The 57680-nt window shown below is 42.3% G+C and overlaps 2 protein-coding genes and 1 long non-coding RNA gene across 7 annotated transcripts; 2 read left to right on the top strand and 1 right to left on the bottom strand.

The window, feature by feature from the left end:
* The first annotated feature begins 22058 nt into the window (after window positions 1-22058).
* LOC146202843 (uncharacterized) lies at window positions 22059-46668 on the top strand. Of its 2 annotated transcripts, XR_014703780.1 has the most exons (7): window positions 22061-22209; window positions 22792-22852; window positions 22949-23020; window positions 27172-27308; window positions 27401-27506; window positions 31752-31967; window positions 36437-46668. XR_014703780.1 is itself a non-coding variant. In XM_084588378.1 (6 exons), the coding sequence occupies exons 1-6, from the start codon at window positions 22122-22124 to the stop codon at window positions 31840-31842; spliced, it is 555 nt and encodes a 184-aa protein (XP_084444504.1). In that variant the 5' UTR covers window positions 22059-22121; the 3' UTR covers window positions 31843-46668. The 2 variants fall into 2 exon arrangements, 1 of the variants encoding a protein (XP_084444504.1); XM_084588378.1 differs by having other exon boundaries at window positions 22059-22209; window positions 31752-46668.
* A 2243-nt stretch (window positions 46669-48911) lies between these two features.
* Window positions 48912-53794, bottom strand: LOC146202842 (uncharacterized). 4 transcript variants are annotated; one of them, XM_084588374.1, is made up of 3 exons: window positions 53626-53794; window positions 52183-52844; window positions 48912-51111 (listed from the first exon to the last, which is right to left on the bottom strand). In XM_084588374.1, the coding sequence occupies exons 2-3, from the start codon at window positions 52832-52834 to the stop codon at window positions 50480-50482; spliced, it is 1284 nt and encodes a 427-aa protein (XP_084444500.1). In that variant the 5' UTR covers window positions 52835-52844; window positions 53626-53794; the 3' UTR covers window positions 48912-50479. The 4 variants fall into 4 exon arrangements, with proteins under 4 accessions (XP_084444500.1, XP_084444499.1, XP_084444503.1 ...); XM_084588373.1 differs by lacking the exon at window positions 53626-53794 and adding an exon at window positions 53458-53553; XM_084588377.1 differs by lacking the exon at window positions 53626-53794 and adding an exon at window positions 53462-53553.
* A 174-nt stretch (window positions 53795-53968) lies between these two features.
* Window positions 53969-56625, top strand: LOC146202841 (uncharacterized). The gene is made up of 2 exons (XR_014703779.1): window positions 53969-54187; window positions 55928-56625. It is a non-coding gene; the product is annotated as an uncharacterized LOC146202841 (long non-coding RNA).
* The last annotated feature ends 1055 nt before the right edge of the window (window positions 56626-57680 follow it).

Genomic DNA, 57680 nt, shown 5'->3' with positions numbered 1-57680 from the left:
TAAGCAGATATCAAGCTAAAATGAGCATTCCTGGTTACCAGTGGATACTGAATAGCGCAGTGTAATATAATCATCATTATTGGCTAAAGGAAAAGTTACTGCGGCGTGGTTGGAGAGATGCGAGAACCCGTGCCTGCGCACGATACCCGGCCGCTCTGCTAACAGTCTGCTGCTGACAATTTAGTTGGCTCTGTAGTAAAGCGGGCTCTGCAGGGCTCAGAAAAATACCCGTCCCGTACAAATGAGTGTGCCGTAACGATTTACAGTGCGCGATAACTCGTCCCGCGTGAACTGTGGCAGACGCCAGCGAAATAAGAGCGCTCACCCTAGTGCTACGGCGAATACCCGAATAATGTCGAATGAAACGCCTTCTATCATGGGTGGAGGTCCACATACGTCGGCATAGGGAAAAAAGCACAACTTTTACTGAATAGGCGCACAAAAGCATCGGTACTATGTCGCACTATTGCAAGAAAGCATTGAAAAGTCGACTAGTAGATGTTACAGTGGCGCCGTCTGGCGGCGTCAATGAAAATTGGCGTGCCCGAGCGTAAAACCCCTTGATACTTTGAAAGTTACGCCAACGATTGAACTTTGCCGCCGCCGCGCTACCTCCTCGCCTCCTCCTCGCCCCTTGCGCGCCCCTTCGCTGAAGGCCGGCTCTCCGCCCGATTTCCTGAGCGACGATTGGTCTCCCTGCCGTTGCCATTGGAAACCGACGCGCATCCGGCGTTTTCCTTGTGTTTTCTTTTTCCTTCGCGCCATTTTTCTCCTAGTCTCGGCGAGCGAATATTGCGCGCTGTGCTTTTATTGCAGCGTGCAAGCTCTATGCCATGCTGTTGCGCGTACAACTTCAGCAAGCGGCCTGAAGATGGTTATGCGGTATTCATGATATCTCAAGGCAAGCGTGACGGCTTGCGCACGAGTCAATGGATTCACAAGATTAGTCGAAAGACGTTTATTCCTAGAAGCAACAGAGTTGTTTGCGACGTCGGGTGCCTTTCTTACTCCCCGTAATAACGCGTCACCTGACGCTGAGTTTTTTATTCCTGCTTGCTCCTCAATACTTTTGCGGCGGCAGCATGTTCATTGTATAAAAATAAGGTTGTCCTCTGCAGCATGCTGAATATTCTGCGAGGCTCCAAGGCTCCATCATTTAACACGCTTCGACTTCTGTACAGTCAGAAGCAGGGCGCTATAATCTGCTTTTTGCTGTCAGAGATAACTGGAAAATTAGTCTCTCTATTGCATTTGTCGCAATTATGCTAGGATCACTGGCCTCCTTCACTAAAAATCAATATTCTGACTTGTAGAGGAGCTAGCCTTTCCAGCTTGTAGTGTGCGTCAGTTACTGGGGAGCAATGAATGCTGGCCCTGAAAAACTCTTTGGCAAGTAAACCCGAGGTATTGCGGGTAATCTTCACTAGTTAGGTCGTACGGCATGTTTTTTCTTTTCAATTCTTGAATGTGTCTTGCCATGCTTCGACGCACGCGTGGGTTAAAAAGTATGCGTTCGTTTTATCAGGGAAACGGCCAATGTACAGGAGGTGTTCACATGATCACACACGCTTCACTTTGACCATGACTACTAGGCATTGGCAGGTTACCTTCGCTTTGAAAGCTGGAGCTCTAAAACCGCGATTCCGCGTATTCTTTTACTGCGAGAAAAGTTTTCCCATCGATGTCAAATCAGCCGGAATCATTGCATCAATTTTCTGTATTTACGAAACTTAAACAATCAATAATGATTATAGTTATTATGTAAAAATAGGGGAACATTTTGCGAGCAACAATTCTTAACACTGTAACATATTACTCATTTCAATTGTATGCAAGAAGATTTTTTTTTCACCTAGCCTGAGTAATTATCTCATCGCTCAATGTTCTAGCTACATTTCACTGAAGACCAGTTTGAGCCGCCAATATTACACGAACTCGAAAAAAAAACAGGCCAAACGCAGTTCCATCAATTTTCTCTCACCGACCTGTCCTGAAGTAAAGGAAGCCTCCTCGACAGAGACATGAACCTCGCGCTGATAGTAGTCAGTTATTTCTGTGGCTTGCTCTTTTCCCACCTCCATTTATGAGAAAACAAGAAAGTATAAGAATTAAAAGTCAATGTATAGTTGTCTCGTCAGATATTATGAGATAATAGAGATATGACTGACAACGTAAGTCAATGGAAATTGAAGTATATCAATGGGTCATGTGACGGCATCAGATTAAATAGTGATGGTTATGAATAGTGATAGATAATGATGGTGACTGTTACGGATAATAATAGTAAATTATAGTAATAGGCCCGGATAGTGAGGTGATAGTGTTCGTTGCGGATAGTGACAGTTACGATAGGTCTCTGGCATTAGTAGATATAGTGATAGATAGGATAGCGATAGTTAATGAATTGGCAGTTATATGCTTTCTCATTTCCGCACGTTGAAGACCTATGTGCACCTTGTAATTTTTTTATTTGATTGTTGCGTTCAATGAAATCAAGCTCTTTTACACAGCGCATGAGACCACAGCATGCTTGACCCAGAACTTCAGTGTATCGGCAATAGGGCCCACCACTTCTCCCAGTGTACCCTGCTGTCTTTTAACCACACGCGAAGTCAGTGAGAGGCCGCGTACTCATAAAATTATTTAATTCCTCCATCAGCATCATATCAAGACTGCCGTGGCAAACCTGTTCCTTGCCTCGAAGCAGCAAGGAACAGCTCAAAATTTGGTTTTATACAAAATTAACTAATGAACGCAGATTATCGCGGATCGCTAACTAGCACAGTGCCATTACACTTGGCCTAAGCTTTCCAACGGTATACGGTTCGATGTTGCAGCTAAAATTTAGATTTTGAATGCAATTTACTAAATATCAAATAATTTGGCCCAGTAATTGATCGAAATACATGTACAATTAACCAATAATTCAATCTCATGGTTGATCACGTGACATATACTATGCTTAGAGAGATAGCTTGACAGTAGCGAAATAGACTAAGTTCTGCTTTAACCTTCTCTAATCTTGAAGTTCAAAGCACCAGCCTGGATCGTTTTCTGAAGTTTTACCGCGGTGACAGATTTCACGCTCTAAAAAAACAAACACAAAGTCAGAGGCAGTACTAGATTAAGTGCACAGCGTAAAACCTTATCATGAGACTTAAAAAGTGTCTGTAGCACAGAACTCGCCTGAAAGCTTTGTTTATCAGTATTCCCCATTCAAACAGTTCTAAGAAGAAACCAATCAATTCATGAACTTTACTTTCGGCATTCTCAATGCTTTTCTCGCAATTTTTCAAAAATTTTGTGCACTCCTGGAGGGCAGACCTGGCCCAAAAGCTCGCGCTTCACTCACTGCTGCGGCCGGCCGGCGGGCGACAAGGGGAAAAAGCGTGTCGTGTGCAGCGCTCGCCGCCGCCGCGCGAGGAGAATCGAGGAGGAAAGCGCGGCGCGGAGGAGAGTGTCGCTACTTTTAAATTATCAAGGGACTTTACCCGAGCGTCGTCGTTCGCGCCACTAGAAAGTATTACTTGTTGCGGGACAGTCGGTTTTTCTCGAGTACGTGGAGTGGCGTTACTGCAATGTTTTTTTTTTCGTTATCATCATCATCTGAAGGTGCCATAGTAGCGCATAGTAGCGAAGGCGCAAAAGCAGACGTCGCCAATAAATGGTTTCTGTTTCTCGAAATGCCACTAAAAACTTCCTTAAGTGATGGCACAACGATAAATATTTTCATAACATTTTTTTTATTTCAAAGTTTGGCTAATAAGTACGAAATATTGGTATTTGTGCTGCTCAAAACTAAGCCAATAGGAGAAAGGGCCATCGCTTATATTGGATAAATCTCACACTGGCAGTCTGTTTCTCTCTCTTTTTGCAATTTATAGTCACAATATTCAATCTTAGGACATTATTTACGGTAGAACAAAGTTTATCTTTGCATTAGTTTTCGCCAAAAGTTGTAGTTCTGCACTCGGTAGCTCACCGGCCCATGATGCTTTGAGCGCCCATGGTGGCTGAACTGGCCGTCTGGAAACTCCATGTAAACTCCCATAGACGGCAGCACAGCTTTCCCTCTAGGTAAGAGTAAGAAACTCTATGTTCCATAGGACTTGCCAGACTTCCGTTACAAATATTCTAGAGCACTGTACTTCCGTCCGTCTCCGCGCTCCTCCCTATGGAACCAGACATTCTTTATTGCAATGCTCCGTCGATTCTGCGCATGCGCCAGCTGAAAGGAGCGAGGAGGAATAACTTGCCGAACGTGACGTAAAACTTGTTTTATATTTTGTTTGTAAAACGTCTGCCGCTTCTCGTCGCCGTTTCTAGCGATAGCGATAGTAAAGTGAGCTAGAATGGGGTAGTGGGCTCACGGGGGCTCCTTCCCACGGCCGGTCTCGAGGGAGAGAGCGCTTCTCTTCTCTTACGGCCTCTCCAATGGGGTCTGTTTCAACCGCCCGCCGCGCCTCGGTGGGGTCGCCACCGCCCCACTGCTGCTTCTCCGCTACAGCCGTTCACGCGCAAGGGAAACGCGCGCTCGCTTTTAGCTTCGCCCGCGTCAGTTGCAACTGGCAGGTCCTGACATTTCGCCCCTTATGGCTTATACAAAGTCCGTCATCAGCATCGAACATGTATCGTGTACGAGGAATAAAATGCAGTCAACAATCCGCTCACGCGCGCGCTCCTTCGTCAGTGCGGCCGTGCACGGTCGAATGAAACTTCGGGTACACTTCAACATTTTTTACCTCTAAGTTCTGTACAAAATTAAATTTACCAGGCTATGCAATCTAGCTTTGAATGTTTTAAGCAGGTGTAGCGCAACCTGACGTGAGTGCATGGTGAATTGTTGGGTGGAGATTCTGTCAACCGCTACCGTTTTCGTTTAGATCAGAAGAGGCACCGGCAAAAATTTATGGCGCGTCTCAGATTCAGAGTAAAGAACAAAAATTTACTCATATAGTAAAAATTTCACTTGTCTAGTGAAGTGGGCTGTTCTAGCTTCGTTCAAAACATATCAATCGGTTGAAAGACCGAAGATGTATATGCATAGTCTCGTGACTACTTTTAATCAAGGAAATGCATGGGCATAAACAGTTAAGCAGAATCAAAAAGAGCGGCAAACAATAAAAAAAAATGTCCTTCAAAGTTGCACATTGCACTATATGTTCATCAATTCATCAAAAAATGCAACCTGCGTCTAGAAAATTCAGTCTCAAAATCTTCCTGCACGGCTTGTGCACATAAGGAGTTGGCCTCTCGGTCTTCTCTGTAACTTTCCTGGTATAATTAATTGAGAAGAAGAATTCTGGGAAATTTTTCAAATATCAAAGAAACGGACCTAATAACATAGCTGTTGTCAATTCCTTTCTGGCAACTCAGTGTTGAGTTCTGAAATGCGGACTGAATCAGGATCTTAAGTACTTCGAGAACATTTGTGTGTAGTAGGTGCACGGCAGCGTTTTTGAAAAAAGAAAAGGTTTGTCCAATAGGGCAACAAGCTCTGGTTTCGGATAATACAGTCCACTAGAACATTGTCCTCGTAGAAGAGCGTACTACATGGGGCTGCTTCTTTCGCTAGTTTCAAGAAGAATAGCGCAAGCGTCAGACCCGAAGTTGATTAACTAAACGATATATCCAGCGACGTAAGGTGAACCGGAATAGGTGACAGTGGAAAATGGGATGGTAGGAGATGCCATCACTTCCATCCGTGCCTTGATTTTGCTCTCAGATGAAACGTCCGTCTTGACAATGTAGTCATGTGCCGCTAGCTGTTACGGCCCTCGCATCTGGCATATGTCATTCCCTTCCGCACATTAACCTTACTTTCCCGAAGAGAGCCTCAATGGGTCGCTATATAAGGCTTGAAATGAGTCTTCAGTGAGAGTGTCCTTCTTTAACGCTTTAGAAGTTTCTTGCATACTTTCGATATAGCAGGTGAACTCATTTGTAAGTCACTGCATCGAGTATCACTTGATCATTTATTGGCCTTATTTTACCACTTCGAGCACAAGTGGTGTCATGAATATCAACCATTTTTTGTTTTCATATTAAGCATAATATCATGTAAAAAGTTCATTAAAACAATGTTTACTTGCAAAATTAAAATAATGTTTATAATACCACACATTGCCAAGTATATGATTTGTAATAACACTTGAAACTCAACCCTACAACGTCTACTTTGGCTGTTATACTAATACTTTATATCATGCAAGCACTTTGCAATTTACATTACATTTTTATGAAATTATTTTCTTCTTCGGTGCTACATGAATGGTTTCGCATCTAGCGCTGAAAGACGGTTTTGCTGTTGCAGACGAGTTGCTGTCATGTTAGCCTTGAAGAAGCTTCGATGTGATCACTGCTTATTCAGTTTTCTTTTTGTTCCTATTCTTGTACAGGCTTGGGGAAAATTCGGATTAAAATGGACAAAAGTAGCTACCGTGATGTATGCCATGCTTGTCGAACGTTTGCTGAACGACAGTGTTTTTTATATCCGTTCACGTGTGGTACGTTGACGACATGCCGCTGCAGCATCTACCTTCTGTGCTCTTTAATTTCGGGGCTGCACTCACCACGAAACTCGCGAGCGACAGCGCGAAACCAGGCAAAAGCCACCCGCCGCCGCTGAAGCGGACGCGGAGCGAACAGTGAGCAGGTCGCGCCCCTTGCGGTGGCGGAGAGTGTGACTCAAGGAGAAAAGTTCCCATTGTTCCCGCAGCGATTGAGAAGGCCGTAAGAAAGAGCGCGCGCCCTCTCCCTCGAGACCGGCCGTGGGAAGGACACGGCCGGTCTCGAGGGAGAGGGCGCGCGCTCTTTCTTACGGCCTTCTCAATCGCTGCGGGAACAATGGGAACTTTTCTCCTTGAGTCACACTCTCCGCCGCCGCAAGGGGCGCGACCTGCTCACTGTTCGCTCCGCATATGCTTCAGGGGCGGCGGGTGGCTTTTGCCTGGTTTCGCGCTGTCGCCCGCGGGTTTCGTGGTGAGTGCAGCCCCTAAATGAAAGATTACAGAAGGTAGATGCTGCAGCGGCATCCTGTCAACGTGCTACACACGTGAATGGAGTCTTTATATTAAAAAAACACTGTCGCTCAGCAAACGTTCGACAAGCATATGACATGTATTGCGGCATGGTATCTACTTTTGTTCATTTTAATCTGAATTTTTTCCCAAGCCTGTACAAGAAGATGGATAAAAAAAATGAATGAGCATGATCACATCAAAGCTTCTTCAAGGCAAACATAACAGCAACAATGGCAAAACCATCTTTCAGCGCTAGATGAGAAACCATCGAGGTAACACTGAAGATGAAAATAATTTTATAAAAATGTAATGTAAGTTGCACAATGCTTACATGACAAAGTATTAGTATAACGTCAGAGTAAACGCTTTTAAGTTTTGTTATCAATTTTGCTATAAATTATAGACCAGCAAAGTTTTATGTTTTATTATAAACATTATTTTAATTTTGCAAATAAACGTTGGTTTAATGAAATGTTTACATGATATCATGATTATTTCATGAAAAAACAGGAAATCTGTTTCAAGCACTAATTTCTAGCAATATTTTCTTTCTTTTTCTAGTATGTTTTTTAACTAATAGTTCCAAATATCTGTGCAGTATTGCCTGCCTTAGAGAGCAATCGCTGCCCCATTATTTAGGTAAAATGCTTTGCTTATTACACATTCGCCACTGTTACTCAAGGGACACTCCTCAATAATGGATATAAAAGCTTTTCTCTGTGCTATTTATTCAGAGGTGACTATAGGCGCCTAGGCACCTAGTGTCGACACCGACGAAATCATTCCAGCTCTGCTGCAATCAGTAACCGAGGAACTGAAAGAAGTGATGGTATCTCCTGTCATCCCATTACCCCTGTCACGTATTCTGGTTTAGCTTACGTCGCTGGATAGATTGTGAAGCTAATCAGTGACTTCGGGTGTGACGCTTGTGCTATCCTTCTTGAAACCAGCGAAAGAAGCAGCCCCATGTACACTATTCTGCGAGGACAAGATTCTAGCGGACTGCATTATCCAAAACCAGAGTTTGTAGCCCTCTTGGACAAGGTTGTGTCTTTTTTTTTTTTTTTGAAAAAGCTGTCGTGCACCTACCGCACACAAATGTCCTTGAAGTCCTTCAAATCTTAATCCAGCCAGCACTTGAGAACTCACCTTTGCTGAGTTGCCCGGAAGGCATTGACAATAGCCATGCTATAAGGTCCGCTTCTTTAATATGTGAGAAATTTCTCCGAATCCTTCTTGTCAATTATGCTAAGAAAGTGACAGACAGGAACGAAAGGCCAGCTCCTTATGTGCACAAACCGTCCAGAAAGATTTTGAGATATTAATTTTCTAGCCGCATGTACCGTTTTGATGAATGAGTGCAATGTGTAAACTTTGGAGGACATTTTTTTTTTATTGCTTGTTGCTCTTTTCAATTATGCATATCTGTTTATGCCCATTTCCTTGATTAAATGTTTTTTTATCACTGTATTAAACTGACTACGACTGTCTACGTGTGCGTCAGTCGCGACTACGTATACATCTGCTGTCTTTCAACCTACTGATTTGTTTTAAACGAAGCTAGAACAGCCCACTTCACTAGACAACTGAAATTTTAACTGTATGCGTAAATTTTTGTTCCTTACTCTGAATCTGAGACGTGCTATGAATTTTCGTCAGTGCCTCTTTTGCTCTAAACGAAAACGACAGCGGTTGACGGAATATCCACCGAACAGTTTGTCATGCACTAGCGTCAGGTCGCGCTGTACCTGCTTACAGCTTTCAAAGGCACACTGCATAAAATAGTTCATATAGTTTTGTGAAAAATTTAGGGGCAAAAAGTGTTGATGCAAGTGCACCCGAAACTTCATTCGACCGTGCGCGACAGCACTGACGAAGGCGCGCGCTCTCTCGCGCACATTATTGACTATTTTATTGCTCATACACGATAATCAGACGCTGATTACGGCTACTTCCTATAAGCCATAAGGGGCGAAATGCCAGGACTTGCCAGTTGCAACCTATGCGGGCGGAGCGATGAGCGAGCGCGCGTTTCCCTTGTGCGTGAACGGCTGTAGCGGAGGAGCAGCAGTGGGGCGGTGGCGACCCCACCGAGGCGCGGCGGGCGGTGGAAACAGACCCATTGGAGAGGCCGTAAGAGAAGAGAGAAACGCGCTCTCCCTCGAGACCGGCCGTGGTCTTTCCTGACGCAGTGTATGTTACATGCACTAGGTGGCGCCACCAGAGGCTTCAATGTAGCGCTCTGCTGGTTGAGGGGTTGCGTTCGTACGACCGTGGCCTTCTCGCTTTAGAAAAATGCACCGTTTTCATCCACACTTTTTAGATTTGGATGTGGCAGCTATGCAGAGGTTGGATATATTAGCAAGTTGTGCTACTACTGGTGCTATACGATGAACTAAGAGGTTTCTAACTGTAAATGCGTGTCCGATTTCTCTCCGGCGCGTCCTTGGCGAAAAGTGAATTAAGGCGCTTAATTGTATGAAAATGACTGCGGCGTTCGATAGCCCCATTTTCTGAGGTTTGTGATTCACGGCCGCGATGATAAAGAGTGCAGAGACACATAGGTTTGCGCGGGTAACGTGTGAAGCTGTATTCTTATTCCTAATAGGCCGCAGCTGTCAGCATCTTTTTGTCGCCCCTGCCTTCTGGATCGTGAATACTGTCGACGCTGTTTAAGGAAGAAAGGTGCATAAAGATTGCCACAAGTCATTATTGAGTTAAAAGCTTGCAGTTGCGCATCCTCCGTCCATTATTAGCAGTTTAATCTGAAATTTTTCAGATAACTGCACAATTGCGAATTAGCTGTATTTGTGTATACGGTGTTCTGATCGATAGGGAAGGACCTGATAGGAGCTCTAGGAGTGTGAAAACAAGCATTTAGTAGGCATCTCGGCTTAATGAACGGCGGCTCCACTGCTTCCTTGACAAAAAGTACGCACCCGTGTTAATCTTAACTGAGAGAGGCGAGGCGTATATGTTGCAAGCATCCGATTTCTCGCTGGAGCGTGTCTTTTACTACTCCGAGTGCATCAATTAATTTGCTGCCCGAATGCAGTTCATGGCACGACTTCCTTTATAAACTTCCGACCTGATCACTGGCGCTAGCTCTACGGAGGCGCGCGGGCCTAAAAATTGTCGTGTAGAGACCGAAGGTGCCGCCAGGTGTCGCCTGAACTAACCCCCACTTAAAACCCCTTGATACTTTGAAAGTTGCGCCAATGATTGAACTTTGCCGCCGCCGCGCTACCTCCTCGCCCCTTCGCTGAAGGCCGGCTCTCCACCCGATTTCCTGAGCGACGATTGGTCTCCCTGCCGTTGCCCTTGGAAACCGACGCGCGTCCGGCGTTTTCCTTGTGTTTTCTTTTTACTTCGCGCCATTTTTCCCTTAGTCTCGGCGAGCGAATATTGCGCGCTGTGCATTTATTGCAGCGTGCAAGCTCTATGCCGTGCTGTTGCGCGTACAACTGCAGCAAGCGGCCTGAAGATGGTTATGCGGTAATCATGATATCTCAAGACAAGCGTGACGGCTTGCGCACGAGTCAATTGATTCACAAGATTAGTCGAAAGACGTTTATTCCTAGAAAGAACAGAGTTGTTTGCGACGAAATGTGCCTTTCTCACTCCCCGTAATACCTGACGCTGCGTTTTGTATTCCTGCTTGCTCCTCAATATTTTTGCGCCGGCAACATGTTCATTGTATAAAAATAAGATTGTCCTCTGCAGCATGCTGAATATTCTGCGAGGCTCCAAGGCTCCATCATTTACCACGCTTCGACTTCTGTACAGTAAGAAATAGGGCGCTATAATCTGCTTTTTGCTGTCAGAGATAACTGGAAAATTAGTCTCTCTATTGCATTTGTCGCAATTATGCTAGGATCACTGGCCTCCTTCACTAAAAATCAATATTCTGACTTGTAGAGGAGCTAGCCTTTCCAGCTTGTAGTGTGCGTCAGTTACTGGGGAGCAATGAATGCTGGCCCTGAAAAACTCTTTGGCAAGTAAACCCGAGGTATTGCGGGTAATCTTCACTAGTTAGGTCGTACGGCATGTTTTTTCTTTTCAATTCTTGAATGTGTCTTGCCATGCTTCGACGCACGCGTGGGTTAAAAAGTATGCGTTCGTTTTATCAGGGAAACGGCCAATGTACAGGAGGTGTTCACATGATCACACACGCTTCACTTTGACCATGACTACTAGGCATTGGCAGGTTACCTTCGCTTTGAAAGCTGGAGCTCTAAAACCGCGATTCCGCGTATTCTTTTACTGCGAGAAAAGTTTTCCCATCGATTTCAAATCAGCCGGAATCATTGCACCAATTTTCTGTATTTACGAAACTTAAACAATCAATAATGATTATAGTTATGATGTAAAAATAGGGGAACATTTTGCGAGCAACAATTCTTAGCACTGTAACATATTACTCATTTCAATTGTACGCAAGAAGATTTTTTTTTTCACCTAGCCTGAGTGATTAACTTATCGCTCTATGTGCTAGCTAAATTTCACTGAAGACCAGTTTGAGCCGCCAATATTACACGAACTCGAAAAAAAAACAGGCCCAACGCAGTTCCATCAATTTTCTCTCACCGACCTGTCCTGAAGTAAAGGAAGCCTCCTCGACAGAGACATGAACCTCGCGCTGATAGTAGTCAATTATTTCTATGGCTTGCTCTTTTCCCACCTCCATTTATGAGAAAACAAGAAAGTATAAGAATTAAAATTCAATGTATAGATGTCTCGTCAGATATTATAATAGAGATATGACAGACAACGTAAGTCAATGAAAATAAAAGTATATCAATGGGTCATGGGACGGCATCAGATTAAATAGTGATGGTTATGAATAGTAATAACTAATGATGGTGACTGTTACGGATAATAATAGTAAATGATAGTAATAGGCCCGGATAGTGAGGTGATAGTGTTCGTTGCGGATAGTGACAGTTTCGATAGGTCTCTGGCATTAGTAGATGTAGTGATAGATAGGATAGTGATAGTTAATGAATTGGCAGTTATATGCTTTCTCATTTCCGCACGTTGAAGACCTATGTGCACCCTGTAATTTTTTTATTCGATTGTTGCGTTCAATGAAATCCAGCTCTTTTACATAGCGCATGAAGCCACAGCATGCTTGCCCCAGAACTTCAGTGTGTCGGCAATGGGTCCACCACTTCTCCCAGTGTACCCTACTGTCTTTTAACCACACGTGAAGTCAGTGAGTGGCCGCGTACTCACTGCCGTGGCAAACCTGTTCCTTGCCTCGAAGCGGCAAGGAACAGCTCAAAATTTGGTTTTATACAAAATTAACTAATTAACGCAGATTATCGCGGATCGCTAACTAGCACAGTGCCATTACACTTGGCCTAAGCTTTCCAACGGTATATGGTTCGATGTTGCTGCTAAAATTTAGATTTTAATTGAAATTTACTAAATCTCAACTAATTTGGCCCAGTAATTGATCAAAATACATGTACAATTAACCAATAATTCAATCTCATGGTTGATCACGTGACATATACTATGCTTAGAGAGATAGCTTGACAGTAGCGAAATAGACTAGGTCCTGCTTTGGCCTTCTCTGATCTTGAAGTTCAAAGCACCAGCCTGGATCGTTTTCCAAAGTTTTACCGCGGTGACAGATTTCACACTCTAAAAAAACAAACACAAAGTCAGAGGCAGTACTAGATTAGGTGCACAAAGTAAAAGCTTAATATGTGACTTAAAAAGTGTCTGTAGCACAGAACTCGCCTGAAAGCTTTGTTTATCATTATTCCCCATTCAAACAGTTCTAAGAAGAAACCAATCAATTCATGAACTTTACTTTCGGCATTCTCAATGCTTTTCTCGCAATTTTTCAAAAATGCTGTGCACTCCTGGAGCGCAGACCTGGCCCAAAAGCTCGCGCTTCACTCACTGCTGCGGCCTGCCGGCGGGCGTCAAGGAGAAAAAGCGTGTCGTTCGCAGCGCTCGCCGCCGCCGCGCGAGGAAAATCGAGGAGGAAAGCGCGGCGCGGAGGAGAGTGTCGCTCCACTAGGGTGCCTCGATACCAGCGCCGCCGTACAGGGTAGTGACACCCTTTGGCATGCCCCGCGATGGATGGATGGATGGATGGATGGATGGATGGATGGATGGATGGATGGATGGATGGATGGATGGATGGATGGATGGATGGATGGATGGATGGATGGATGGATGGATGGATGGATGGATGGATGGATGGATGGATGGAATATAGGAGCGTCCCCTTTGAAACGGGGTGGTAGCAATAGCTATCATGCTCATTCACGGCCGGTCTCGAGGGAGAGCGCGTTTCTCTCTTCTCTTACGGCCTCTCCAATGGGGTCTGTTTCCACCGCCCGCCGCGCCTCGGTGGGGTCGCCACCGCCCCACTGCTGCTAAAGCCCCTCAATAAACTTTAACTGCTTTAACTGCAGCTCCTCCGCTACAGCCGTTCACGCGCAAGGGAAACGCGCTCTCGCTCTTCGCTCCGCCCGCATCGGTTGCAACCGGCAGGTCCTGATATTTCACCCCTTATGGCTTATAGGAAGAAGCCGTAATCAGCTTCTGATTTATCGTGTATGAGCAATAAAATAGTCAATAATGCGCATGCGCGCGAGAGCGCACGCGCCTTCGTCAGTGTTGTCGCGCACGGTCGAATGAAGTTTCGGGTGCACTTACATCAACACTTTTTGCCCCACATTTTTCACAAAACTATATGTACCATTTTATGCAGTGTGTCTTTGAAAGCTGTAAGCAGATATAGCGCGACCTGACGCTAGTGCATGGCAAACTGTTCAGTGGATATTCTGTCAACCGCTGCCGTTTTCGTTTAGAGCAAAAGAGGCACTGACGAAAATTCATAGCACGTCTCAGATTCAGAGTAAGGAACAAAAATTTACGCATACAGTTAAAATTTCAGTTGTGTAGTGAAGTGGGCTGTTCTAGCTTCGTTTAAAACAAATCAGTAGGTTGAAAGTCAGCAGATGTATACGTAATCTCGCGACTGACGCACACGTAGACAGTCGTTGTCAGTTGAATACCAGTGATAAAAAAAACATTAAATCAAGGAAATGGGCATAAACAGATATGCATAATTGAAAAGAGCAGCAAGCAATAAAAAAAATGTCCTTCAAAGTTAACACATTGCACTCATTCATCAAAACGGTACATGTGGCTAGAAAATTAAGTCTCAAAATCTTTCTGGGCGGTTTGTGCACATAAGGAGCTGGCCTTTCGTTCCTGCCTGTCACCTTCTTAGCATAATTGACAAGAAGGATTCTGAGAAATTTCTCACATATTAAAAAAGCGGAACTTATAGCATGGCTATTGTCAATGCCTTCCAGGCAACTCAGCAAAGGTGAGTGCTCAAGTGCTGGCTGGATTAAGATTTGAAGGACTTCAAGGACATTTGTGTGTGGTAGGTGCACGACAGCTTTTTCAAAAAAAGACACAACCTTGTCCAAGAGGGCTACAATCTCTGGTTTTGGATAATGCAGTCCGCTAGAATCTTGTCCTCGCAGAATAGTGTACATGGGGCTGCTTCTTTCGCTGGTTTCAAGAAGGATAGCACAAGCTTCTCACCCGAAGTCACTGATTAACTTCACAATTAATGTATCCAGCGACGTAAGCTAAACTAGAATACTTGACAGTGGGTAATGGGATGACAGGAGATACCATCACAATACTTTCAGTTCCTCGGTCACTGATTGCGGCAGAGCGGAAATGATTTCGTCGATGTCGACACTAGGTTCCTAGGCGCGCAATACAGCGCGACATACAACTCCTATAGTCACCTCTGAATAAATAGCACATACAAAGCTCTTATATTCATTATTGAGGAGTGTCCCTTGAGTAACAGTGGCGAATGTGTAATAAGCTAAGCATTTTACCAAAATAATGGGGCAGCGATTGCTCTCTAAGTTAGGCATTACTGCACAGATAGTTACAAGGACAAGATAGTTACAAAGTTCAAAAACATACTAGAAAAAGAAAGAAAATATCGCTAGGAATTAGGGCTTGAAATAGATTTCCTATTTTTTCATGAAATAATCATAATATCATGTAAACATTTCATTAAACCAACGTTTATTTGCAAAATAAAATAATGTTTATAATAAAACATAAAACATTTGCTGGTCTATAAATTATAGCAAAAATGAAAACAAAACTTAAAAGCGCTTACTCTGACGTTATACTAATACTTTATGTCATGTAAGCATTGTGCAACTTACATTACATTTTTATAAAATTATTTTCATCTTCGGTGTTACCTCGATGGTTTCTCATCTAGCGCTGAAAGACGGTTTTGCCATTGTTGCTGTTATGTTTGCCTTGAATTAGGAAGTTTCTATGTGTTCACTGCTCATTAACTTTTTTTATTCATCTTCTTGTACAGGCTTGGGAAAAAATTCAGATTAAAATGAACAAAAGTAGATACCATGCCGCAATACATGTCATATGCTTGTCGAGCGTTTGCTGAGCGACAGTGTTTTTTAATATAAAGACTCCATTCACGTGTGTAGCACGCTGACAGGATGCCGCTGCAGCATCTACCTTCTGTAATCGTTCGTTTAGGGGCTGCACTCACCACGAAACCCGCGGGCGACAGCGCGAAACCAGGCAAATGCCACCCGCCGCCACTGAAGCAGATGCGGAGCGAACAGTGAGCAGGTCGCGCCCCTTGCGGCGGCGGAGAGCGTGACTCAAGGAGAAAAGTTCCCATTGTTCACGCGGCGATTGAGAAGGCCGTAAGAGCGCGCGCTCTCTCCCTCGAGACCGGCCGTGGCTCATTTTTCTCCCTATATCTTAATTATTGATATAGAGTGGTTAACTAAATCATCATTCTATTTAATTAATTTTTGTTCCTACAATACTAACATTATGTCACTTCTCTGCTTTTAAGCCACCAATCTTCCAGTCGTTTTTTGCTAGTTTCCACCGTCGGTTTATTCACCCGGCCACTGTTATCTCTAAACCACAGAACTTCAGGAACAGTGATTTCGCCTTCATGTGCAATCACTGAGTTGCTATATACTGCTGTCACCTGGTGACGGTCTGTAAACCAGGATCCTTTTAGTACACATTGTTGGTAGGGAGTATAGTGAACTAGAATACTTCTAGTGGCGCGAACGACGACGCTCGGGCACTCCGATTTTCATTGGCGCCGCCAGACGGCGCCACTGCAACATCTACTAGTCCACTTTTCAATGTTTTTTTGCAATAGTGCGACATAGTACCGATGCTTTTGTGCGCCTATTCAGTAAAAGTGGGGATATTTTCCCTATGCCGACGTATGTGTACCTCCACCCATGATAGAAGGCGTTTCATTCGACATTATTCGGGTTTTCGCCGTTGCACTAGGGTGAAAGCGCTCTTATTTCGCTGGCGTCTGCTACAGCTCATGCGGGACGAGTTATCGCGCACTGTAAATCGTTACGGCACATTCATTTGTACGGGACGGGTATTTTTCTGAGCCCTGGAGAGCCCGCTTTATTACAGAGCCAACTCAACTGTCAGCAGCAGACTGTTAGCAGAGCGGCCAGGCATCGTGCGCGGGCACGGGTTCTCGCATTTCTCCAACCACGCCGCAGTAACTTTCCTTTAGCCAATAATGATGATTATATTACACTGCGCTATTCAGTATCCACTGGTAACCAGGAATGCTCATTTTAGTTTGATATCTGCTTAGCGTTAGGAAATTTGCCAACTGGTAAAGTGAGGAGCAGCTTCAGGCCGTTATATATTTTATTTTTTTGACAAAGTGGTCATGAAAAAAAAACAAATCCTACGCTTTGAAACGAATCATCCAGCGATATTCTGTGGCGTCACCATTATTCTCCGTTCACAGAAACAATATCTGTTATAAATCATCGCTGTAAGCCAGGTGCTAAAATCTTTTCATCATCTCATATGCATAACATGTATGCCAAAATTACATACATGAGGAGGACAGAGCAGTTTTGTTTAGGTACTTCACAAGGCTTCTCCACTGCTATTTTATTTTATTTGAGTGCATGGGACAAAAGCCATCAACAATGAGTTGTTTTGTGAAATTATTGACTGCACAAACAGTCCTAAGAGCATCCATCTGCTCATCTTCAGGTGCTTCGAATCTTGACATTGCGCTGGTTAGTGCATGCGGGTAGTTAAGCAGTGATTTCAGCTGCACCAATTTGACAGGGGTCAGAGCACCCAAGTTAGCAGGTTTGCTTGGCCAGTAGCATAGTCAGTACAAGCTGTCTGCTTGAATTTAGGCTGAAGCAGGTTGTAAACACATTCTCAAGGTCAGCCACAAACTGGTATCACTTGAAGGGTACAAAAGGCCTCTGTTGTCCTTAAAATTAGTAAAATTAGCCAAGTTTAATACATGTGACTTATCTTTTTTCTTAAAAAAAAAAAAGATTAAAGCCTTCATCACAGTTAGTTTCAGGTAGGATTTGAGGTAGAATAGAGAGACCACAATTTTATACAGCTGCCAGCCAACTGACTCACTCCAGGCAATTTTTAATTTTGAAGTTAAGTAATTAGTAATTATTTTTTCTAATTGACTAACTATTGCCTTTAGACAATAACTGGGTTTGCTGAATTTGAGAGCGCCTTCTAAAACCTCCATTCCATTTATTTCCGATAAAGAAAGCCTCATCGTTTTTCCAAGCTCTAAAGAAAGACCGCGAAATACAAAAATTATCAGCCTGTATAGCGCTGAGACTGGGCTGTTGAGTCACGGCCGCAGCTAATTCTGTCACTCAAACCATGCACGGTTGGGAGCACCACAATATAGTAGCGCATGAATGCGTCAGTCACGTGATTTTTTTTTATTTCGCGGGCTTTCTATAGAGGTGGGAAAAACTATGCACGTGAGGTTTTCTTTATCGGGAATAAATGAAATGGGAGTTTCAGAAGGTCCTCAACTTTGCAAATCACATTTATTTGAAAGCAATACTGAGTAAATTAGAATTGCAAGATGAAAAATTGCCTGCACCGTTTTTTTTTATCGATATTTATTGTCTTGGGACATCTGTAGGGTATGATATGAAGAATGAATAAATGATTAAATAAATGTGGCAGCTAGAGATCCAAGGACATACCATGACTACGCGGAATTGAATTTAATTTAATCTCAGCTGTCTGCTTTATTGAGCCAGTGATAGTATTCGAGATCACGCAAACAGTCGAAGCTTTCTTCCCCGAAGTCTTCCTTTTGTTCAGACCTGGTGCGCCAGGTGGCTGCAAGCAAGTGGTTTCTCTGGCCTATCTCAAATGGTTTATTTTTAACACTTGGTTGAAGTTAGCTTGGACACGCGGTATAAAATATGTCGGCTATCGTTTGGTGCCACAGGTTTAATAGCAAGAATCTGCACTAAGCACAACTCTCTGCAACATCAATATTGCCCACATCCAGCCTTGGCTTCACGGGTTTGACGGTAATATATGCCGGATAACCCGGCAAGAGTGTATAGGCACCGCATCAGGTGCCAGTGATGGATTTCACGCGGTATATCCTCACTTCTGCCATTGATCATATATGTGCGTAGTCACGCAGCAGGATGAGATGCGGCTCGAAATGATGCTCACACACTGCCAATGTTTCTGTGAGAGGCTTTTCCTGCCTTCACAAGCTTCGCTTCCACTTTGTGCGATGTTTGTTGTCCCTCGGAGCAGCAAACAAAGGGGACTGGAGCACCCGGATAGCTGCGCTTCGGCATCTCTGAACAAAACAGTGCGAGTTGGTCTTTTTCCTGGCCATTTCGAACTGCGCATGGTGCTTTTGAAGAGCTGAGATGTCTTAGTGGCTGTGATGGAGGGCAGAACTGAAACTTCGAGGGAAAAATCGCAAGAATGTGCAGACTGCACGGCGCGCCAAGCCTTGACTTTCCTTTGCGGAGGGGCACGCGGTCCTAGTAAGCGTAACTGCAGCGCCACCAGCGGCGGTCAGTGGCGTCCGGCGTGCAAGAGGCGCCCATTTTCGTTCCGTTCGCGCCACTAGAAAGTATTCTAGTTCACTATTAGTAGGGAGTTTTACAACTAATATTGTATATTGTCCAGGCGTCCAGGTACCATAGCTATAGTGAACTAGAATACTTTCTAGTGGCGCGAACGGAAGGAAAATGGGCGCCTCTTGCACGCCGTACGCCACTGACCGCCGCTGGTGGCGCTGCAGTTACGTTTACTAGGACTGCGTGCGCGTCCGTAAAGGGAAGTCAAGGCTTGGCGCGCCGTGCAGTCTGCATGCATTCTTGCGATTTTGCCTTCGAACTTTCAGTTCTGCCTTCCATCAGAGCAACTAAGACATCTCAGCTATTCAAAAGCACCATGCGATGTTCGAAATGGCCAGGAAAAAGACCAACTCGCACTGTTTTGCTCCGAGATGCCGAAGCGCGGCTATCCGGATGCTCCAGTCACCTTTGTTTGCTGCTCTGAGGGACAACAAACATCGCACAAAGTGGAAACGAAGCTTGTGAAGGCAGGAAAAGCCTCTCACAGAAACATTGGCAGTATGTGAGCATCCTTTCAAGCCGCATCTCATCCTGCTGCGTGACTACGCATATATATGATCAACGGCAGAAGTGAGGATATACCGCATGAAAAGCCATTACTGGTACCTGATGCGGTGCCTATACACTCTTGCCGGGTTGTCCGGCATATATTACCATCAAACCCGTGAAGCCAAGGCTGGACGTGGGCAATATTGATGTTGCAGAGAGTTGTGCTCAGTGCAGATCCTTACTATTAAGCCTGTGGCACCAAACGATAGCCGACATATTTTATACCGCGTGTCCAAGCTAACTTCAGCCAAGGGTTAAAAATAAACCATTTAAGATAGGCCAGAGAAACCACTTGCTGACAGCCACCTGGCGCACCAGGTCTGAACAAAAGGAAGACTTCGGGGGAAGAAAGCTTCGACTGTTTGCGTGATCTCGAATACTACCACTGGCTCAATAAAGCAGACAGCTCAGATTAAATTAAATTGAATTCCGCGTAGTCATGGTATAGATCTCTAGCTCGCACATTTATTTAATCATTTATTCATCCTTCATATCATACACTACTGAGGCCCTAAGACAATAAATATCGATAAAAAAACGGTGCAATTTTTCATTTTGCGATTCTAATTTACTCAGTATTGCGTTCAAATAAATGTGATTTGCAAAATTGGGCAGGACTTTCTGAAACCCCCATTTCATTTATTCCCGATAAAGAAAACCTCACGTGCATAGTTTTTCCCACCTCTATAGAAAGCCCGTGAAATAAAAAAAATCACGTGACTGACGCATTCATGCGCCACGATATTGTTGTGCTCCCAAGCATGCATGATTTGAGTGATAGAAATTAGCTGCGGCCGTGACTCAACAGCCCAGTCTCAGCGCTATACAGGCTGATAATTTTTGTATTTCGCGGGCTTTCTTTCGAGCTTGGAAAAACGATGAGGCTTTCTTTATCGGAAATAAATGGAATGGAGGTCTTAGAAGGTGCTCTCAAATTCTGCAAACCCAGTTATTGTCTAAAGGCAATAGTTAGTCAATTAAAAAAGTAATTACTAATTACTTAACTTCAAAATAAAACATTGCCTGGGGTGAGCCAGTTGGCTGGCAGCTGTATACAATTGTGGTCTCTCTATCCTACCTCAAACTAACTGTGAAAAAGGCTTTAATCTTTTTCTGAAAAGAAAAAGATGTCACATGTATTAAACCTGGCTAATTTTACTAATTTTAAGGACAACAGAGGCATTTTGTACCCTTCAAGTGATACCAGTTTGTGGCTCACCTTGAGAATGTGTTTACAATCTGCTTCAGTCTAAATTCAAGCAGACAGCTTGTACTCAGTATATGCTACTGGCTCAGCATACCTGCTAACTTGGGTGCTCTGCACCACTGTCAAATTGGCGCAGCTGAAATCACTGCTTAAGTACCCGCATTCACTTTTTCACAAAATGCATTAACCAGCGCAATGTCAAGCTTCAAAGCACCTGAAGATGAGCAGATGGATGCTCTTAGGACTGTTTGTGTAGTCAATTATTTCACAAAACAACTCATTGTTAGGGACTGTTTGTGTAGTCAATAATTTCACAAAACAACTCATTGTTGATGACTTTTGTCCCATGCACTCAAATAAAATAAAACAGCAGTGGAAAAGCCTTGTGAAGTACCTAAACAAAACTGCTCTGTCCTCCTCATGTATGTATTTTTGGCATATATGTTATGTATACGAGATGATGAAAGGATTTTAATTAGCACCTGGCTTACAGCGATGATTTATAACAGATATTGTTGCTGTGAACAGAAAATAATGGTGACGCCACGGAATATCGCTGGATGATTCGTTTAAAGCGTAGGATTTTTTTTTCATGACCTATTTGTCAAAAAAAAAAAAAAAAAAATGTAACAGCCTGAAGCTGCTCCTCACTTTACCAGTTGGAGAATTTCCTAACACTAAGCAGATATCAAGCTAAAATGAGCATTCCTGGTTACCAGAGGATACCGAATAGCGCAGTGTAATATAATCATTATTATTGGCTAAAGGAGAGTTACTGCGGCGTGGTTGGAGAGATGCGAGAACCCGTACGTGCGCACGATGCCTGGCCACTCTGCTACCAGTCTGCTGCTGACAGTTGAGTTGGCTGTGTAATAAAGCGGGCTCTGCAGGGCTCAGAAAAATACCCGTCCCATACAAATAAATGTGCCGTAACGATTTACAGTGCGCGATAACTCGTCCCGCATGAGCTGTAGCAGACGTCAGCGAAATAAGAGCGCTTTCACCCTAGTGCAACGGCGAAAACCCGAATAATGTCGAATGAAACGCCTTCTATCATGCATGGAGGTCTACATACGTCGGCATAGAGAAAAAATCACTACTTTTACTGAATAGGCGCACAAAAGCATCGGTACTATGTCGCACTATTGCAAGAAAGCATTGAAAAGTCGACTAGTAGATGTTGCAGTGGCGCCATCTGGCGGCGTCAATGAAAATCGACGTGCCCGAGCGTCGTCGTTCGCGCCACTAGAAAGTATTCTAGTTCACTATAACCATAGCAGAACGGCGGAAGTCGCTTCTGGTTTCGCTAGTGATTCGTTTCCGGTGCTGGGGTTAAATGTCGCGAGGATGAGCTATCGCCCGAATCAAGGTTTATATCGTACCCTAGACTTCGTTACGCCCGTGACACGAGTGTGGGGTATTTTTTCTGCAATAGGTGAGCACGTAACATATTCCTAATGCTCATTACTCTAAACTGTGTCTGTATGAACCGCATAATGGTCTTACTACAGATAAAAAAAAAAGAAAGGGCTCTGCTGCTGCTGCTTGTATTGCATCGTGGGACATAGTACGCACTGTTTACTGCTTGTAACGCTTAAGATCGTGAAGCTTAATGCCAAATACACTCTTAAAATAGGAGACCTGCGCTGCTTTAATTCCACCTATTCTTGCTGCTGTGTCGTTGGAAGCAGTCAGCACGTGTGCATAGCAGCGTATGCTCGGTCAAGACGCGTACTGCTCAGATCGTGTACTGTGCTATAAAATATTGCGGTGTACAGATTCGTAGCGCATATCTGCAATGCTTGACAAGCATACAGCTGCGTCATCTTCGTGCTCTCAGTCGCGTGACAGCGATGACAAGTACGCTTCCGCATTACTGCGACAATTCCTTAATTGCACTTGAAAACAACTTTTTCTGTATACTGTGCTTCGCGTTCGTCTCACTGCTGCATGCCTCCTCTGACATTTCACTTTATGTCCTGTTTTTTTTTTTTCCCTTATTTTTCTCGTTGTTTAGTTTACTGGGGTATAGGAGCAGATATAACGTTTCACGGCGATCCCTTGGGACCGTACATACTGTACGTATCGAATAGTGAACTCTGTCATATTACTTGCCATACATTTTAAAATTTCTGGATACGCAGGCGTTGACATCTGTTCAATTTTCATTGCAGGGTTTCGGCTGTGTTCATAACCCTTTTTGAAACAGCATTTGCTGTGGACCTCTTCTTGGAAGTTTGCATAAGGTACTTCACCATGCTTTTCTGATCAAATTATATAAAATATTGAAACTTCATACACTAATATACTGAAACTGTCTGCAGATTAAATCAAAGTAAGCAGTAAAGGTTGGCATCTAACTCCTTAAATAGGCAGACTTTAAACATTTTCTGGCTATAATCATTTGGTCTCCTATTTGTAGAACAAACCTTTTAAAGAAAGAAATGGGCCTACCAAAACTAAACTCTTGAAGCTTCATTCATACTCATACAGCCAGAGAAGGGGCAGTATAAGTGTGTATTAAGATGCCAAATATTTCTTTCAAAAATGTGCCCAGCCTTGCACTAAACGCTGTAAATCCAACGAACAATTAAAATAAAAATGGTGAGGTTTAATGTTTAAAACAACACATAGGCTTTGAGGGTTGTGATAGTGGAGGGCTCTGGATTAATTTGGACGGGACCACCTGGGGTTTCTTAACATGCAACTGACATCACATAGCACATGGGTGTTTTAGAGCGCAGCTCTTTGCCACCAGTCCCTGCATTTCGCATTGCTGTCTGCCTCGTAATCTGGTGACGTCATGACCGAATGTGACGTCATCATGATGTCACATTCGGCCATGTCTAATAACAGGAAGTGATAATGATGTCACATCCAGTCATGACATCATGACTGGTGGTGACGTCAACAGGACATTCACGCATATGCGAAGCTGACCCCGCCAGGCGTTTGATCCAAGCGTCCATGCGGCACCTTTCATTTGGCGCTTCCTCGAACGTCTCACCACAGAGCATATACAAATAGGCGCAGTACAGCAGGCATCAGCGGCGTTTAAAATTGGTTGACATCAAAGAAAAGGCACACTATCTGTCACATGGGGTGGCGCAGTGGTTAAGGCGCTCGACTACTGTTCCCAAAGATGCGGGATCGAACGGCCGCTTTTCGATGGAGGCGAAAAGAAAAGCGCCCGTGTGCTGTGCGATGCCAGTGCACGTTAAAGAACCTCAGCTGGTCGAAATTTCCGGAGTCCTCCACTGTGGCGCCTCTCATAGTCTGAGTCGCTTTAGGACTTTAAACCCCATAAACCAAACCAAATCAAACAATTCTGCGTGGACACCTTAACCAAGCTGTAAAGAAAAGGAGAAAGGTGGCAGTGAAAAAAGAGAGAAAGGGGTGCCATAATGGAAGGCTTCGAACGACCACAAAGCTTCCTTCATGACAGTCAAGAACCGTTAGTGGAGTGTTTCTTGAAGGAATATGTGTGAAAAATTTTAAAAAGTCTGTAATTGTACATGCAATCTATCGAAAAGGTGGAACAGCTGATGAGCTATGCTGAAATTTCGCATTAGGAAGTAACATAATCGTCGGCCAATTTTTTGTATTTTGTCTCCATCAAAATTCATTTACCACTGCCACCGGGAGCTAATCCCCGCAAATCCAGTAGTCGAATACGAAAGCCACTGAGCCACCATGGTTGGTCCTGTGATGGATTGATCTGTGATGTCGAAAATTCACAAATAGCCTAGGATGCCTTTTATGGCCTTTCCAACTACATGGCTGGCCACATGAAAAACAGCACTATGGCCAGTGGACTACATCATCTACGTCATGAAACCATTGTTTACATTAATCCGCATCAAATGGAGCTTCAAAAGACATCGTTTAATCAACCATGTTTTTTTTGTAGTAACGGTTGAAACCGCCTTACTAGAGTCGGCATGTAGCTGGCCATGGGACAGAGAAACTTGGCAGTATTATTCAAATCATAATCATTCAGTATTGGATTGTCACTTTCTGTTGGCAGCACGTGCAAACCATGGCATTAAAGGCACACAGCTGACTGATACCTAGGGGAAAAGGAGCCTAACAGTAACTGAGAAACATGGATTTCTTAAACATCCAGTTTAAATTGCAGAGATGGTTTTCATATGACTTACAATAAAATAATACTACCACATACTAGTACAAGATGCAGCAGCTTGCTGCAGGAGAAAATAATTTAAGCACCTGCAGTTTCTTGCTACAGAAATAGACCTCGGAGTGTGCCAAGTTCTAAAACATATCGCCAGGAGAGCCGCAGGATTGAAGAACATCACCGCCATCAGGCTTGAAATCTCTTCCTCTATTGGTTTAAAATATAAACTGATGGCAAAGCAGACAGCATTGTACAGGTTCTGCCACCATTTAGCAAGACCTACCAGAATATTGAAATAGTTTTTATTCAATTATCACTGTAGACTGTCTCTTTAAGCAAGTGAATCTATGTTTAGTAGCCGCACTTACCAACTTGAGGCATCACATTTGCGGGAAAATGCACTAAAACAAATTACATGCTTGAAAAATCAAGTAATGCTTGTTGAGACTAAGCAAATCTTGTGTGTAGTGGAAGGAATAAGAGGGAGTCAGTCAGTAAAAATGAAAAAAGAATGCAAGCTGTGAAAGGCAACCATGTACTTGACAAAGTAGTCTGGAACTAAGAAGAATTTATAAACCGTTGGGGATAGTGGTGGCTTGAGCTTACAGTTTACAGATAAGTGCCAAAAAGCACATGTCTATTTCAAAATTGGAAATACAGTTCATACTGAAAAATTCCTACTTGGGGAGTTTCTATAGTTGATTTCCAACAGTGAATAATTGGCTGCAGGTTTACATGCTCTCAGTCACAGTCATGTTAGATTCAAGTGCAGCATACTGTGCAGAAAAGAATGGCAGAGCTCTGTGTACAGGCAGATCTAACCTGTCAGATTACTAGATTGCTGAGGATTTCGAGCCATCAGTTGACAAGCACCATATTCATTACATAGGTGTAGTTTTAAAATAGCTTCCGCCACAGGGACATAGCTGGACTTTCGCAGCGGTGTGACAAGAGGGGGTGGAGGATACCAGTTTCTAGTAGGAGTGCTGTGCCTTTAGCTGTGTCGGCGGCCATCAGTGTTTTATACAGTGTGCCGCGTGTGTTGTAAACAGCGACATGGACACTGTACGTGCACAGATCGTACCTCTGTGCTTGGATCTTTGTGCCTCTGCACTTGGAGCTATTGCAGAGGCCTGCCCGATGTGCCGAGTGCTCAGTGACTTAAAACATTTGCAGGCGGGCCTCAAGCAAACTACTGTATATTAGGGTGTATATATTTCTTTTTATTTATACCTACCCTCTCTTTTCTTCCTATCGCTCACCTTTTTGATTTCCTCTACTGCTTCCTCGCTAGCCCTTTATTTCCGCCACCCCAGTTCAAGTGCTTCAGATAGCAGATACCGGGGCTGGCAAACATCTTTTTCTTCCTTTTGAATATATAATAAAATAACCACATACAACTACTACTACTACTACTACTACTACTACTACTGTAGCTGTGCCTCTTCGTAAAGACAAAACCAATTAATTAATCAGAATGGCAAGGCTTCTCCTTCCTTTTGAATATATAATAAAATAACCACATACAACAACTACTACTACTACTACTACTGTAGCTGTGCCTCTTCGTAAAGACAAAACCAATTAATTAATCAGAATGGCAAGGGCTTCATATAGAATAAGGGGGTTGCTGGGTTGATCAAAAACAAAACTATTAAAAAAGAGATGTTTAGATTTTAAGCACTGGAAAAATATAGGCCGTGGGTACCAACTTAATGTTGTACATTGTTAGAGGTTTAAAAATTAAGCCTAAAATTTTTGAGAAGGGCTAGATGCCGGGCTAGTTGGTACTGCATAATAAAATAAACAGTGCAAGGAACGGGAACACAATTTTTAAATTGTGTTCATACATCAGGAAGGCACATTGCAGGCACAGATATTAAAATAAATTAAAGAAATAAGGAAGTGCTATGGGGGCAAAGGGGTGAAGCAGAGATGTCTTGCCAGTTTGTATGTCTTGCTGGTTTTATGCCACCACTCTTTGTATTAGGGGAGTGGTGGTGGTGACAGAAGCACTCCATTTATCTTTTTGTTTGCCTTGCTAGAATTAAAAGATAAAGCATTCCTGATAACAGCTATATGACAAAACAGGTTGTAAAGATTATCATTCTTTATTTGTGTACATATATGGTGCACTGCAATCGGAGGTTTGCTCACGGTGTACTGTGCCGTCTGGTTTTGTTGGCCAGAAAAATAAATGAGTGAAGGTACAGTGAGGTTGTCCAGAGCTGATTGTGGTGTCACCACTTTGGTTTCAAGGGAGGAAAGAGGCTATTGCCTCCGCCTATGGAGGGGAATTCGATGGGTGGACCTGTGGCGGAAAAGTGTCCTGTACTTGGCCTTGTCTGTCCTGTGCTTTGCGTACCACAGCAGTTCCTGGCTGGGAGGTTATGCTGGTGAGTTAATGTTCTTTCTTCCTTTTTGTCATAAGGCTTGTAACAAGATTTTTTTAGTTCCATATTCTTCCTTCCCTTTTGTTACTTCCTAGGTGCTACAACGTTAGTACTATGTACTCTTTACCTCATCCTTACCTACAAGAATCACCTTGAAGTCAAAGAGGCTCTTCTGGCTGACAAGGAGGCATCATATGACAGGTATTGATGTTGCATTTCACATTGTGGGAGTTGCTACATGGTACACTGGTTTGGTTTTGTTTATGGGGTTTAACGTCCCAAAGCGACTCGGACTATGAGAGACGGCGTAGTGGAGGGCTCCGGAAATTTCGACCACCTGGAGTTCTTTAACGTGCACTGACATCGCACAACACACGGGCACCTTGCTTTTCGCCTCCATCGAAGAGCGGCCACCGAGGCTGGGATTCGATCCCGCATCTTTGGGAACAGTAGTCGAGCGCCATAACCACTGCGCCACCCCGGCGGGGTATCACACATGGTACACTAACCTGGTGACATCGGCATATTTGGGTCGTGTAAAGCCATATTTTTTGGCCTTATATTTGGACACAAGTCAGTACAGTGCATGGGAAAGTGGTTCTTAAATATGTGTCATATCATGGTGTTTTGGCAATGAACAAATGTGATGTTTTTGTGAACATAAGAGAAGTAATATAAGAAGTACTGTAAAAAAAGGGGAGGGGGTCCTGAGATTGATAAAGTTAAAGATTTCCTTGAAATTAAACCTGAGCCCCTCACAGCAGCATATCTGGCTGCTGAGGTGAAGCTTTGGCATTCAAAACGTTTTTACCCGCTGCATTACACACGGCATAATAGGTGTTCACATACCTTCTGTTGTATCTGTGCACGTGCCTGCCATGTGTAAGATGCGCAGTGCACCTCTCCAGTTCAGACATAAATGAATGCCATCTGTGCATTATTGCACAGGCAGAAAGCAATTCACAGACTGTGATGGGTGCTGCAGTGGAAGGCGCCAGATTAGTTTTGACCATTTAGGATGCACCACGAAATGAGGTCTTTTAGAGTGTAGGTAGAGTGGGCAGGGGTAGCAGAACCAGGCTATGCTGGAGGTTCCATTGTTCAGGAGCAGGTGACTTCTGGAACAAGCAGCATGCTCACCAGATGTCTTTTTCTGTTTTCCTGCACTGTTTTTCACTAAATATCTATTCCATCTCGCCGAAATGGCAGCCTTCATCAACCAGACATCATCGTTCCTTATTTACTGCTGTTTTCCATGTCTGCATTAGTACTTACTCCTCACAGCAGTAGCTGTCATAGGCACGTTCCCTCTCGATCATACTCAAGTTCTTGTTGAAGGAAGTACGCTTGTGCAGCTGAAAAGAAGGCATAAGAGAAGGAGTGTGCAAGCAGTGCTTATACAGAAAAAGTGGGTGCCGGAGCCCAGGCTCACACCTTGGAGTGCAGGTTCGGAAGGCGGCACGTATGCGACCAAAATGCATAAGCACAAATGCAACAGCTAGCGCCAAGTATCCACAATACCATGGGTGCAGTTGTATTTTTTTATTGTTGTTTTTATTGTTGTTTTATTGATATGTTTTGGTGCTTGACTCTTTTTGCATACTTGTTTTGGTGTTCATGGCACTGCAGCACCTTCATTGTATTCTTGAGCACAGTGCCTGTCTGTAGTTTTTTTTTTTCTTTTTTTCCTTCAACTTGGGCTCAGTGGCAAAACAAGACTTCCACTTACAGTGCTATAGGTGTGTGTTTAGTTAAACAGGCATGGTGTTATTGGTCCCGAATCGCTCGTGTTAAGGAAGGGAATTGTGTAAATGACTGTCAAAATTTGCTTGGCTTAGGTTGCTGCTTGTCCATTGGAACGATGTAAGGCTGGCATGAAATTAAAGGTGTTCAAGCTGGAGGTTGCTGTTTCCCAGTTTCGAAAAACAATCTTGATTGAACTGCAGTGCAGAGTGTGAAAAATTTATACACTGTGCCTAAGGGACTTCCTTCTAAATCTTGGTTGTTCAAGCAATGAATTCACTGCTCAGCAGTCAAATGAGAGTTGTGGAACCTGGAAGCAGTTATGTAAAAGGCCCATGATCATATTCCAGGCATAGTTTCTTCCCTGTTAACGCTGCTGAAAAGTGTTATGTACAGGATGTTGTAGATGCAGCTCTCATTTTCATCACCTGAAGACCAAAGTGTGAAGTTTCCATCATACTTTTGCTATGTATGTAAATGTACATGAGCGAGGATGCATTGATGTTATGCTTATATATACCATAATGTCTGTCTCAGCACTGCAGCTGAGGAAAGCAGCTGTTCACTTCAAGATTTGAGAGTTCAGTCTGAGAGCTTGAGAGGCATGCTTCATGTGCTATGGCTAAATCCTGCTTAATATGCAGGCACAACTGTGTATCATGCTCGTGGTTACACCTATTACATCAGTTGTGCAATCACATTTCAGAATCCAACTGTTCAACAGCTTTCAGGGTTAACTCGTGTGTGGTGATGTTGTGATGTAGTGGGTATAGAGCATGAGACCATTGATTCATTTCCCAAACATGGCAGTTCACTTTTTGCTGAAAGCAGAATGCATGAATGCTCTTAATTTTGGTGTTTATCAGAGAATTCTAGGTGGTCAGAAATGTATTAAACAGTTTTGTCTGGGATGAGTAGTAAAGAGCCTGCTTTCTTAGTATGAACCATTAGTGACAGCCAACACCTAATGGCACGGATCATTGCCATTAGTCTCTATTCACTGTCACATTTAGCGGATGGCAGTTGTGGCAACCCCATATTCTGGCAGCCGTCATAACATAGTGCGGTTTGAAACTGAACGCACCAAACAAGTTTCAGGGCGGCGTGCCACTATCTCGTAAACTTTGCTACAGGAGTCTCTGGTAGAATTTTCTGAGGGAAGACAATTGATGAGAATCATTGTGCGCCAGAGTTTTAGAAACATTTGATCTGCTGCTCCTCTGTCCCGTCAGCATTATCCACTGAAAAAATGGTTTCCGGCAAGAATGCACAAGATCAATTGTCAGCTGCATGGCATAGAGCACCTGGCAAAAGTCAGCTGCTCGATAACTTCCAAACCAGCTTGCCAATGCTCAGTAGCTTATTTTTTAGATTCAATATTCGAGTGGGAAAAAAAAAAAAGAAAAGGCACTGCAAGGTTGCATTAGCGAAACTACGCCTTGTTGGCACGTAGCACTATGCATCCTGAGGCATTAAGTAGCTTTGCTCACGAGTGACTGAGGGAATCGCATTACGGAACCCAGTAATTGTAAAAAACCATCACTGTCACATTTTTGCTGTCACCATAAAAAGGTCTGCGAAGTGGAGAAATCATTCGTCAACTTCATGCTGGGTTGTGCCAATAGGCATCTTATAGTTACTAAAGTGTTCTTCCATTAGTTTCCATTCTCCATTAGCTTTTGTGAGCATTTGAATGAAGCTGCAGCATTGGTTTGTAGATGCTACAGAGTATATCAGCTGATTAGTTGGCTCATAAGGAGCTCCAAGCCTGTTCTCAAAGCAAGTCTTCATTGCTTACAACTTGCACCGAAACATGTTTACTTCTCCCTGGTCTGGAAAATGATATAGACCTTGACAGCAGCACATGCACCCTTATGCTTTCTTCCATCCTGAGGCTGCCGAGGAATAACTTTGTTCACACTCTGTCAAATATATAGCATGCCACCAAATGATATGTGGAATGGTATGCTATGTTGTACATCATTTCTGATCTCTATGCATGAAGCAGGTGTAGTTAAATCACCGGCAGCTCGCAGTGGCTGTCAGCGCATTTGTCTTCATGAGTCTAGCCAGGCCTGCAAGGTGAACAGCTGCAAATGCAGTGTCTAGTACTACAGAACATATGCTTTTTTTTGCTGCATGCTGGCAATTGGCCCCATGAGGAAAGATTTGCACTGATTTAGCAGTGCAAAATCCTGTATATTTCAACAAGAGAGCACCATTCTGAAATGCCACCCTGTTTGATTGTATGGACAGATTAATAAAAAATTCTGAATTGTAACTTTTGAGTGCTCAGAAATACAAATTTTTCAAACGGTCAAATGGGAATCACTATATTTGCGAATATTTTTAAGTTTCAAACCTTTGACTCACCCCTAAAGACATGTTTCTATAAACGATGTCAGTGCACAATTGGTTACCAAAGAAAGCTGCTGTATGCATGTGTATAGGAGCTGACAAGAGACCGTGCTGCTCAATTCAGAGTGCACCCAAGCTTTTCCTAGCAGGAGAAGAAAAATGTTATGTGTCCATACACAGCGTTAATTATGATGCCTGCCTGCAGGATTGTGTCATACATTCCCTTTCTGTAGGCAACATGTAATGAGGCTTAGAGTGTCAAAGTGCGCTTTAGTTAAGTCTCTGCACCTCCTGTATGTTTTCATATGTCGCACAGGAATGACAGAGGCTGCTTTTTTTGTCTAGGTTTGACGCTCTTGAAGAAGAGGTGGATGAAGCGCTTCCTGAGCCTGATGTGGACACTGTTGGTGACCAAGACCGCATCTTGGAAGTGTGACAGCTTGCCTGCCCAGCTGTCACACCTCGATATCATATCCGTAACAGTGGGCAGCTGGTGGCGGATTGAGGCGGTGAGAAAGTACTCTAGAAAGTATCCGCCGCTGGAACCAGTGAGTCTTGCAGGTATAACCTTGTTGAAAGGAGTTGTCTTGCCATATTCGATGAGCTGTTGATCTGATGTTATATAATGCAGAGTTCTTTTGTTGCAGTTGTGTGCTGTTCTATTTTGAAACACTGAAAGGTCCCAGAGCCAATCAGCTGTTGCACTGGCAATCTGATATTCCTTGTGAATTTAATCTTTGTTAGCCAGTGCTTGCTTTGGGTTGGTCTGGTGTGGCACGCTAATGATGTGACTATTTACTGTACTTAACATGTTTGATTTCATTGCAGTCGCTTGTTATGCCTAGAATATGGAAACAAAGAGCATATTGGGCCTGTTTCCATTGTTTCGTCCTGAAATCTCCATCCATTTTCTTTGTTCTTACATTTGCAGTATCTTCTTTTACACTGTTGCATTATTGCCTTCTCATTGTGTGCAAACTTTACAACTTTTAGCACATGTACTGTTTTCTTTAGTGCCATTGGGGTTCATACTGTTTTAAACTTTATGCTCATATTGATGCTAGGAACGATATTTGTGTTTTGCTGGTCAGGCTGCTTTTTCACAGTTTGTTGAAAACTGTTGTTAGTACGTGGCAGCCCATCATTGTTCATGATATAGTGTTCTGTTGTTTGTGGGTCGTGAGGTGGTGTATATTTGGCCTTTGTGTGGGATTTCCCATGTCATGATATTGGTTCCGCCAACTTGTTGATCCCCTGAAGCAGTTAAAAAAAAAGGAATATTGGGGGGAAAAAAATGTTGCCGTGCCAACACTTAGGTGAAAGAATTATGTTTAGTTTACTCAGAAAGAATTAGTTCTTTACAAGGTAGCATGAGATTAGCATTGCTTTTAATATATATATTGAATATTGCTGCTTATTCTTTTAGCAACTAATTATGTTTCTTGCCAGCTAATCATAATTACTTTACCGCAACGATGGATATTTTTTGTATGTTAACATGTCACATGATCAGTATCAGAACTGGTTTGAATGAAATCAAAATCAGACCTCTTGATAGTTGTAATAGCTGAAAATGTAGTATGAGCATTTCATCTCATTGTTTTCATTGAACTGTAAATTTTACAGATAAAAGGAAGGGCAAAGAGAAGATATTTGTTCAGGTGCTGACATCCTAGCATACAGGATTCAGTTCCGTTAGCCTTTACTGGTTTAATATGGTTTGCATCTTTGGGGGCACAAACTTATACAGTTCTTTTTTTTTTTTTTTTTCATCCAGTTTGCTTATAATTGTAAAAGGTTTAGTCCTCAGTTCATTTAGTTTTGTGGATTAAACTCACAAGCGGTTCTGCTTATGGCAGCTTAAAAAATCTTTAGGTTAAAGACCAATCATTTTTCTTTTGCAAACTGAGATCAAAACATTCCAGCATAAAAATGAAATTTTTTTGTGCTGCAGATGTTGTGTGCATGGTGGCAGTAATGCTAAATTACTGGAGCAGCATGGCACTTTTACAGTCCTTAGTAAGCAGTCAGATCAAAGCACTTATATCTTGCTCGAATATTTATAGTATTATACACAGTTCTGTGCCATCCTTTTTCCAGTCTTAATTACCATAATGAGATCTGCACAGCCTTCATGTGAAGTTTTTATTCATGGTAGCTGACAAAACATTGTTTTTTTTACAACAGCCAAGAAGCAACTTTCTAGAGCTCAAACAGTTGCTGCTAGATTGATCCATCTTTTGCCTTACTGTGCTTTGTGATATGCTTCACACTGTCTATGTGTGGCTAGACATGTGTGTTCATGCACCGGGACAAGTTAATACAATCAAATCTCGATATAACGAATTACACGGGACCGCCGAAATTCATTCATCATATTTTGAAATGTCGTTGTAATGAAAAGTTTGTGGTTATAAGCCCGTGGTCAAACCTAGGTATCAAAAAAGACGTACCGTGGCAGTAGACACGTGCAGACAAGCAAAATCTCAAATTAAAATGTTCCACTCGCGTCAAAACTGCTTTATTTGAAGAAATCAGCTTTCTTCTGCTGCATGCAGCTCGCACAACTGATTAAAAGTGCTTCTACACCTTCCACAGCACCTCATCAGGTACCTACATCATTGCGCAGAACAATGAAAGTGCGGACCTTGTTCATGCGCAGTAAAACATAAGAGTGTTGATTGAAGTTTGACCTCTTGCCTCTGTCTTTCAATGTGATAGCGATGGTCGGTGGCATGGTGCCAAGCTGTTTGCAGAGACCAATTTGCTTTTTCCTTGTATCAATTTCTTGCAATATGTCCACGTTTTTCATTTTGTGGTGCCATCGCTAGCTGCATTCAACGTCGGATGTCACACAAACTTCTCAGTAAGATCATCCCCAACAAAACAAATACCTACCCGCATGCACGAATTGCACGAACGGCACGAACAACTGACCGGCGAACGTCGCACAACACAGAGAGAAAAAGGGCAGGCGGCTGGGCCTACTGGCTACTACATATTAAACCACAGCTTTGTGGTGGCACTAGGAGTTCACACTAGATATGCTGATGATGATAGCTACTATCCAGGTATACGCAAATGGCGGTTTCTGTTTTGCGCGAGAGTTTGGTGCTGTTAATTTTAGCTGAATTCGTAAAACTGACGGAAAATATAAAGTATGTACGTTATCCTGAAATATGTGCTATATTGAAATTAGTAGTTCTGAAATATTTTTACATTTAAAATATTATAAATCTGCTAGAGGTCTTGAGACAGACGGTGAGATGTACCCACAATATTTATTTTTACATGAGTAGTATCAGGAGTGGCAGACGAGTGAGGTAAAGAGGCAACACGAGTATATCGGAGAAGCAGCGGTGTGGGGCCTCACAAGTTACCTTGGGAGTGGCAATGAAAGGCGACATGCCAACAAAAAATATAGAAAAAAAAAATGTGACATACATTGGAAAATACAGCAGTATGTTCATGCATGGCTAGACTAGTGATATTCTCATGTGTGCACATACCATACCATCTAATTTTTGCTCTGCAACATGTGGCTGGAGCTAACAACATGTGGCCAGGGATGTGGCCAATCTTTCCTTTCCCACAAAGACCAGTGTAGACAAAAATAATTTTAGAAAATTGCTGATCAAAAAGGAGGTGTTAAAGGCGCTATTGTGTCTGCTCTTCAGGTGAAGCTTGAGTATCCACCTAATTCGAACCATGAAACTGTGTACAATCTCACTGAACCATGCAAAACTATGTTTAACAGAACTTGTATAACTAGGCTCAAAACATGCTTAAGCCCCCACCTTTATTTATTATTATTATTATTATTTTTTTCATATTTCTTGGGCTTTTTTTTTTTTTCCAGTGCAGAAGAAAACAAGCCATGCCACATATCAAAATGAAAACTGACGAATTCGAGGTTTTTGGGACACTAATTTTGAACAGGTGCTTTCATCCAAAATGCAATGAGTGAAAAGTTAATTTTTGCAATTCATTTAATTATGCAATTAAACAAAATATAAAGGTACTCTGACTTAATATAGAGAATGATGAACAACACTGTTAGAGCTGCATTCAGCTTTTATGCTTCGGTATATATTTATACCTTGGCTAAAATTTTCTCGGTCTCAATACTTCACAACTCATGTTAGGATGTATTAGAGTGCAGAATGCGGACATCAGAGCAGCTGCATAAAATTCAAACAAACCGATGCCCACTTTCAATGCTTCTTCATTATAAGTTATCTATTAAGTAGTAACCGTAAGATGAGTCGACTAGATGTATGCTTTAGTGCTGATTTGGATTTGTTTCAAATTTTCTTATCTTGGCTCATCTTGAGGGCTTTGGCCAGCCTATTTGTTTTTCCTTTGTTCAGAAGAGTAACTCTAGAGCATGAAGTAATGCACCTTCACAGAAAATTTATTCAGAAACTGGTGAAAGATCAGGACTCATATTGTAGCAGAGCTGGAACTTATTGGGCTGGATACTTGTTAAATGACCTTGTGGTCTCCCAGTTTTCTCCCCAAACATTTTGTGTTTTATTTTAATAATTAAAGTAATAATAGTACAGTGAACCAGTCTTTAGCTTAGTGGCAGTAGGTTAGACATAGGAAATGCTCCACTCAGTAAATACACTGTAAGATGCCTTGGGTACCTAATCGGCATGTAAAAGTGTTATGGCGCCAAGCTGTAATAAACCAACTAGTGTTTAGCTTCCATCTGCATAGACTAAAGACTGTAGACTGCTAGTAAAGGCTGGCTACTGTTGCATGCAGCATTGCTATTAATATGAGAGCTCAGTGCAGATCTGGTTTCATACTACAAATACATTTCAAAAGTTTACATGGCTCAGAACAGTTGTGATGTACAGTGGAACTGCTTACAACGTAACCACTTATAGTGTGGACCCGGATATAGTGTGGTTTATGCCAGTCACTAGTCTGCCTCTCATAGGACTGATGTGAAGTCATACTGCTTATTGTGCGTCTGCACAAAGCGAACAGCCAGTTATAGTGCAGTTTTAAAATCTTTTCAGTGACATAGCGGAACAGGAAGTGCACTTCCCTGCATGGCACCGGGCTCTCCTGAGTGAACCAGCACATCACACCACGTGTTTAGGGCGCAGCATAAGTGCATGCTGTGCGAGCGCTGCTCATTTCCTCTCTCACCACTGCTTCCGTCTTGCACAAGATCACGCAACAGCTTTTCTTTTCCCTCTTTCACTTTTCTCGTTTCCATGCATCACGTTTTTCTGCCATAACCCCTCTAATGCTTTCCTTCACTCGCACATCGTTCTTTTCATAAAAGAATAAGTGGAAATGCCCATTGGAGTTGTGTTTTTGTTCAAGTTTGGTCATGCTACAGTAGTGCTGCGTTTCTCGTGTGGCAGGGAGCCGTGAAACATTGGGGTACCGCTGGAGCAGATGCTCAGCCAGCTTTCTAGGAATGTGTGCTGAACAATATCTGTGAGGAAGTATTTTTGTGATGACAGAAGCAGTCCCACCAAAGCAAAATGAAGGTATAATGTGGGATGCCACAACAGTACGCGAAACGCTAAATGAGGATTCCTCTGCCAGCCTTTCCACAAGGCTTGTTTTCGAACCAAAAAATCTCGTGCTGCTTGCAGTATGCTAAAAATCACTTGGCTCTTTTTAGCATACTGCAAGCAGTGCAACTGTGAAGGTTAGTGTGACCACCTTCGCAGAACTGAGCATGCGCTGATAACAAGCGCACATGCAGTTCTATGGCAGCGGTCACAGTAATTTTTGTGGTCATGCTGCGCTTGGTATGCTGAAACAAATCTGAACTTTTAGCATACTTAGCGCATTGCTTTTTTTTCACTGATTAATACGGCATTTTTTAAAGACAAGCTACCCATCTGACGAGTATTTCCACCTGAAAAAATAATGTTTCGGTTATATTGCGGTACCGCTTATAGTATGGATTTTGAGGCCCCCGCGACCTACATTGTGAGCTGTCGACACTGTATACCACATTGAGTTGAGTTGCTGTTAGCTACAGGTGGGGTTAGACTTGTTGTAATAAACCTTGTTCCCTCCCATTTTGGGAGGTTTCAGTGTTATGTTGTGCCGTGCCAGCTGCATCAAGCATAGCAGAGAAATTGGTTTGTGCAGTTGTAGGTCTTTCCTCACACCCAGGTGACAAAGCCTTTCCTAGCTTTGCTGCTGACGAACTTTTCAGACTGCTGCTTAGTGCCACGTCGATTGCACCTACTTAGCAGTGCATGCAAGAGAATGCTTTACACAGTCCTATTGCTTTGTAAGCATTACTAGTATGGGGTGTTGAATAAGCAACAAAATTGCTTCCAGAGAAAGCAAATGACACAGCTGGCAACTTTGTACGCATAATATTTTGCATCACTGTCATGACAGGCCTGTTCTAAAGCACCTACTTCTTTGAGTAAAATGTTATGTATTTTCATAATTGCCCAGTTCTGAAGGCTAGTTTGTTCAGTGACACTGTTCTCATTTTATTTCTTCCTTCTCAGCATGACATCTCTGGAGGTCGTTTTCATATTTGAAGCAGTGATTGCATTTTGATGTTGCCAGAAGGTATGTGTATGATAAATATGCTGGAGAGTCAGGGCCATCTTGCCTGCAAGTAGTTTGCAATAAGAGCTAAAGCACTTACGCGTATTGTTATTGCTGCCAGTGCAGTCAAGCAGAAGTTGTACATATAATATATTCTTGAGGAACAGGATGCACGAACGAAAACTTTTATTTCAATGTTTCGGCTAGAGCAAACCACGACGAAGGCCAGGCTCCTGCTGACGCATTGCTATGGTAGTAGAATGAGATGTTTGTGTGTACCCTTCCTCAAGCATAGATGTTGTTAGATCTTGCATGGTTTTCGCTGAAGAGATCTGTAGTGTATACACATTATAAATTTGCCACATTTGCATATTCTTCCTTCAGGCATGCTCTTCTGATTTATGTGCAGGGTATCCCAATTAATTATACGCACAAAATATTTTTAAAATAACAGCAGGCTTTGTACAAATCAAATTAAATGTATGTTGCTAGCAGAAGTGCATGATTTTGTCAGACTTTGTTGTCTGTTGCTCAACTGAGTAGCTAACTGAATAATTTTCTTTCAGAGACATCTGAGTGCTTAGAAAGCACCTGACAAGATATTCCATTGAACTGTACCTTATGCAGCCTTTTTTTATTCATTTAAAAAAGCAGAATTTCAAAAATATGGCATGGCACTGTACCTGTATGTCGTATTGCTGTTGTCTTTAGAACATACCAAAGATGCATAGTGAGTCTTACGTCTTATGCTCACTGCTTAAGAGGGCTTCACACATGTGCCATCAGCAAGAAAAAAAAAAATGCTGCAAGCCATTGAAGCTTCATGTAATAACTGGAGGGCAAGGACCTTATGTTTGGGAAAGAATGTAGCAGAGTGCCGTCCGTGTGCTATGCGATGTCAGCACATGTTAAAGATCCCCAGGTGGTCGAAATTACTCCGTAGCCCTCCACTACGGCTCCCCTTTCTCTCTTTCCACTTTCACTCCCACCTTCCTCCCTTCCCTTACGGCACAGTTCAGGTGTCCACAAAGCAAGTGTGACAGATACTGCGCCTTTCCCTTCCTGTGAACTAACTATTATTATGAATCAGACTAAATTTGTTTGATGTGTGCACTTGAGGCTGCATTATCACATGCTAGTCTTTGCCTCTTACAGGCATTTTTTTTTTTTTTGTTAGAGGGGAAAACTTTGTAAAACTTAATTCAGTGAGTTTGTTTATCAGGTGGTGTTTTTCAGTACCCTCTGCAATCTTTCATTTGACATAGTGATGACAGAAAAGGTTCAAAATTTTGCAAGTTAGGTTCATTTGATCAGTTATAGTGAAAAATATGGTAGATAGGTACTGAATAATTAAATTTGGCTCTTTTTGTATAGACCCGTGTATTTTTTTTTAGATTTTCACATTTAGCTGGGATGACCTGGGGCAGAATTACGCTACGATCACATCGCAAAAATTGCAACAAATTTATCGCAAATCGATCAGCTGGTCCCTACTCCTATTAGTTAATGCCAGCCAGTGGACCTGTTGACCAATAGGAGTAGGGGTGACCACTGGTTTGGGACAGTTTTTGTGATGTGATTGTTGTGCAATTCGACCCCTAGTTGTAAAGAGCTAGTAACCTTCAGTTATGACATACTATACAGATGTTATTTAGGGGCAATAGTTCTGGCTACAGCTGTAATGGGGCACTGAATAAATGACCTTGAGCAGCCTTTTATGTTTACCTGTGCATGGAAACAATGCTGCAGTGGTTTGCAAAGCTCTGTAGAAGTAATGTGTAACCAAATGCCATGTCTGATACAGTACCTCCAAGCAGTGATCTGGTTTTGCATTTATTTTGGTTGTTTTTATCACAAAACTTGCATTTCCAAAGGCTACTTCGGTGGTGTGTTCATTTTAGCTTTTCTTGTTCAGTTGCTTTTTAAGAAGGTTATTTTCCCATGACTGCTTTTGTAAATTATATTTCCCCAAGGATAGCAGTAGTTATTTTGCCCCTGCTATTATTTAACTTGCCGAGCTAAGTATGCTAGCTATTAGCTGGTTTTAAACAGCTTGGAAACACCTGCTGCACAACTGAAAGTATTTTGTTTGACTTTTTTATTTATTATTATTATTATTATTATTATCATTTTCTTTTCTGAAAACAGAATGTCAACTTTGTTGTTAGTGGTTAAAGTCTGGCTCCATCGTGGGGTGGGGTCTGATTCGAGCACAGGTTGAAAGAAAAATAAAGAAGGAGAAAGATATAGTGGCTGGTGGCCTGCTTCGCACATTGCTTTGTACAAGGGGAGAAATTATATTTCTCCGTCGCACGTTTTACAAAATATGTTAATGGTTGTTATTAAAAACTGACAAGAATAAAAGCTGGCCTGCTTAGTATTCATGCAGTTCTTACACATTCAAGCATGGGGGTCTCTCGGACCCGTATTAAATACTGGTTGAGTCTCGAGCTGACTTTAAGCTCTGGATGCAGTGTTAGCTAGATAGACAGAGATGAGGATGGAATGCAGGAATGTTAACCAGAAAGGCCTTCGGTTGGCTACCCGACACTGGGGAAAAGGGGTAAGGGATGCAGTGTTGCAATGCATTGATCTTGTAGTGTGATGGCAGTGTGCTGCTCTACCACAAATTAAAATGTGCTAGCTTAGTGTGTAAAGATGCATCGGTGCTGCGCATAATTTTTCTTTTTTCGCAATGTTCGTGGCTGCTTGCTTTGTTACTTCCATTTGTGCTTCAGATTAGCATTATTTTCTAAGGTAGAATATGTCAAAGTTTCAGATAATGAAGGACCTAAAGAATATTGTATCCATTTTTGTGCACACCACTTTAGTAATAAAAAGCCCTTGACAAAATGGTCTAAAAGGATAAAATGGTGTGGGCGAAGCTGCAGCTTGAGATCTGCAGAAAGTTGATTTTTCTTTGCTATGTCGACAAAGGCTGGGATACAGTCACTGTTTCTATATTGTGCAGAGTTGTGCAGTTTCTTCAGATTAAGTGACCATGTTGGCATGGTAGGAAGTGTATGAGGCAACATTCCTACTGTGTTTCTATAATGTTGTGGCATGCACACCATGCATTGCAAAAGAAAAAAAAGTAAGGCCACCAATACCCTAGGCAAAATGTGGCCTTTACATTTTGCCGAGGACATTGCAGCCGATGGTAGCTAGGATTAAAGCTTGGAGAGCGATTCTGGTTAGTTTTTACTACCCTCTCATTTGTAACTGCAGAATTGATAATGCAAAGTAGTTTTGTTGAACAGGGCCCTCTTGGCACTGTGCATCTAGGAGAAAAGAGCCACAAATGGGTGCTACTTGATTTCATGCACATTAGAATGGCATGGCGAGCTTTTGTACAATCAGGTGCAGCAGTGGCATAAATTAGAGTATTTGGCAGCTGTCGGTAGATATTGTACCTCATTCCAAAGTTCTTGCATCTTTGCAGGTTACACTGCCAGTGCTGGTTCCCATTTCAGTTGCCAAAATCCCTGCTAGTTTTCACCCCAGCAAAGTAAATGGCTGATTGAGTGGACCTTCTTGAAATTAAAAATTGTGTTGCATAGATAATCAGGATAGAGGGAGCTAAATTGATGCATGTCCAGATGTTCAAAAAGAGCTTAAGATGAAGCATCACACGTTGTGTATTAAAACTAGCACCATATTTTTTTTTTCTTGCAGTGGTTTTCTTGCTGGAAACTAACTTCTTTACATGTCTTGTGATGTAGGTTAAGTTGATCTGTTATGTACTTTTATGTAGGCTCTAAGGTTAGTGGTTTTTCTTGTCGAGAAGATATTTTCCGCGCCAGCTTTTCTTTCATAATGATTATGCTTCTGAAAAAAAAAAAAGAAAGCCCAAATTAATTTTGTGGTTTATTTTTTAGAGATGCCGTACACACAAAAAGAATCGCAATTCATACACTTTACAGCAAAATGAGCTTGTAGAGAAAAGCTCATTTGTGTAGTATGTTGTCACTATTGGCTGGTATTTCTTAATTGAGGTTCTGCTTATTTCTTGACACTGAGCAGAGTACAGCAAAAAATTTATTTAAAAATACCAATAGTATTCATCATTGTCATTATCATTCCTGTTCAGCTAAGGAATGTTGGTTTCAATTCAATATGTATAGAAGTGGAAGCACGTCTGGATTAAGCCTGAGGCAACTTTGATATAGTTTCTTGCAAGTCACGAGATTTGGACATTTAGATTGCATTAGTGTGCTCATCATTAAAATTGCTTCAAATGGGTGTGTGCTGTACAGTGCTAGCACCTGTAGAAAAAAACCACAGCAAGAGGTCCAAATTAATTCGGAGCCCTCCACTACTATGTCCTTTACAGCGCATGTGTGACTTTGAGAAATTAAACCCCATATGCCACCAGGTATTTATTAAAGCTTATTACTCTTGAGACATTTGGCTATAGACCATGAAGTGCAAGGGTGTATTAATTAGGTGCGAGAACAGAGGTGCATATGAAGAAAAATCCAGCTTTGAAATTGTGAAATGTGTGCCTATTAAAACTGATCTTGAAGAATAATGATGCCATTTAGTAGTGCTTTTTCTTGCTAGTTACTAGCCTTCATCATTGCTTTCTTTTTTTTTTTTTTTTTTTTTTCTTTTTTTTTTTTTTCAAATTAGCTTGAACTTTGCATTGCACTTCTCTTATGAAAACACAGTTTTTGTTTTAAGCCATTTTAACAAAATCTAACTATGCCTGTTTTCTTGCTAACATATGCTTTCATTGCTTTCTTGTAGTACATCCTAATTTGTGCTGGAGAACAGTCTTGCTCTATTAACAATATTGACTACTAGTATTGTTTTAGCATTACACTGTGTTGACATTGGGAGAAAAAGAGGCCTAGTAAATGCCTCTTTTTGGCGAGAACAGTACTTTGCTGGTAGTTTGCATGGCAAGTGTTGGCACAGCAAGCAATCAAAAGCGCAACTAACGGCCTTTAAAGAACAAGAGATTTCATGGTGCCGTTGTGGCAACCACAAGCAGCATAGCGCTTTGAGTACAATTTAGCTGCGTAAAAGAAAAATAGAGGAAGATTTCAAAAGTCGAATTGAATCAAATTGAACCATTTTTTGATGTCGGAGATCTGGGAAGGGTGCATGAAAAGCTTTCATTGAAATTTTATTGTGCATCTGCACTGCCACAGAATATTATTGGTTCATATTTTGAAAAAATGTAATGTGGTCATGATTAACTTTGTGTTGAAACTAGCTAGTATCGGTATAATTGTGGTTTTCCAATTTTTTGCTAAAGGTCACTTTTTTTTAATGTTTTGAAGGAATAGCTCTCAAGTGATTACTACTAATTCTATTTGGTCATGCACAGCTTACATTGAGAGTAGAAGAATGACTGGCATTACTGATTTACTGTGTACCTTAAAGGTAATGGTAATAGTTATCTAGAATGAAAAATCTTGCTGTTCCTTTTTTTTTTAAATATTGAAGTGCTGCATCCAGTGTTGTGGATTATGCCATGTTTTGTGATAGTGAATTTCGTAAATATTTCTCCAGATTTGCTTGCATATTTTTTAACAAGCATTCAGATTCAGCAACTGAGTGAAAATGATGTGTCCATAGGTAAATAATTTGAAATACTATGCCTAGAAATTATCATGACTTACTTGTGTGGGGGCATTTTTAAAGTGGTATGCATGTCGACCTTTATTTTTTTAATGTTTAGATCTTTATAAAAAAATGGCATTGTCGCGTTGATGCTGCCTTCACTGATTGGCATGTTGGGATTTGCAGACACAAGGTAAACGAAGTAACAGTCATGGTTTACAGAACTAAATAGCTTACTATTTGTAATTATTTACTTTATGCTCTATATTGCAGTCTTGAAGGCTGTATTGATCCAAGACTAATCCAATTCATACAGCATGCCCAAGTTCAATAGGTTTCAAAATATTTATCAGTCAAATCTTTTACGCACCTCATTCTGAAAATGGGTGCACGATGGCACTGAAACTGGATACTTCATCAGGCAGATTAATCTCAAATCGCTATGATTAAAAACTGATTGCAGCATGCAGTGTGAAGTAAATAATTATGCATATATTTGTTAAATAACATTGACTGTCAGCCCATTTCTTTGTACCTGTGCGACTGTCAACATAATTTTTTTTTATAAAGTTGTAAAGATGTTAAAAAATCACCATTATATGGAGTTTCAGTATTTAGTTCAGCAGGGCATATTTTTTTTTTTTTTTCACTCAGTGTCTGGTTGCGTGTGCAAATATTATGTGTGTACAGTGATCTGCATATCATTTACAGGAGAATTCTAACTGGCAGCTACCTGCAGCTTTTTTTTTTTTTTTTTTTTTTTTTTTTTTTTTTTTTTTTTTTCTCTGTGCTGCATATAACTTTCAGCAGTCTTTAGGTGGTGTTGGCACTTACACTATTAGAAGTGTTCAAAGTCTCTTAGTTATGAGCTTAAATTAGCTAAGCAACAGCATTGCAGGTGGGCAGTTTATCAGGTTGGTTCATCTGATTGCTTCATTCAACTGGCCAAATAAGCCATCTGTACCATCACGATTTTGTGTGCACTTGTCTGAGGATAGTCTGTCAAATGAATTGTCTGCCCCCGTTGCAGCTGTATATATATATATATATATTTGTTGTATCTTTATTTACTGGCAATTGTCATATGTCGGATGTGTAGTTTTGCTCTTTAGGTCATACATGTAAATGATACCATTTGATTACTGGCATAATTAAACAGTCAAATAATCAAGGTGAAATTTAAACACTCAGCCAAGGCAATCTTTTGCTGCATTTGAGTTGGCGTCAAGGATAATAGACATCTAATGAACTGTGGATACTGCACTAAGTGTTTGAAGCATGTTTCCTTAGTGTTTCCTGACATTTCCAAGCTTGAGTTGCCAAGATTATGTTTGATGTGGTCTCTCAGTAACCAGCGTGAAGGAGGGTTTCATTTGCCAGCTCTACATGTGTAAAACTCTGAAGCATTCTTGCAAGCACTTGAATAGGGGTTGTTTGTGCTCGTGCCTCCTTGTTTTATATGTGGATCAGTTGTGTGCAAAATGAGAACCTTTCATTCATCATTGTTTGGTATCTCATAGTAGGAAGTGTATCACTATAGCTTCCATCACAGAATCTGCTTCCTCAGCCTACGTTAAAGCAACAGTATCACACACTACATGGTATTGAAAGGAGCACTGAAAGGGGCTTTATAAAAGTGACTTTTTGAATTGTATGTAGCTTCTGGAAACTGGTGCTGACTTCTTTTTCACAGCGTGAACACCTTCAATGCGACTGCTTGTGTTTCACATGCACTACCATGACATGCCACCCTTTTTGTGATTAGAAGAAACCTAATTGATTAATTTGCATTGTATCATGGTGGTAAAAGCTGTCTACATGGCTGGACTAGGTCATGTTTAGTTGGCAGCATGGGCTGCCATTTTAAGCGAGGTAATACTTGAGCTGACACGTTCAAAATAACATTCAAGACATGTCAGTTGCAGTAGAACATGCAATCGTTGTCATCGCAGGTTTTCTTCACTATAAACCAAATGGTTAAACAATGCCTTGTGAAGCTTACTCTGCAATACGGCCATAACTGTAATTTATTGTAGTGACCTTCACCACAAAACTTGACACACCAGCAGAACTGTTGAGTACGGCTTAAGTGTTCACTGCCTTATGCCGCTATTTTCTTTCTCCCCAACGACATTTGCAGTTATTCTGTTGTGCAGGGCCTGTGCATATTAACGCAACGAGTTTTCAACCACCAAGCAATGGGGGCACCTAGTGTATCTGTGTTAGTCATGTGATATGTACCATGGCCCATGTCTGCAGTCGTTTGTGTGGGCAGTGTCTTCTACAAAGTGGAACAAAGTAAACAAATTAATACTTTTTTTTTTATTTAGTCTTTATGTTAAAATAGAAATCTGGACACCAAATTTAACACGAGAATCTGGGAGCATAGTGTACCAATGCATTACTGTAACACTGGCCTGCCAATATTAAATATTCACTGTATTCTGTTTATCCACTTGCATCTTTGACAGACTGTGCAACAATCTTGCATTAGCTGTTTGATGTCCTGAATTGGTTACAGTGCTGCTTTTAGTGCCACCTCTTTTCATGTCAAGCTCATTATTAGCCAAGCCATTAGCAGACACTGTGTTGCTCTCAGATTTTGTTTGGTATTTTCATTGAGTGGAAGTACGTTGAAGTGCTTTGGAAGCATGATTTGCGTAATGTTTACTACACGTCCAGCTGTGATCAAGTCTAGCCATGTCTACAAGAGAGCTGCGCAATATACGATTTTAAATGAAATGAGATGAAGTACCGCAGTTGAAACAAACAGCATATTTGTCTTTTAGAAGCAAATGTGTTTTCTTGTATCTGCACTGTCAATTAAGCTCTGTACTTGTACACAAAGACCGCGTGATTTGGATACATTAGTTCAACCTGTATTTTGAGATCTTCATCCTGCAGTAAAGTGTGGCAGAAATCTTTCATTTTGTAACATTAGCACTATTACCACCAGTATTTTATAACTAGTCGTTCTAAGTGGTCTGTTAGTGGCTACCTTGGTTGTTCTGTGAAGTGTCTTTCCATGCATCATTTGTGGGTGCTACACAGTGGTGGGTTTATAGTGGTGTTGACTGATGTGATGAAGTATAGTTACTAATTCACCTGGTGCGTTGTTATATAATAAAAGTATTTCTAGACCCTTTTAGGAAATCCTTTTTATGGAGCTAGTGCACTCTGCAGCATGCAGTGTGCTTTAATAAATTTCGGGTGATGAACAAAGTGCTCACAAAAGCAAGGACGCAAACTTCATTCTGTGAACTATTTGATACAGGACAGAAATGAACATCCCAAAGGCACATGTTAACTGCTTGCCTTCTAGTTGGCAAGGGTTCTCAGAAAAACACGCAACTTATGGATTAAGGTGGCAGATGCACTAGTTGCTCTTGGGAATGAAACACTCTTCAAGCCTCTCTAATGATTAGCCTCAGACTAGAAATAGCCTGGTCAAAAAGTAATCACAAGAAAAGCATAGAGAAAGCTCCACATCACATCCAACAACCCAGTATCGGACTGGGTGCACCAAAACAAGCTTGCAGGGTTAGGCATATTGTTCTGCTTTTCCAACACACTGTGCAGCCAACCACACTTGTGCGCTGGCATTTTCTGACAGGCATTGTGCGAGTTGAGCGCACTCGTGTTCAAGTAGTGACATAACCTGAGAGACTAGTTTCCACACACAAATCACACACGTCTGTCTGCTGTCTCATGCTTGAAATGCTGTCATAGAAGCTGCATTAGTAGTGCACTTGTGAAAATATAATACTTGTACTTTGCATAGATCTTTGGTAAGGCAAATTACTCGAAGCTGAAATCAAAATGAAATAAATTGTTGCAGTATAGAGTTTAAATGTTGTCCTCAGCAGTAAATAATTGTTCTGAAGATTATGTGTTCATCTGTTTAATCTGAGCACAAACATAGGGAAAATTGGCATGCTATGCAGTTTTGGCAGCATTGCTAACCGAGCGTGGGACAACATAACTTTGTTTCGGACTAAAATACCAGCTAACGATTTCACAAACACTTCTTTTCTCAGGAGCGATTTCAATTAAAAATGTTTCACATGCATAAAATAAGCACAGTGCAAACCATTTGCAAAACACAAGTACAAATGTTTAACATGTCATCACCATAGAAACAATGTCCCCTGATGATGCGGGAAGATGGGAAGATTTATTGTCGCAGCATTGTGAAGTATTTAACCAGGTAGTTAGCATGAGTGCTTGGCATTGAAAGCTTGTGTGGGGGAACATCAAATTGCATATATCTTCATGCAAATAAACTAATACACAAAAATGTCACAGTGGTTGAATAAGTTTTATCTGCATATATTGCAGCGAGAAATATTTCATATTTATATACTTCCACCAGCCACTGCTCGCCAGAGGTTGTGTTACTGATGGTTAGCCAGGTCCTGTTGAGCTTCAGAACAGGCGAGATGGTAATAACTGCCAGGCACTTTCAGATGATATCGAGAAGGAAAAAGGCATCACTGCAGTGCAGACACTCGGGAAAGCCAAGTTCAAGTTTCTTGTCAATTAAGTACAATAAGGTATCTTGGTTTGTGGGGTTCAACGTTCCAAAGCAACTCGGGCTTTGAGAGACGCCGTAGTGGAGGACTCCGGAAATTTCGACCACCTGGGGTTCTTTAACGTACACTGACATCGCACAGCACACGGGCGCCTTGCTTTTTGTCTCCATCGAAAAGCGGCCGCCGAGGCCGGGATTCAATCCCGCGTCCTTGGGAACAGTAGTCGAGCGCCGTAACCACTGCACCACCCCGGCGGGGTACAATAAGGTATCTTGCACCTTAATAATAATACTAGGGTACCCGAGTATGATAGGGAAGCTGCAAAAGTATTGGTTTACGGTTGATGCTGCACGACAGCCTGCCAGCCAGAATAGGCAATGTGGGTGGTTTATGTTGCTGAGCAAGGCGTAGCTTGGCAATAGGAGTCTAGTAAAAGAAAAGTGTTCTCAAATATGGTAGTCATCCCAATGGCTAGTAGACCATGCTAATGCAGCGGCTGCCAATTATGGAACCCCAGACACTGAGGAGCCTCTTCTTAATTGCATTACTGTCGTATAATAAAAGCTTTTCTCACTGCCGCTACGCTTGAGCGGAAGGAATGTGCTACCATTCAAAAATGAAGCACAGACTGGGCAATATGAATGACAATGCAAGACTGAATATTTTTATTAAGCAAAAACAATTGCATAATAAGTTCTCAGTTATGAGAAGCATTGAAGTCATGAGCTCAATTACTTCCATGTACCAATATATATAACAATATTTTTTACCAATCGGCCGCCTGCTCAGGTTATCAGCCTTTAAAAGCAACCACACCTGCAGTACTGCTATCTTATAAGGGGAATAGTTACAGTGACAAAATCACCGTCATGTTTCAGAACATTTTGTACGTATAATGAAGCATTTCAACCAATATTTAGTGTAGTGAATGCACATACAGGTTCCCATAAATGTTTCAAAAACAGGCAAACAATGAGATTTCTTAGCTACTTGAAAGCCTGCGCAAGTAGCCAAGCAGTGAGAAGGGGTGCTCAACATTTTATAACACAATGCGAAGTTATGGCTTCAGGCAGTAAGATAAAGTGTTTATGGCTTCGTCATTATGAAAACTTCTATGAGCAACTGCAAATTACATTGTGTGTTTTCATGTTCACGCCCAAAAGTTTATTTACCAGAAAACATTTCAGTGTCTCCATATCCAGAGGAAGACAAACTAATGCGCCTTCACAAATAAATTGAGGAAGCCACAGTTTTGAGCACACAAGATGGGCACATCACAAGTTGCCATTCAGCACAAAAATAGCTCTGACCTCATCCCACATCAAGACAGCTGCAACTAAAACTATGAAAAAGGCTCAGAGACACTGAGGAATATTAAAAAAGGCCGACAACTCTTTCTCAAAACAGCAGATAAAACTCATTGTGTTGTCATGAAAATTTAAGTTAAATATTACACCTCCACATACAGCAGAGGACACAAAATCTTATTCAAAGATTGAAACACATGGTTATATGCGGACTTTGGAACAAATATTCATCAGATATCTTCAAACATCACATGAACATTGTTCATGTTTAGGGTGTTATGCACAAGGACAGATTTATGTGCTACTTTTGAATGGGGCAATCCCTTTGAACTTTGTATTTTTTGGACATTTTTTGCCAAGAAAATAGCCTACAGCATGGCTTTCCTATGTAAAGTTCCTCACTTTTGAATGGTGGAGAGGCCCCCCCTCCATATATCTGCCCTATAGTTGGGACCCCAGGTTTTTGCAAAGATGTAATTTTGCTTCATTCTTACAGCCCGAAAATTTTTTACCAAAGCAGAACTAGACGCAATTTCTACATTAAAAAAAAATAGAGGCAAAGCAGCCTAACAAACAAGACAAACACACACACTGGTTGTTGTCTTCTGCTGTCCTTATTTGTTGCACTTCTTTCCTATTGTAATTAACGTGTGATAGCAGCCACAAATAAAGTAGTTTTGTTTAGCAGCAAAGTAAACATTCATGATTAATTTTTTCGGTTGGTAAAGACCCAATACGAACAACAATCACAAAACAGTAAAAAAATATACAATTTGCACTAATTTTTGAATAAATAAGAAACTAGACTCCCCATCATAGTTACTTAAAGGCACGTTGAAAATAAATCAAACGTAGCCTGTATCAAATGATAGCAACTCAAAATAAAGAGGAGGCTACTTTTAATGAAAACAGAGCTTTTACAGCCTTGTTACTAATGTACATTTTCGCAAGTAAATGCAGCGTTGTCAAGATAGTTTATTAGTATATCCCTGAGGCAAGGCTCTTAATCTTCCTTCAGACGATGACCGCAGGGTCCTTCTCAGAGTTATGGTTAACTCCAATTTTCTCGTAATGAATACGGCTTGGGCGGCCAAACAAACATCAATACCAGTCGGTTTTAGCAAGAAAAAAAATTGTAGCCTGTTGTCGCTTGATCTTTCATGCTGTCCTCTTCCTTCTGGCTGACTCTCCAATCAAAGGGCAGTGTTATTGTGGCTGCTTCCTCAACAACCAAGTCGATGCTTGACACAAAAACTTCAGGTAATTCACTTCCATTATGTACAGGTCCTGCATCCCACTTTTTGATTGTGTACACATTATCACCCGAGACACACAGGCGTGAAACATTGACAACTTCATTACAGTACCTTGATTTACTTAGGGCTTCGGAGCCTTCTAGCAGAGAAGGCCTTGCAGGGCACATTGATGATGCACTAACCTTAGTGTTTTGCACGAGGCGTCGCTTATCATCACAGTGGTTGATTGAATGGTTCTTATGGGATGTCTCGGCATGCCTAGAATGGCTGCTTGCAAGCTGTCGTGCTTTCTGGCTTCGTTTCCATTTTTTGAAAGCTGTAGGCATGAAGTCCATAGACCTTTTGTACTTTTGTACCGAAATGAACTGCTCTTTACCACTGGTGCTCTGCTCAGGATATTCGTAAATAGTTTCAAGGAACTTGCCCCGCTTTGCCCCTCTGTAGTAGTCATATGGAGCAGAACGCTTGTAATGAGGATCCATAGCCATAGGATCTGCGAGTAATTGTTCGGTGCCAAATTAGCTCTCTCTCGTGTCAGCAAGAATAAATTATTTCAAAAAATGCATTTTCCCACGACAGTCATGCGATATTAGCCTGGATGTGGCAGAAAACACTAGAACTTGACGAGAAAAATGACCACTCATATCTGCAAAAAACAAAGGTGCCAAGATGCTAGAATAAGAGAACTCGTTATACCTCACTTGACATGTAGCTTTGTAATAAGTCGATTCTTTTAGTCACCTTGTGGCAACGGCATGATACACGACTTCAACAACTTAAGCAAACGAATATGACATCACAAATCGTATCACCCAACAGGTATACAGCAGGTCTTGTGTGCCATTGTGTTCCCACTACCATTGTGGCCTAACCACCCTCTGCAAAGACAATACCAGTCATATCACCAGTCACCATATATACCAGTTGCTTTTCACCAAGAACAAAATTGTACAAAGTAATCCTCATTGTCCCTTTAACTTTTAAATTTCGCATCCCCCAGCTACCTATCTGAACTCTAAAATACAACAGCCACAGTTGGATCACAAATGAGATGTGGATATTAACAATGGATATTTTTCTTTTGAGGCACAGAGATTCTAGGACTTAGAAGGGTCAGGATTCGGGCTAGTGGGTAATCTACATGAGGTTCCATAGCACGCATCAAAGAAGGAACAGAACAGGACGAGGAGACAGCGAAGCGACATACCAGAAATGCAGGGCTAATGCAATGACTCAAATGTAGTGAAATCATGCTAAATCCGAGTCACATACAATGCATCCTTCCACAAGTGTCACGAAAGCTACATTCACTGTCAAGGCAACCTGTTTTACCAGAATACTGGAGATATCTTAAAAATCCTGCTCAGGTAAGTATCAAATTAATAACACTATCTGCCGTCAAGCTTTCACTAAAAACTGCTTGTCTTTCCAAACAAAGGCTTTCATAGGCACATGTTACTTCAGTTAACCATTTGTGCCCTGCTACTACTGCTGCTGCTACTGTAACTAAATGTAGCCTGATTTTCTTGCTGACATGGCAGTGAGTGAGTCCAAGGTGGGTTACTTATGTTGGCCACAGAAGCAAGGTTATCCAAGCTTGCTGTCACTTGATCTTCTTCCATGCTACACTCATTTTGGTTGACCCTCCAATCGAGGGGCAGTTCTACAGTGGCAGCTTCCTCAACAACCAAGTCGGTGCTTGAGACAACAAAAGCTTCAGGTAATTCGCTTCCATTACACACAGGCAATGCGTGTGAAACAACGTCCCACTTGTTGACTTTATATACATTATCATCGTCGTCACGTAGGCGACAAACGTTGGCACCTTCGTTACAGCACCGTGATTTAGTTTGGGCTTCGGAGACTTCTAGTGAGGAAGGCCTTGCGGGGCACGCTGACGACACACGCACTTTAGTGTTTCGAGCAGGGCGCCGCAAAACGATATCACAATGGTCGGTTGAACTGTTCCTGTGGGCTGCCGTGGCGTGAGCATAACGGCTGCTTGCCATCTTTCGTGCTTTCTGACTTCGTTTCCATTTCTTGGAAGCTGTAGGCGTGAAGTCGATAAATCTTTTGTACTTTCGCACCGATGTGAGCTGTGTTTTGCCATCCGTGCTCTGCTTGGGATGTTCGTAAATAGTTTCAAGCAGCTTGCATTGCGATGCCACTCTGTAGGAGTCATATGGTGCAGAACACTTGTATTCTTGCTGATCCATATCACTGGGCCTGCGAGTAAATGTTCGGTGCCAAATTAGCTATCATGACAGCAAGAGTAAATTAATTTGATCTAAAAAAAAAAATGCATTTTTCAGCATAACCACGACATCAGCCTGAATACGGCAGAAAACACGAACTTGATAAGACAAACGAACACTCGAAGGTGCAAAAATGCTATATCGAGATAAATCGTTAAACCTTACTCGAAGTCACTTTTCCTTGTGGCTATGGCGTGAATGCATGGCTTCTAAAATTTAAGCAAATGAATATGGCATCAACACCACAACACAACGCAACACTGTCTTGCGTTCCCACTACCAATTTGGCCTAACCACCCTTTGCGAAGACAACAAAACGAAAAATGCTGTGAACACACAACACTTTTTTTTTTTTTTCTGCGGTATGTCGCGCAGATCTGACCAGTTTCTATTGCTAAAAGTACGTTGTACGCACTATCAGGTACACAGAGGTACTACACACACTGAAGGACCCAGATTGTTTTAGGGTTTTAGTGCCTTGCCTTCGCCACGCTCATTCAGATTACCAGCTACGAGAGTAGTTATATGTCTGAGTGACTGAAGTTACAAAGGTACATTTTTATTCAATGATTCAAGAACATTACCCACTGCCGAGATGGACGCTCATCAGTGCGTTCGCGCGGGACAGTCACAGCACATCGAAAAAAAAAATTCTAACGCCTAACCGTTCCCTTGTTCGGGCTCAAATTTCACAAAAAGGTGGCATTTAGTACCAATGTTTGTTTTATATTACGTATTGGTAGGCTACTTGCCTGATGCAGTCAAAATTACTCGGAAATCCCCATCCGCGTTGAAACGAACTAAAAGATAAAGCTTTTGCTGCTTTTGCAGCAAGGCGCGTTCCAGCAGTACCAGTCGCGCCACCTCGTGCCCACCAAGAGGAACGAGCGCCATAGGACACGGCCGGTCTCGAGGGTGAGAACCTGAACTTGCAGAGAGCCGGCTCCGTGAACTGCGCATGCGCGCCCAGAACCAAAATGGAAAGGAGGATGCGTTGATTCTCTCGACGAATGTGACGTCAAACAACTTTTAGTATTTGCTTTTTTCTGCAAATAAGCCTCAAACCCAGATGCCAATTACCCCGTTTCGAGCCACCGCACCAGAGCGAAAGCTGGCGCGCTTTTCGGGCAACGGGTGCTCGCACCTTGCGAGCCATAGGTCGCTTTTCATGCGTCGGCTTGTTGTAGTTTGCGGGGCATCATCCCGATAGATGCAAATTCGGTGAAAATCTGATTCAGTTTGTGGATTGTTGCCCTAAATTCAACAGCGTAGCCTTCGGTCCTGTCGCTGGCCTGTCTGCAGCCTCCGACTACGGTGAGTCGTACACCGTGGTCGTACGCGAGTGATGGTGTTTCGTACATGCCCGCGAGCTCTAGGTAAAGCATTTGTCGGCGTTCTGCTACAGTCTTGCAGTTTTTTTAACGAGTTTTTACACGGCAGTGCAGCTATGCGGTAGTCACAATTACTGACGCGGCGTAATCACGCGACAGTCTCCGGGCGAAGGCATGTGGAGACTGCATAAATGCGTCGATCCCGTTTCTTCGCGCTTGAAACAACCGTTGCATACCTGCTGCTGTGCACCGATCGGTCGCCGGTTGCTGTTGTCTTCGGGGTGCACTGGGGTATTGGGACGTACGCGACGACTTACAGATGATGTGAAACTATTTGTGAGTCGAGAGTCACGGAAGTTTGTAATTTGCTTTTTTTTTTTTTTTTTTTTTTTTTGAAATTCTTCGTTTGTGGCCTAGTTTGTGCAGTAGCAGGCATTTTGGTGTGGTGCGCCAGCGTGAACGCGCTGGTTTATGATCAGGAGGTTTTATTGCCTTCCTCGCAGCTTCAGCAGATAGAGTGGCTGGGCCCATAGAAACGGTCGTGCTTCTGTCAAAAAACTGTCGTAAGGTATTTATCTATGCGGACCATACGTGGTGCTGCAGTGCAAGAGGTCAGCTTCTTTACAGTGTCGACGAAGTGCTAAAGAAGGGGAGTTGCTGGCTAGCTGAGAGATAGTATAAATGTAAACTGGCCCAGTGCGAAATGAGCCCCGGAGTGAAACGAGCCTACTGCTCAGCATAAAATTGCTACAAGATACGGGCGTATACCCGCACGAATTTATTGTGCTTGTATGCTCACACGTTCCACTGTCGAGTACTCACATCGGTGCATGCAGCAATGAGGGTGACTTTTCGGCTATCATAGGTTCTTGCCCATGAGAGTATCTGCCCTTTTACTACGAAAATAACTGCATTGGTAGAACTCGCTGAGCTTATTTATATAGATTTAACACTTCAGATGCATGTCGATACCGCAGAGTTCCCTAATATATATCTTTTGCTTGCTCCAACAGCGTCATCACTTTGAGAAAACTGGGAATGATAGCAGAAACAATGCCTCCATAAATAGTGGGCAGTGCTTGGCTTCAAGCTGCTATCAAGGCCATTGACAGCTTATTTGAAAACAAAGCAATAATTAACCTGAGGTGGTACGTTTTGTTGAGGGGAGTGAGGCACCGTTGCATGTACAGCCTTTGTCAAAAGTGTAGAGCCCGGGGGGTCCGCTTCTGAGCCGAATAGTGGCACTGATGTAGAATTAGTTGAGGCCTTTCCCACTGAAGGGGGTAGGACAAAACATCTTCTTGCCATCAACAAAGTTGGAATACCGGAAATTCATTACAAGCTGCAGGAACTGGCCCAGAAGCAGACCCCCTGGGCTCTACACTTTTGACAAAGACTGTACCTCGTAATCCTGTCAAAGAGCTTGGCAGTTGCTGCTATAAGCACTCTTGATTACAATTCCATGCAAGCCGCAGCATATTCCGCACTTACTGCACACGTGATTTAACTTAGTCTCTTTGTTTGCTATTTCAGTGTTTTGCAAGAGTGCTAAATATTTGTATTTGTGCTAGCATTGACTGCCAGTCTCGTTACTGCCTTTTTCCTTCTGCGGCAGGCACTCTCACTTGTTTTACTCAAATCATATTCTACTGTGAGTGAGTTTGCTGAATTTATGCAAACTAAATGTAATTGCTGTATTACTCTCATTTATTTACATTTACAGAGGCAAGAAATACTCTGGGCCGACGTACGAGTTTCCTCCACCAGTTGGATTCCGCCGCTACCTCAGTAGTGCAGTGAGCTGTAACTGGTGTGACCAAATGGACACTCTCACTCCTACTGGTTTAGAGCGTGCTCCTATTTAAGTTTAAAATATCTTGCTTGCAATGTATTTAATCTTGTTGTGGAGTATTGTCACCCTTGCATTTGCTGATATGTTATTATTTGGAAAGCATTCAGAGTGATTTTGGACGCATGATTTGCAGTGGCGGAAGGTGGAGAAGCACAAATGTGTGACTGCAATTTTTTGCCTCTCTAGTTTTCAGCCTTCAGAATTAAAGCAACAGATTGATGTGTGAACAGGCCTGGCATGGATTAAAGAGTTTGTCATATACAACAACACTTGACCCTTGGGGTTGACCCTTGCGAGGGTAACACAGCTGTGGTTATCTGAGCAAAAGTTCTCTGTATGTGATGGTGTCCGAAACATGGCATTGTCTTAAGTAACTTGGCATGGAATCGGCCACTTCTTGCACTCTCTTGACAGCATCTATTGTAATGTGTGCTAGGCGACATGCCTTCGGATCTGTTGTATGTCTGCAGCAGTTGCCTTGATGTATCAAGATGGGGTGGTTGTTGCGAGTTGGAAATTCCTATTCTCCCGACTACACCAATAAAATGTAGTGAAGCCAAATACCAGGAACCAATGTGTTACGTGGTTCATTGTGAAGGCTTGCCACTCTCGTAACTTTGCCAAATTGCTAGAAACATTATTTTTAAGCCCGGTCTTCTTTTGCTCATAGCACAACTCATTTCGTGCATTTGTCAACTTTTTGTGGTTTATGGTTGGCACATTTTGCAGAGGGTGACAAAATTTGAGCTGGTGTGCCACGAAGGTTAAATATCTGTTTATTGAACTCTTTTCGGGAAGCTACATGCAAATACTGCCTAATGTGGCTGTGAGGGCTTCGCACTTGATTGATGTACCGGTGCATTACTTGTGGCAGCTGGTCTACATTGTACAGGACTGCCACTTTGAGAAGCACCAGCACTGCTATGAAGCAGATTCACAGCATTGTTCCTGGTGGAGGCAAACCACTGTAGATGTCCTCATTCCAGTGCAGCTTCAGCCAGTGAAGTTTCACAATGCCCGTGTTGGACAAACAAGAGGCCTATGAACTTAAGCATTTCACTTAGTCATTTCTTCCAAACATCCGTCAAAACAAGCAACCTGTTGGTTTCCCCAAAATCCCTGTACAATCATATTTATTTTTATCTTTACAAATACTTTGTATCATAAGCTGGAGAACCTTCACTCAAGTATACACTAGGTTCCTATCTACGTGAAAACTACACGCTTGTGTGCCAGTGTCAGCAGATCGTTGCTAACGATTGTGGAAACCCTCCTAAACAGAGATAAAACTGAGAACATGCAGCGATCATGTGTACATACTCAAAAGCAAGTGGGTACGGAAACTATGTGCACCTTTGGCCACTAGTTGGCATTACAGGTGGTTGTAGTACCTGAATCGCTAAAAGCTGAAATCAGAGCTTCTTCTGACAGACTCTTCTGGCTTCTTTGCTGCTAGTGCGATAAAAAGAAATCTGTAGCTGAAGTTGCTGAATCACACAATTTCAGTGTTTTTTGTTGTGCGGCCTGACACGAACATTTCTCTATCTAAGGTGCCACCATTCTTCAGATACAGATCGCTTGTGTGTCACCACTTGGTGCGATGTTGCTCTGTCACCAGGGGTAG

This window comes from Amblyomma maculatum, chromosome 1, assembly GCF_055883805.1.
Source record: "Amblyomma maculatum isolate TAMU_Amacu chromosome 1, ASM5588380v1, whole genome shotgun sequence".
Taxonomy (NCBI): domain Eukaryota; kingdom Metazoa; phylum Arthropoda; class Arachnida; order Ixodida; family Ixodidae; genus Amblyomma; species Amblyomma maculatum.
This window is presented reverse-complemented; position numbering and strand designations above follow the sequence as displayed.

What these genes read in the sequence shown, in the direction of transcription:
- LOC146202843 (XM_084588378.1), top strand. Translation starts at nt 22,122, where the DNA reads ATGAGCTATCGCCCGAATCAAGGTTTATATCGTACCCTAGACTTCGTT. An exon ending in GGGTATTTTTTCTGCAATAG is followed by an intron (nt 22,210 to 22,791) that starts GTGAGCACGTAA and finishes CTCGTTGTTTAG; the next exon opens with TTTACTGGGGTATAGGAGCA. An exon ending in AAGGAGGCATCATATGACAG is followed by an intron (nt 27,507 to 31,751) that starts GTATTGATGTTG and finishes TTTTTTGTCTAG; the next exon opens with GTTTGACGCTCTTGAAGAAG.
- LOC146202842 (XM_084588373.1), bottom strand. Translation starts at nt 53,480, where the DNA reads ATGAGCGTCCATCTCGGCAGTGG. An exon ending in AGCGTCCATCTCGGCAGTGG is followed by an intron (nt 52,845 to 53,457) that starts GTAATGTTCTTG and finishes ATTTACTCGCAG; the next exon opens with GCCCAGTGATATGGATCAGC. An exon ending in TGCTTCTGTGGCCAACATAA is followed by an intron (nt 51,112 to 52,182) that starts GTAACCCACCTT and finishes AATTACTCGCAG; the next exon opens with ATCCTATGGCTATGGATCCT.